The 72,089-nt window shown below is 36.7% G+C and overlaps 1 long non-coding RNA gene across 1 annotated transcript; it reads right to left on the bottom strand.

Moving 5' to 3' along the window:
* Positions 1-27,202: 27,202 nt before the first annotated feature.
* LOC104008083 (uncharacterized) lies at positions 27,203-59,753 on the bottom strand. The gene is made up of 3 exons (XR_682513.2): positions 59,522-59,753; positions 52,167-52,269; positions 27,203-29,434 (listed from the first exon to the last, which is right to left on the bottom strand). It is a non-coding gene; the product is annotated as an uncharacterized LOC104008083 (long non-coding RNA).
* Positions 59,754-72,089: the final 12,336 nt, after the last annotated feature.

Below are 72,089 nucleotides of genomic sequence, written 5' to 3'. Positions count from 1 at the left end.
TCAATGGCTTCTTAAAAAGTGGGTCAAATGAAATAAGTGACTATAATTTTTAAAGTAAATTTCTACCTGCATGATAAAAATAGTAAAGATGTTTATCATACTTCACAGGACAAGGAAAAATGTATTATTATTAATGTTAAATATTTATACCATGTCTAGGATCTCAATAGCTGGCAATTGTCATTGTATACATAAAAACTGATCATAATCTAACAAAGTTGGCATTGAAACAGGAAGTAATTGAATTACAAAGAAGACATACTAACTGAAAAATTTATCTTCAACAGTAAGCAGAAATCTTACAGATGTCCTCAGGAGTTGGCTGCAAACAGAAAGATTTAAAGAATGTATATATTTTTTATTTAGAAAGGGGAAAAAAAGTAGTAACCTTACTATTTTGTCCACAAATAGCATCCTTCTAAAACATATGTAGTGCTCTGCTAATTAATGGATAATACAAAGAAATGCTTGTGAATACAAAATATGAAAAGCAAATGAGTTTATGTGCTGGGAAAAAAATGAAATTAATAAAACAAAGGACATTATTTTGGAGTGAAAATAACATTTTGAAATAAATTGAGTCATATTTCAAAGCAGAATGTTTGGAGACATTCTTTCAGTTTTACAGTGATCAGCAATGAGCAGACAGTAATGAGTATGAAGGCAATTGTACTCACACAGCAACAGCGCCAGTGACTGTTTCAGAAAGATACGGATAGCTCCCATCTGGCGATCATACACATACATATCTGAGAGATACTGTGCTTTTTAACGTAGATGCAGGTAAAACGTTAAATCCTTAAGATGTTTCTGCGGGATGCCAGGGTCATCATCCCCAGTCTATTCTCAAGTAAACTGCAATCACAGTCATAGCTACTAGGTGACTTGTCGAAATTTGCACAGCCGATAAAAATGTCCCAACAAACACAAAGCAGACATTGAATTATAATCCAGCAAACTATAGGACTGGACTGAAATGATCCCCACACCATTAGCAAAATTTATGGGTATATATGCACAATCAGTCTACATTTGCAATCAGAAAAATGACATATGTTTTTCTAAAAGTTCATGTATCTAAAAAGTTTTGCAAAAAGCTTCATGTGAATTTTCCAGTCCACGCATTCCAGCATGAGCTTTTGCCCTTCCTATCTGCAGGAATACTATCAATCTCCAAACCACTGTTCTAGCATCTGAAAACCATGGCACCAATGTGCCTACTGCTGACATGAAAGAAACAAGAACTAAGGATCAGATGGACTTGGGGGGTACTGATGTCTGCTTCTCCTCACTGAAGTCTTCTTACAGATGTTGCTAAAATGCCACCAGAAGCAGCAAATTTACCTCCATCAGTAGATGAAGCTTTCCTCCACTTCCTAACCAATGGATATTTTTAAAAAACAGATCCTCTTTATATTGAGAGAAACCCATTTTTGTTTGAGAATATTCTTGGCAGTGCTGGTTCACATGGCATAAGGACCAGGTTGGAAGTGTTCTCCTAGATATTCCATCAGGGAGGGTCAGAAGAAGGAGGACTTGCAGGAGTCAAAACCAGGTCAAGTATGGAGTTAAAAAGTCCAGGAATATTCTATGCAGGGAAGGGATCCTCCCTCTTTCTCCACCTACTGCCTGGAATTCTATCTTGATGACTAGATGTCAGCAGCCATACTAGACCATGAATATGGGAGCCACACAGAACAGGGATGACAAGCAGAAAGCAGAAAGGCCTTAAGCCTTCATGGAGTGCCTGTAAGACATCTAGATTGCTAGCTGATGGGCTTTCTTCTCTTGTGAGGGAGAAACCAACTGCTTTCTTTCAAAATTATTGCTATCTGGGACTTCTCTGTTACATAAAGTCAAATGCAATTCTGACACTTAACAAGGGGAATGAAAAAAGGGTTGGAAACTCTCTGTCATATTTGAGTATGGCTAAGGACTGAAAGGGCATTACTGAATGCATAATAGCTGCCCCAGAGGGAGGGTGAGGCTCTCCATGTGCATCTGTAAGAGAGGACATAGGGACCATCTCCCTGTGAGATGTCCAAAAGCTTTTGCGCCTCTTCATGTCCTCTTGATGAAACCGAAGTTCCTCTGCAGCGGGCACAAAGGGCTCCGGTTACCTTGACAGTGTTCACTCGGTTCACTGAGTCACTCTGCATAGGAGCCACCAGTCTGCTTCTAGTCCCTTAAAGTGCAGTCTTCAGAAATTAAGGACTCCAGACATGCTTGTACACCCATTGAGTGGATGGCAGTGCCCGGCAGGGGCAGGTAACCAGACTCAGGACCTTACTTGCAACGTTAAACCACATTAAGCCCAATTCCCTCCAGCTCCCGGCCTCCTGACCAAGCTTGGCTTGAGCTGCTCTGCTTGTGATCTAATGCCTGGCTTTCCATTTACACTTCTGCATCACCTCTTGTTGAATAACACTTTTCATTTATTATGGAGAATATTTCCTTTCTTGTTACTTCATCAAAAAAGTAACATTCTCCATTGAACTAAAGAGAAAATGCATGAAGAGTGGACTAGACTAGCAGCCTGTGAAGAAGGCGTGAAGGAGGCCCCCACAGGCTGGTGGCAGAGTCACGCAGCCATCAGAAAATGACACAAACAAAGCAGGCCTGAGGAGCGCTCGTCACCATTTGACTTATACACATTGTTTGATTATTTTGTCTATAGTCACATCCTCTTATGAGCTAGGGCCTTGTTTTCTTCCCTCCCTGCATCTACAGGCCTAGAATGGTGCCTGGCACTCAAGCGACACTCAAAAAACCTTTTTTATTCATAAACCGAATACAATTATTAATGGATAAATGAATAAATACATCTCTTTCTTTCCTAGCAGAAATAGAGGTGCATGATATCTACTCATTCCTCAGATCTATAAAGTCTCAGGTAATTAAAAAAATGAGTTTTTTTGGGGGGGGCATGACATTGTATGAATCAAAACTGGCCTGTAGTAATCCCTTTCCCAAGCGTTTACAAACCAGGGATTAAAATCAACATTCACTCCCTTGATTTCAACATAGGAGACACCCTTCTTATTTCATTCCTTCTTTGAAACTGCTTTTTCCTCAGCTGTAGGATTGTCGTCCCTGTGCTCTGTATAGGAATATGACCCTGCACTAAAGTCTGCATCTCTGTGTCAACACATGCTCTGGCTAGAGTTTGTACGTTACTCCCTAAGTATTATTTCACTTGGATAAATGATAAAAGTCATGTTGTAAATCAGGTGTTGTTTTTATATTCATTTTAGCATACAATTTATAAAACATCTGACCTAAGAGGGCCACAGTTATTTGTCAAGTTTACAATTGTTGGCCAATGAGGAAGGCAGGAGTCAGAGCTGTGAACATCATCGCATGCTTCTCCCATGAGGAGACACTTTTAGGGGTCAGCACTGTGGTCTTGCAGTCAGCTCCTTCACTGGAGGAGTGGGCTTACACTCACATGGTGGCTTCTGGGCTCAGAGTGCAGAGACTACACACACTGAGAGCCTGGGGGTATGCAGGAGGGTGGGTGGCCCCATCCAGGCCCTGTCCTGCCTCTGAGAGAGGTGAAGGGGGCAGCAACTCAAGAGTCCTACAGGGAGGTAAAACTGCTCAGCAGGGCACAGGGCCTGGGAGGAGGCCAGAGAGGATTGTGGGCATGCACAGGATGCCTGTGAGTTTTCAACAGTGGTGACAGCCATGTGCTCCTGATCACAAGAAGAAATTATATCGGGTCCAGCGGCGGCTGTCACAAAGCCATATGGGGTGGCATGGCAGCCTTCTGCAGGTGTGCGGTCATGTTCCCAGGACCCACAGCCCTGATGGCCAGAGCTCACTGCCTTCCTTGAGATTCTCGCCCTGGTTCTCAGGCTACACACAATACACGGTATAGGGCCACATCTATAATTCAACATACACACACATACCAAGTACAGGCACAACCCGTTTTACTGTTTTCGCTTTATCACATCTTGCAGATTATGGGAGTTCTTTACAAACTGAAGTTTTGTGTTGTGGAACAAGTCTCTTGCAACCATTTTTCCAACAGCAGGTGCTCACTTCGTGTATCTGTGTAACATTTTGGTAACTTACAATTTTTTAAACGTTTTTATTATACTTTTAATAATGTAATAATATTATTATATATCTCTGATCTATGATGAGTGATCTTTGATGTCACTATTGTAATTGTTTTGGAGGCACCACAAACGACACCCACAGAAGACAGTGATCTTCATCAAAGTGTTGTGTGTTCTGACTTCTCTACCGATGGGCAGTTCCCTGGTCTTTCTCCTTCTCCTCACGCCTCCCTATTTTCTGAGACACAACAGTATTGCAACTAGGCAAATTAGGAACCCCAAAATGGCTTCTAAGTGTCTGAGTGAAAGGAGAAGTTGCATATCTCTCACTTTAAACCAAAATCTAGAATCGAAATCTTCTGGTAGAGCTAATGCAGCCGGTGACTTTCAGTTGACTCCGATGCCCATTGAGTGTTCCAAAAACCCTAAGGCCCTGAAGAGTTATGCTAAATCTACTCTGCCTGTGTGCTGTAAATAGAGCAACACCCCTGGATGACAGTGCCTCTGTGTACAGCATGGCTTATAGAATGTTTTAAATCCATTGTTGAAGCCTACTACTCAAGAAAAAAAAAAGAAAAAGATTATTTTAAAAGTATTACTGCTCACTGAAAACTCACTTGGTCAGCCAAGAGCTTAACACTGTCTTCATGTCGGCTAATGCAATATCCATTCTTTAGTTCATTGATCAAGTATCTAGGAGTAATTTCAACTTTTAAGTTTAATTATTTAAGAAATATATTTTTATAGGGCAATAGCTGCTATAGACAGTGATTCCTCTGATGGGTCCAAGCGAAGTAAATTGAAAACCTGGAAAGGATTTACCATTCTACATGAGAAATTGAGAAAATTCTGATTCGTGGGGGAAGATCAATATATCAACATTAACGGACATTTGAAAGAAGTTGATTACAACCCTCATGGGTGACTTTGAAGGGTTCAAGACTCCAGTGGAAGAAGTAACTGCAGATGTGGTGGAAATAGCAAGAGGATTGGAATCACAAGTGGAGGCTGAGGATGTAACTGGATTGCTGCTCTCTCAGGAGAAAACTTGAATGGATGAGGAGCGGCTTTTTATGGCTGAATAAAGAAACTCACTTGAGATGAAACCTTCTCCTGGTGAAGATGCCGTGCACATTGTTGAAATGACAGCAAAGGATTTTGAATATTCTATAAACTTAATTGATAATGCAGCCCCAGGACTTGAGAGGCTTCACTCCAATTTTGAAAGAGGCTCTACCGTGGGTAAATGCTATCAAGCAGCATCTTCTGCTACAGAGAAATCTTTCATGACAGGAAGTGTCCATTGAGCCAGCAAACTTCATTGTTGTCTTATTTAAGAAATTGTCACAGCTACTCCAACCTTCAGTAGCCATCAGCATTGAGGCAAGACCCTTCATCAGCAAAAAATTATGACTCACTGAAAGTTCAGATATTTGTTAACATTTTTCAGCAATAAAGTATTTTTAAGTTAAGGCATGCACCTTTTTTTTTTGCCATAATGCGATTGCAAACTTAGGCCACAGTATAGTGTAAAAAAATAAGTTTTGTATGTACTCGTAAAATCAAAAAAATTGTGTTACTAACTTCTTTGCAATATTTATTATGACCTAGAAACGAACCTGCAATATCTCCAAGATGTGCCTTCGAGCAATTGTTTCTTAAGGCTTTTTCTACATAGAAGTGAAATCCGTAAGTAAAGCAATTAAACAGATTATTAAAGCAAAAAATGAGCTCAAAATCATCAGATTTTTGAGTCAAAGGCATATTTTTTAAGCTTGACTATGCAGGTAATTACCCCATTTCTGTATTCTGCTTTGTGAACACAGATATTTACTTAAATAGATGTGCTTTTTGTTCATATACCAGACGAGTAAACATCACACTCTCACACACATTATTGCTTCTACCAGAATAAAATTCCGTGTGTTGCCATCGCCTTAGGAACACCGAGTTTGAAATATCTGCACCATCTGGAACAAATGGCTTAACTTCCAGCTGTATTAACTTAGCTCTTCATCTTGTCTAAGTGGAAAAGCCGAAGGTATAAGCGTTTCCCTTGTATAGAGTGTGGGATAGACTTGGAGGTTTAATCTATACTCTGTCTATACTTGGGAAGCCTAGACTGAGCTAAAGGTATTTCCCCCCATGTCCAAAGTAATCATTTGTCATTTTTTCACAGCAGGATTGCTTGAATGTCTGGTCCAGCTACGGCCATCTCTCTCGGAAGGGATTACATTTCTGCGGGGCTTCAGAATTCCTGCAATGCTTTGATCTTGCTGAATCTATGGCATGATTGTAACTGTGAGTCATGCTACACGGATTACTACAAAAGGGATCATGATGGAATGGTGGACTGTGGGGAAGGGAACATTGATTCTGAGACTTGTAACTCTTTTCAACATTTTGAAACAGAGATTATTTTCCTTATCTTGGACACGAAGGCAGCATAACATCGCAGCGAGGAGCGTGGGCTCTGCATCCATGATCCTAGGTGGGAATCCACCTTCTGCAGCTCACCAGCTCTGTAACTGTGGGCTCACCTTTTCTCTTCTTGGCACCTCCTTTGCCTGCGCTGTGAAATGAGGACAGGATTAACACCGATTTCAAGGAGATACTTTGAGGGTTAAAAAGGCAATTTAATGTAAAACATTTGGAACAGTGACTGGTTAATAACTTAAGCATTCTATTGATAGTAGTTGTTATTAGAAAAGCTACTTTTTTGTTGTCTTTTCACGTTATGCTATTCTAGAATGAGTTAGCCTGCCCAGACTCTCAATACACATCCCTCAACTAAAAAAAGCAAGGGAGTGGGATATCAAAGTTTTCGAACATATGCATCTAGTTGTAATTTTTTTCTTGAGTCTCACAACTTTCTGTGATATAAGTATTTTTACTCTTATTTACACATGAAACAACTAAAAACTATGCAACTTATGTAGAATGCTTTATATGCTATGTATAAACACTGTATCAAAATTATATTAAGGATATAATTCTACAATTCCAGAGGAGATAAGCTTACCAACTCCAATGTATGTTTGTCAAAATTAAGTTATAAGAGTATTATCAATTACCCATTTTATGATCATGTACAAATTATAGTTGGACACACTTCTAACAAAATTAATTAAATGAAATAAAAAGTCAATTAAGCAATCAAAAATAGTTGACTTTCATTCTTGTGACTTTCATTGTTGATGGCATGATTGGGCCTTTTTAAAAACACAATTATTTTCTATCTTTTAAAAAAGGTTACATTTTAAGATCAGCACATGGGTAGAAGATGGTTGAGAGTAAAAATAACCCTTTACAAAACCATAAATAGCCCCTACAACATCATCAATATACCACATTTAGAGTATTGCACTCTGTGGAGAATTCTTTTGGCACATCAAAGTTTGAACTGGAGAGGGAATGAGATAATTTTACATGTGGATAATTGGACATTGAAGCCACTCTGCCTTTAAGATGACAATAAGATTTTGAGTGATGGTTTAGGGGTGGTTGTGAGCTCCAAGTGTCTCTCCCTGCCAGCAGGATATGTGTTATTCTAATATTGTCTGTATCATTTTCATGCAAGGTTACAGACTTTTTAGTTACAGAAAAGATTAAAAGTGATCACATAATAACACTTTGCATAGATAGTATTACATTCTACATGCTGGGTATATATTAAATGCTTATATGACAGGACTCAATTTTTTTTTCTGATATCTCATGCCTTTTTGAATTCATTCATCCATTCCTTAAACATAAGTTTAATAAATTCAAGATAATTCTGCTAACTGTGTCTCATCTTTGCTTTGTATTAATTTAACAGTTTTACTTATGGACTGAAATATGTGTCTACCTGGCTTGCAATGAGTGGACTGAGATTTTATAGCTACTGCATTCTTGGTGCTTGGTTCCTGTTGGTGTGTCATGCTCTGATAACCCTCATGATTTGGGTTTAGAGGTATTTCTCCCATCTGTCATGGCTCCTTTAGCAATTTCGTGTTTTCTCTGCCAGCATCCACCGTGTGTGCCGGCTCAGCTTCTGCGACACAGGCAGCTGATTGAAGCAGCAATGAGCTGAGGGCTCTGCTGTTTTGAGGGTGTGTGGAGAAATTGAAGGACCGCATCCAAACGCAGACACCAAGGTTGTGTGCCAAAGGAAGTCTGGCTGAAGATGTTTTGAAACTCTAAAAGCAGGCTTTTCAAAACTCTGATGCTTATAAATAAATGAACAGAGTTCACATATCATGTGTACATGTTACAGGATATGCTTTACAATAAAAAAAGATAAAAATTTTCTTGTAATATGGAGACCCTAACCATTGTTTTAGAAAAAGTCATTTTAAAAGAATTAAGGTCCTGTTTTGTTCATGGAATCAGCATGTACTTATTGAATATGTCTTGGCTGCTAGGTACTGAGCTATTTACTAAGGGGCCCCAGGTTAACTGGGAATGGTTCATTCCTTCAAATCAGCCTTAATTAGTGGGAGGGCTTTGAGGCCAACCTGACCATGAAAAATCAAAATACTGTGAAAAAACAAACGTAAATAAAAGACCTATGGCCAGTCAAATCAGTGATTTTATTCATGGGTGGAAATGTTCATGGTTTCCTCAACTTCTTCATTTGTCCTCATTCCCTGATATTAGGATACTATGAACACTGCAACCAAGACAGCATGCTTATTTTATTCAAGTCCAAGAAACAGTATACGTTCAAAAACTAATCAGAAGTAAATAGTTTTGAGCCTGATATAAGGAGTATAATTGTGCTTCCTTTGTTAAACAGTGTTTCCCAGTTTTCTGGCATGTGTAAATTGATATTTTTTAGTAATACTCGTGTTTTTACTTGCATGTATGTGAACTCCATGTTGAGTGAAACTCAAGAACTAGTCTGCATGGATTTTGCTCTCCTATCTGCAGCAAATATGTGTACCACAGCTTTGTGAAAAATAAGTTCTGTAAGCCCAACATATTTTTTCCTCTATATACTGTTTTAAGTCTCATAAACAGAACTAAGAGGAGTGATGATGCTTGCATTTGACTTCCAAGGTTGAGGTTATACAATCTAAAACAATGTGTCAGTGAGTGGATGGAGACACTTATTGAAATGAAAATGCTTTAGAAACACTATTTGGTTTGGGGAATGCTAGTGATATAGAGGAACTTTCAATAGAGGCCAGAGGGGAAAAGGGCCATTTAGAACAACAAGGACACAGAAGAAAATGATGCCTCCATTTGAAGCAGCTGGTAGAGGATTCTACTTTGAAAAAGAAATATCCAGATGATAGAAAAAGTTGTCTTTTGATATTTATTGGAAACTACGCAAGGGCACTGTTTCATTTTCAAGAAAATACAATGATCAGTGTAATAATTCATCAGAACTATCATGCTTTTTAATTCAAAGCATTCTAACAATTTTTTCACGAGAAAACGTAAAAAATAGCTAACCCTCTTTCTGTTTTAATTAGATTCTGCATCTGTTTGAAAGAAGATTGATAAATATTCTTTCTTATAGACTTCCTGTCACATGACTGGTCCAATATGCGGGCTGGAGGTCGAGGATATTTATGACCAACTTCTTAGATTCTCTGACAAGAAAAATTCTCATTGGTGATTCATATTTCCTACAGAGCTAATGAAATGAAGTCTATTTAAAGGTATCTGCGCACCGTATCAATTCTTAACAAATACGATGAGAGGCATGGGATTGGAGATGATATGTACTCAAACGTTATGAAACATTATGTCCAAACTTCACATAAGTTTATGTGTTGTGGCATTTTATTGGCTGTAGAAAGCCTGATGATGTCTTCATTTTCTCCGTGAATCAACTATGCTTTAAAAATCTAAATTATTTCATTAGTTTCATGTCAAAATACGATAATGACTTTCTCTACACCACACAGAATTTTAAAACTTATTATAAAGATATCAGACAATGCAGTGACTACATTAAACTTACATAAATTTATACAAAGTTTAGTGTATGATTTAAATAGTTGACAGTCAAGAAAAGGTCAGAGCAATTAGAGGCAGGATTCGCCACTGGAAACAGGAGCAAGAGCTGGAACTCTTTCCACAATCTCATGATTTAGTGGATGAATCCTAACAGAAGTCACATGGCTTTATTTCATGGCCAGAACCACCAGGCTATTACAGGAAAGCCAAAAAGACCAGACAGAGAAGAATGTTTCCTTAGAGTAAAGGCAAAATTTAGACATTTAAAATTTGTTTTCTAACAAATGAGATATTTTTAGCTTACACTGAGAAAATTAAGAAATTCATCGGACATGTCATTCTTACTCTCAAAACAAGGCCTACTTTGACTGTAATATATGTTTTCTAGAAGTAATAACATTAACTTTTAAATTCATTTTAAATGTTGATATGTAAATAAAGTAGAAACATGGATATGCTTTACCCAAACTATTAACATTGTCTTCATACTAGAAGCTCACTTTAAAAGGTAATGAAAACTTAATATAAAAACATAATCATCATAGTTTAAATACCTAAAACTAGTATGTTTGTGTAAAATTTCTGCTTATTAGTTTGTTTCGATAATAATCTTTTTTAACAACTAGGAAATTATACTTTCTACATTAGTTTCTGTAAATGTAGAAGTAAAAGACCTCCTTGTCTTAAAAGAATAGGTAGACTAATATAAAAATATCAAGATTAAAAGCTAAAAAAATTAACATAGCTGTACCTAGTGAGTTGGCTAATGTCAGCACAGTACATGCTGTTTGCAACATCGCTTCTCATGGAATATTTTACTGGTTATGGTTCATGTAAAATTATTGCTTAATTATAATTAAACATGATTCACCACAACGCAATCCATTTGTTCATCTCATTTGTTAATTCATTTTAGAAATAAATATTGAGCTGCAAAAATGTGCGTTGTGCTATTCTAGTATCCCTTATTGAATCCAAATATCTTAATTGGGCTGCTAATGTAAAAATGGTAATTTTTCAAATTTTTCATACTGTTACCATATATGTTTTTAAAAACCTAATTGCTATATAAATTTTGTGGCAATGTGCATTTAAATGTTTTTGTGATTACCCACATTAGGAAGGAGTTCAACCTATCTTAAAGAGGAACATTCAAATTGCTACGTTGGTGTCATGTGCACAGTTCCCATTTAATAAATATTTATCTTTCTTACTGCAAAATTAACATAAAGCCCAGAGGGTAAATGCTTTATAACGATATTTCATTCTGGAAATATATTATTGAAACAACTTAACCAACAACAGAAAAGACAAGAACAGCAAGAGTTCTAAACACTGATATAACTACTTCAGTAGTCGCCTTTTGGATTCCATTCAAAACCCATAACTTCAATTAAGTAGATGTATTAGTCCATTTTTGTGTGGCTATATAGAGATACCTCAGGCTGGGTAATTTATAAAGAAAAGAGGTTTATTTTGGCTCATGATTCTGCAGACTGTACAGGAAGCCTGATGCTGGCATCTGCTTCTGGGGAGGCTCAGGAAGCTTTTAATCATGGTGAAAGGTGTAGGGGGAGATGGCATATCACATGATGAGAGTGGCAGCAGGAGAGGGAGGAAGTGCCAGTCTCCTTTGAATAACTAGATCTCTGGTGAACTCAGAGAGAGAGAGAACTCACTCATTACCTCCAGGACAGCACCGAGACATTCATGAGGGATCTGACCCCATGACCTAAACACCTCCCACCAGGCCCCACACTGGGGATGGCATTTCAACGTGAGATTTGAAGGGGACAAACATAGAAGCCACGTAAGTAAAGAAATGTGTACTGAGAAATGGAGAATGCAAGAGAATAACTGGATTGAAACACAGTTTTTTTTCATTCTTTATAATGACATCCTGTTATTAGAGTTGAAATAAAATGTGAAAGTAACAAATTTCTCATGACATATGCAATGATCAAGCATGTGCTTGGGGTTGATATGCTTATGCATACATATACATATACAGTGAAATTTCTCTATCAGCGTGAATCAAAATCTAGGATAAAAAAGGTAGAACCTATTATATTTATATGTAAATAATGCCCTACAGGTGCCTTACCTAAATTATCTCATGTAAACCTTAAAAGAAAAAACCTATATGGTGATTTTTTAAATTCCTTTTAAGTAGAAAAAAATTGAGAATTGGTTATTTGGCATAAGATAAAATGGCTAAAAAATGATAATGTCACAGTTTAAACCCAAGTGAGATGGACTCTCAAGGAATATCCTGAGCTTTCTTGTCAATGAAACAGCACATGGCTTTGACCAGCGTGAAAACTTGTACTAATCCACTGCTGTTTAATTGGAAAATGATGACCTTTCCAGAGATGCCAATAGATGACAGATTGCTATCAGTTGGTGATTAATAAAATTCACTACAATAATATTATAAGACAATATTATAATAAAATAACAACCGATTTAGGCAAAAATCATCAAGGAATGTCAAAATGAGTGTGTGAAAGTTTAAACAGCAAGACTTGTATAGTCACAAAGTATCTCAGAACAGAATTCTCTTAAACACAGAGTAAAATAGTGACGTGGCAGTGGAGAAACCGAGTCCACTTCATTTAACATAATGATCAAAGTGATCCCTTCAGTAATGAAACTCATTGACAGCGTGTGCTTCCTAACATGGTCACTGAGAAAAACTTTGTGTCATTTCTGTGGTATTATTATCAAAAATATAAAACCCAAATCCAGTCATGAGAAAACAACAGACAAATCCCAAACTGAGGGATAATATACAGAATGTGTCTAATACTCTTCTAAAATATCAATACATTAAGTACTCACTTAATGAAACTGATAGGTTCCTGGAAACTAAGACTTAAAACAAAATGACTTAAAATCATTTTTGCTCATCAATATTAGGAAAACATGATGTTGCAGGAAGGAATTTTATTTGAGGATCTTCTGTACATCATTTTGCTTAAAGTTGCAATTTCCAAGAACCAAGTGAGGACTAACTGTATATTGTAAGTGAGGACTTACTGTATATTGAAATATAAAAAGAATCAGCAACTGTTCTGAATTAAGTGAGGCCAAAGAGATGTGGGAACTGAATAAAACCCATCAGCTTGGATTTACTTTGTCTATAAGTAACATTATAGGGAAAGTTGGTAAAATCTATCAGGTCTGTATATGAAGGAGGAGTATGACCTCAGTGTCGGTTTCCTGAGTTGGATTATTATACATCGATGTTGTAAGAAAATGCCTTCTTTTCAGATAGTATACAGTGAATTATTTAGGGAAGAAGAGGTGTCATATATACAACTTCCTCTTACACATTTCAGAAAAAGAAAATGTGTACATATGTGCAGAGAGAAGGGGGACTAGAGAAAGCAAATGTAGTAATGTGTTAACATTTGGGGATTCTGAGCGGAAAGTGTTAGGGAATTTTTTGTGCTATTCTTAAAACTTTTCTGAAAGTCTGAAATTATACAAAACTAAAAAAAAAGAGAGAAGCATATATTATATAGTCAGCCCTCTGTTTTCACCAGTTAATTTACAAATTCAACCAACCTTGGATCAAAAATAATCAGAAAAAAATTAAAATAATACAAATAGAAGGCAATACAGTGTAACGACTGTTTACATAGCATTTGCTTTCATTAGGTAGTATAAGTAATCTAGAAATGGTCTAAAGTACAAGGCAGGATGTGTATGTACGTTGTATGCAAATACTACACCTTTTGATATAAGGGACTTATCATCCTGGATTTGGTATCTGAGAGGGTTCTGAAACCAATCACCTGTGAATGCCATCAGATGACTCTAGTGTTTACAGTGCCATTTAATACAAAAAAAAGAATGCCTGCAATTTGATAAAACATCATTGTTTTTAAAAATCATGCAGGTGAAGTTCAAATAGAACATTTGACTTAAAAAAAAAGTGATCTTATGAACCTAATATACCAAAATGGTTGCAATCACGGATCATCATTTCTTAAAGCCTTGCTAGTTATTTCTCCTATATTTCTTTCTCTCCATGAAATTTTTGCGGGGGCAGAGGGAATAATTAAAAATAAATACTCATGAATATGCCATTAATAATATTAACAAATTGTATTGACTTTTTACTGCAAAATATACTAAATGTTTTATATGTACTGTCTCATTTAATTTTCAAATCTCCTAAGGATTGGCACTACAATTACCTTTATTTTATGAAAGAGAAACTGAGTCTTAGAGATGAAGAACTTTCAAGGACCAGCCACGTAGAAGACTGTGGCACAGGGAAAGAAAGCAGAAACTTCCATTCTACCACCCATGCTTGCTGCAGTAAGTGCTTTCAGTGAGAGAGATCTACCCTGATGCGATCTCAAATCAGATATACTTCCATTTTCTAAATGTTCAACTGCATCTTCTGATTCAGCTGTTTCATAAAATATTAGTATTACAGTTTTTTAAATTTCCACATGGAAATTTTATTTCAAAATATCACAATTCATTTAAAATTCAGAATTCTTTCTGAAGCTGAAAATGTTTCATTTAATTATAGCTTATTTTGAGTTATGAAGCCTGTATGGCTCCTATACATCCTTGTTCTAATTTTTTGGTGTTTTTTTTTTTTTTTCCTCACTTTGTCACCCAGGCTGGAGTGCGGTGGCGTGATCTCAGCTCACTATAACCTCCACTTCCTGGATTCAAGCAATTCTCCTGCCTCAGCCTCCCAAGTAGCTGGGATTACAAATGCCCACTGCTACGCCCGGCTAATTTTTGCATTTTTTTGTAGAGATGGGGTTTCACCATGTTGGCCAGACTGGTCTCCAACTCCTGACCTCAAGTGATCTGCCCCCCTTCGGCCTCCCGAAGTGCTGGAATTACAGGTGTGAGCCACGGTGCCTGGCCAGCTCTAGTTTTCTGAAAACTATTTTCAGGTTTCCATATCCTGGCCCTCCTCTCCATCAAAAAGCCTGAGGTCAATAAGAAATAATGCCAATACATTGCTGAGAGAAGTAATCACAGAGCTGATTAAAGTATATTCATTTATCCACGTTTTTCCAATTTTTAATCAACTTTTTGGCATATAATTTTAAGAAAAATAAAAGGCACCCATTTAAAAAATGTAGTTAATGAGGCCAGGGGCAGTGTCTCATGCTTGTAATCCCAGCACTTTGGGAGGTGGAGGCGCACAGATCACAAGGTCAGGAGATCGAGACCATCCTGACCAACATGGTGAAACCCCGTCTCTACTAAAAAAAACAAAAATTATCTGGGTGTGGTGGCGCACGCCTGTAGTCTCAGCTACTCGGGAGGCTGAGGCAGGAGAATCACTTGAACCAGGGAAGTGGAGGTTGCAGTGAGCGGAGATCACACCACTGCACTCCAGCCTGGTGACAGAGAGAGACTCTATCTCAAAAAAAAGAAAAAAAAAAGTAGTTAATGAGTATTGTTTCTTCTTAAATAGACTTTATTTGCTAGAGCAGTTTTAGGTTTATAGAATAGTTATACAGGAAGTAAAATTAATTTCCATATAATTCCGCCCACCCACATGCACCACAGTCTAGCTTGTATCAATTGTCTTCTGTAATGGACCATGCCTTTGTATCTAAAAAGTCATCACCAGATCCAAGGTCGCCTATATTTTCACCTCTGCTATCTTATCAAAGTTGTGTGATTATTTTTGTCTGTTTCACATTTAGTCCTGTGGCTCTTTTCAGTTATTTTATTTGAAAAGTTTAAAGTCTGTGTCTGGATTCATTTTATTGTTGTTCCAGCCACATTTATAGAAAAAACTCTTTTCTCCACTGAATTGCCTTCGGTCTTTTATGAAAGACTAGTTGAGTATATTTGTTTGAGTCTATTTCAGGGATCTCTATTATGTTCCATTGATCTATTTGCCCATTATTTTGTGAATATCACACTTTCTGGATCACTGCAGCTTTGTAGTAAGTTCTGGGTCATGTGGTTTCCATCCTCCAGGGTCGCTGCTCAGTACTGTGTGGGTTATGCTGGGTCCTTTGCCTTTCCATATGAACTTTAGAATCAATTTTTCTATGTTAAAAAATAATTTCCTGTGATTTTGATAGAGATTGTGGTGAATCAATACATCAAGTTGGGGAAAATCAACATCTTAATAATATTGAGACTTCCTATCCATATTGTGGAATATCTCTCCATTTATTTAGATCTTGGATTTCTCTTACTAGAGTTGTGTCATTTTCTCATATAAATCTTGTACATACTTGTTAGATTAATTCTTACATATTTAATTTTTGTCTGCTGATATAAATGTTATTGTCATGGAATTCAAATTTCCAATTTTTCAGAGCTAGTATATGGGAAAGCAATTGACTTTTATATATTATCCTGTATCCTGCAACAATCTTGTTATAATTCCTTTCATGCTCCAATAGTATTTTGATGGATTTAGGGTTATTTTCTTATAGACAATCATATCACATAATACCATCTCTGCATAAGAGTAGTTTAATTTCTTCTTTCTTTCTCTGTATAATTTTTATTTCCTTCTATTGCCTTACTACATTAGCCAAGACTACCAGTATGATGTTTAATTAGAGTGTTCAGAGGGGAAATTCCTGCCTTGGTCTCAATCTTAGGCAGATGGTATCGACTTTCTTACCATTAAGCATGATATGTAATGTAAGTTTTTTGGAGATGTTCATTTTATTGGAAAAGTTCCTCTCTATTCTTAGTTTGTTGAGCATTTTAATCATGAATAAGTGTTGGATTTTGTCAAATCTGTTCTTTCATCAATTGATGTGATAATATGATATTGCTTCTGTAGTCTGTGAAATGATGGATTATGCTAATTGATTTTCAAATGTGGAAATAGTCTGGCACACCTGGAATAAATCCCACTTCAGTGTGGAGTATAATTCTTTTTATATGTTATTAAATTGAGTTTTTGAACTTATTTGTGATGGTTTGCGCATCTATATTTATTAAAAATGTTGGTTTATCCTTTTAATTTTTTATGATGTTTTTCTCTGGTTTTTGTGTTCGATAATGTGGTTGTTATAGAACAAGTTAAGAACTATTCTCTCTCTGGAACAGATAGAAGTTCATTAAAAAATAAATAAAACTCTTCTCTGTTTCTATTTTCTGGAAGAGATTGTAGAGAATTAGAAAATTTCTTCCATAAAAAAATATTTGGTAGAATTCACCATATGGCTGGTACTTTCTGTTTTGGAAGGTTATTAATTATTGATATAATTTCATTATTCAATATTTTCCCATTCAGATTGTCTATTTCTCTTTGTGTGTTTCTGTGGCTTGTGTTTCCAGCTGAAATTTGTCCATTTCAGCTAAGTTGTCAAATTTTTCGACATAGTTTTCATAAAATTGTTTATTATCATTTTAATGTCTTTGGGATCAGTGGTGATGGTCCCTTTTACATGTCAGATATTAGCTCTTTTTGCCTTCTCTCTCCCTCTTTTTTTTGTTTTTGTTTTTGTTTTTTTTTTTTTTTTTGGCTAGCCTCACTAAAGGTAAAGAAGCTACAAGGAGTGAATTTTATTATCCTACCAAAGAACCAGCTTCTAGTTTTGTTGATTTTCTCTATTAATTTTCTTTATAAAATTTTATTACTTTTGGCCCTAAATTTTATTGTTTATTTTTCCTCTCTTGCTTTGTATTTAATTGCCTCTCCTATTTCTATTTTTCTAAGAAAAGTTTAGATTATTGTTTTTTGGATCTTTATCTTTTTTTCCTCACATCTGCATTCTACACTATAATTTCTCTCTAAGGACTACTTTTGCTATTTACTGTATTTTCATTTAATTCAGAATATTTTAGCTTTCTCTTGGGAATCTTTCTTTGATCCATGTGTTACTTAGAAGTATGTTTTTTTAATCTCTAGGTATTTTGGAATTTTCTAGCTATCTTTCTGTTATTCATGTCTAGTTCAATTTCATTGTAGTTTGAAAGCATTCTTTGTATGAATTACATTCTTTTAACTTTTTAAGGCCTGTTTTATAGCCCAGAAACTGGACTACGTTGGTGAGTGTTGCATGGGATCTTAAGAAGAATGTGTATTCTGCTGTTGTTGAATGAAGCAGTCTATAGATGTCAATTATATCCGGTTAATATTTGGTGCTGTTGAGTTAAGCTATGTCCTTACTGATTTTCTGGCTCTTAAATCTGTTTCTGACTGTGGAAGTTGCAGTCTTCTACTATGACAGTAGATTCATCTATTTATCTTTGCATTGCTGTCAGTTTTTGCCTCACGCATTTTTAAGTTTTCTTGTTTAAACAAATGCACATTAAGAATTGTTGTGTCTTTTTGGAGAGTTGAACCCTTTATTGTTAAATAGTGTTCCTTTTTATCCCTGGTAATTTTGTTTGCTGTGAAATCTGCTTTGTCTAAACATTGATTCATTTTTTTAAAATTAGTTCACAAACACGTTTATTGAAATAGTTCTAACCTCTGCACAGAGACCCTTGCCAAAGCTCCTGGACAGGACAATTGATTCCACCAGGTAGGGCGGCAGGAACTAAAACAAAAAGGAGCTGGATATAAGGTATTTGGAGTGACAAATAGGTAGACTGGTAAAATCAGAAGTTATGATTACATGTCTTCAATTGCATACCTTAAGCAGAAACCTTTTACGGTACTATTATAGACACTTAAGTGCCTCTCTGTCCCCATACCTGTAAAGGGATAAAATAAAGGAATCACCTCCAAACTTTGGGCATATTCCTGTAAGAAAGAAAAGGAGTATGAGAAAAAGTGTAACTGACGCTATTATATATCCTCCATATCATGATTCATTTTATTTTTCCACAAAAAAAGTCAAGTAAAAATAATGTTTCTCAAATTGTTTTGGTCATTGATATTATGTGTGTATTATGTATGAAAAAAAATTTTTAAAAATTGGAAGCCACTTTAGAACCAATAAAGTAACCTGGGAACCATTGTCAGAACTGGTTTTATTTTTTAATTGAAAAGGATACAAATCTAAATTTGCATACCTTTCAAATTTACATTTGCCATTGGCATATTATTTATAAAAATTTGGAAACTTCTGAATTATTCCTAATGAATAAATAATTGATTTCGTAAAATATATACTTTACGTAAGTAAAATTAGTCTAAATTGGTTGTGTGAATAGTTCCTTTCTAAAGAAAATGCTGATCATTTTTAGTTTACTAATGTTAAGGGTAAATATTTGAAACTGAAGGAAAACATTGTCAAATTATCAGATGTAAATAAATATTTAAAAGAAAAATTTGCTTTGAATTTACATTTCATGATTAAAGTGAAATGTTGAAAAATAATTAAAATGTTCATAAAACAATACATTTTATGGGCAAAATAAATCATACTCTTCCACCACCCTGTCACTATTTACTAAAAAATAGACCAATTTATCTTTAAGATACTTAAGCTCATTTCTTGAAGGATACTAGGAGGAGACTTTTGTTCAACTCTCTGCAGGAAGCTTCTGGTGATGAGGGGGTCCTCTTCTAGTACAGTGCAGGAGAGAGAAGTAGACAGAATGGAATTCCTTGACGTTAATATAATATAAAAGACCCAAAAGGTCATCTAGTAGCCAGATGCTTTATATAAACTTGAAATAGGGGGTTACTATATGCCTGTTTTTCAATCCTGGACCACTTTATTTACCTATGCAAACATGACTTTAATTAGAAAGATTTTGACCCGATTCATGTAAAGCTCACCTCAGAAACACCTGGAATTTAGAAAGACAAGATCCTACAAATTGCCATGTGCAGAATCATTATTTGTATTACCAAGGAATTTGTGCACTTCATTTTTATGAGACGATTTAATTATGTTCAGCTATAGAAAAGCTTAGAAGAAGCTCTTTATTAAAAACAAGATTAATACATGAACTAAAATGTTCATTCTAAAAATTCAAAGCACAAAACTTTTAAATTGATGTAATAAGGCTGACATCCAAAGAAAAAAATAACATTATACATATTAAAAGGATAATAAAAATTGCATGATGAGATGAATCTATTCATAAAATTGTAGTGCTCTCTTACAGTGGCCTCTTTAGGGAGTAAAATATTGTCATTGTAAAAGTCTCTGTACCCTGCACCATAGCTCTGAAATTCCACCAGCAAAAATACATATGTTTGGCTTTGGTAGAATTTGGTAAAAATTTATCTATTATGAAAATGTTCCAAAATATACAAACATGCAAAGGACAGCACAATGTAGCTGAATGCTTAGCTTCAAGAATTACCAATATTCTGTCAATCTGTTCTTCCCAAACCCTGGTCATGATATCATATCTTTGATAAACGCTTCAGGAGTTAGAGAGGATTTTTGTCTTCCTATACAATTTCCAGTCTTTCAGAATTACTTAAAAACATTAAAATATTTTAACAGGAATTGATAACATATTAGCCAGTTAATATCACTACAAAAATCAAAGTGATAAAATAATCACATTCCAACCAATACATGTTGGAGGGTTATTAGGTTGCAGTTGGTATTAGATTGGTAATAGCCCCTGATACAAATCTTACTAACGTCACTGCTTTGTCTGGTCTGAACCAGACTCTGGATGAGACGTAAGGACCAAAGTAGAGAATATTCATGCTTGCTGGCCTAGTTAAGCTTTTGTTCATCCATTTGACGTCTCTAAGATGAATGAGTGTGTATTCCCTGTTCCCTTAGAACTCTGAAAATAAAGAGTTCTTTTTCTGCAGTTGGAATCACTGGATAAACAGACAACAATTTTTCTATTGATTAAGGAAGGTAATCCTAGAAACTAACAAACTGGATTTAAATCTGACTGGCACATGTCAAGTGAAGTAGGGTATCAGAACTAACTTCTCTAGTTTCTCTAAGCCCGTATACATATGCAAAAGGGATTTGAGCATTGGATACATGTTTTTAATGTTCAGGGTGTGGAATTTAGGCTCTGGAATGACCCAGGACATACATGATCTTAGCCTAAAATAAGGTGGAGAAGCCAGTAGGAAGAGTCAGAACACTCAGGACTTCAAGATGGATTAGATGGAGAGGGAGGCAAAGTAAGAATCAACAATAAAGCCCAAGTTTGTGATTTCACAAACTGTGTGGGTGGTGATGCCGCTGAGATACAGAAGTCAGAGGAGTGCAGTCAAAAGATGGGTGAAGGTGGTGTAGGATAAGCAGATATGAGGTACTTATAAGTCTCGTTTTCCCATAGCATCATGGGTGTGGCTCTGAAGACAGTGATTGGAAAAGGCATACCTGGGAAATTTGGGGATAGTTGTGGGTGTTTATGGAGCAGGATGCATGTCATATCATAAGGTGGAAGAAAATGAGGCTGAAAAATATAAATCAGCACACAACAGCTTACAAAGCACTGGGTCAGAATGGTGTCATTGTTGAGACTCTATATGCACCCTACTGTTCTAAGTTCTCCTTTGAACCTTATTTTCCAGATTTTCTTGTCACCATCATTGGCTGCATCCTTCCAATGAGTGATATTCAAATGACATTTAGCAGGCAGAAGGAAAAGCCACATTTTCTGTTGTGTTTTTGAATGCTGACCCGGGGTTGGCCTCCAGGTGCAGTGTTGAGGAAACCATATACTGGTACACGGCAGCTGAAGTTATGCATTTTTGCTTCTTTGCAATTTCTGCATTTCCAGGTTGGTTTTGTTTTGTTTTTGCTTTTAGTTGAATAGTACTGTGATTAAACTTGCGTTGCAATAAATAAGACTTTATTGCTGACCGTAAATGATGAAAGATTTAGACGAAAGACATTAATTGCTCAGATACAGTTTATTTAGATGTTGGTGAATGTTTTAATTGAGTCTTTCATCATATCTTTTTTGATAGCATGGGAAATCTGTGGATTGAGTGAAAATCTTGGCATTTGACTTGATAGCATATCAATACTTATGTGAATGAAAGTCTCTTGTGATACAATACACATCTTTTCTTCGGAACTATCTGGTTGTCAAGAAGTATAACAAAAAGAACTAGATGATGTCCATAAAATCTGTGACAACAATAATGTAGAGCAAGAATGCTTTTAAGTCAATATGACAGCATAAAAAATGAAGCTCAAAAGATGTTAGACTTAAATTTGGGGCAGAAACCAACAAACTAAATATAACACATATATGATTTTCCCCTCCCAAACATCTATTTCTTTCCAAAGAAAAGTTATTTTAACTTTATCTTGTTGCATATTCTTTTCAACTATAATGTGATTTATCAGTAAATGCTCAGTCAGTCTTGAAAATATTTTCTCAATGGTCTGTAAGAGAAATGTTCACTAATTTAACAGTATTCTTATCACAATATTGCTTGTCTGAAGGTGCTGGGACGTGGTTTGAAAGCTTCTCTCTACCTAACACACTTCTTTTGTTTCCTCAGGCGAGAGACAATGCTGATGCTACAGCACTGGAGCTTAGAATTCACACTTCATTGATAATATGTATAACTTTTTGAAATATCTTCTAAGTAAACACTTTTTAAAATATTGGGGTAGAAAACTATATGCAGCTAGGCATGGTGGCTCACACCTGCAACCTAAACACTTTGAGAGGCCAAGGTGGGAGGATTGCTTGAGACTAGGAGTTCAAGACCAGCTTGGGGCAACATGGTGAGACCTCGTCTCTACAGAAAAAAAAAAAAAAAAAAAAAAAAAAAGAATAATTAGCCAGAAATGGTGAACATAACTGTAGATCCAACTATTTGTGTGGCTGAGATGGGAGGACCAACTGAGCCTGGGGAGGTCAAGAATACAGTCAGCTATGATCCTGCTGCTGCACTCCAGCCTGGGTAACAGAAAGAGACCCTTTAAAAAAAAAGGAAGAAAGAAAGAAAGAGAGAGAGAGACAAAGAAAGAGAGAAAGAGAGAAAGAAAGAAAGAAAAAGAAAAAAGAAAGAGACAGAGGGAGGGAGGGAAGGAAGGAGGGAAGGGAAGAGAGAAAGAGAAAACTATATGCAAGATTATGTTTTTGAAAACAAGCTATGTAAAAGCGTGATAAATTATCAATATGAATAAGAGTAAGAAAAAGAAGAAATTGAAAAGACCCTCTGGAAAAAAAAGTTATGCTCTTATTCAAGATAATGATTATGAAGAAATGTTCAAATACTTATGCTATGATAAGGATGGTGTTTTTAAAAGTGGATAATATTTTTTATAGTTTTTTAAGACTATATACTACACTAGTATAGTCTTAAAAAACTATAAAAAATATTATCCACTTTTAAAAACACCATCCTTTTCATAGCATAAGGTGCTGGGAAAACTGGCTAGCCATATGTAGAAAGCTGAAACTGGATCCCTTCCTTACACCTTACACAAAAATTAATTCAAGATGGATTAAAGACTTAAATGTTAGACCTAAAACCATAAAAACCCTAGAAGAAAACCTAGGCAATGCCATTCAGGACATAGGCATGGGCAAGGACTTCATGTCTAAAACACCAAAAGCATGGCAACAAAAGCCAAAATTGACAAATGGGATCTAATTAAACTAAAGAGCTTCTGCACAGCAAAAGAAACTACCATCAGAGTGAACAGGCAACCTATAGAATGGGAGAAAATTTTTGCAACCTACTCATCTGACAAAGGGCTAACATCCAGAATCTACAATGAACTCAAACAAATTTACAAGAAAAAAACAAACAATCCCATCAAAAAGTGGGTGGAGGAGATGAACAGACACTTCTCAAAAGAAGACATTTACACAGCCAAAAAACGCATGAAAAAATGCTCATCATCACTGGCCATCAGAGAAACGCAAATCAAAACGACAATGAGATACCATCTCACACCAGTTAGAATGGCGATCATTAAAAAGTCAGGAAACAACAGGTGCTAGAGAGGATGTGGAGAAATAGGAACACTTTTACACTGTTGGTGGGACTGTAAACTAGTTCAACCATTGTGGAAGTCAGTGTGGCGGTTCCTCAGGGATCTAGAACTAGAAATACCATTTGACCCAGCCATCCCATTACTGGATATATACCCAAAGGATTATAAATCATGCTGCTATAAGGACACATGCACACGTATGTTTATTGTGGCACTATTCACAATAACAAAGACTTGGAACCAACCCAAATGTCCAACATTGATAGACTGGATTAAGAAAATGTGGCACATATACACCATGGAATACTATTCAGCCATAAAAAATCATGAGTTCATGTCCTTTGTAGGGACATGTATGAAGCTGGAAACCATCATTCTCAGCAAACTATCACAAGGACAAAAAACCAAACACCACATGTTCTCACTCATAGGTGGGAATTGAACAATGAGAACACATGGACACAAGAAGGGGAACATCACACACCGGGGACGGTTGTGGGGTGGGGGGAGGGGGGAGGGATAGCATTAGGAGATATACCTAATGCTAAATGACGAGTTAATGGGTGCAGCACACCAACATGGCACATGTATACATGTGTAACTAACCTGCACATTGTGCACATGTACCCTAAAACTTAAAAAAAAAAAAAGACTATACTAGTGCAGTATATATACTATATGTATGTGTGGGAGAGGGTGTATATATATATACATATATACTTAAAATCTGTAAATTTTCCCAATGAATTATAATATCTCTTGAGAGCAAGTTTTAGGTTTTGTTCCTTTTCTAAGCCACACTTCCATGCTGCTTTGCACAAAGAAGGCATTCTACAGATGCTTTACAAATAAATCATGTCATTGAAACTGTAAATTAATATAAATGTTTTGCTTGAAAAGCTACTATCCTCCTAAGTGACCACCCAGCATGTACTATATTTAAATTATCAGCAAGTTTTCATTTTAGGCTAGTCTTTTCAGAAGTAAAATAAATAAATCAATAAAGGAGAAAATGTGACAAACCTATGGTAGCATACTATAAGTAGTGACCCTCTGCACCATGCGGAACTGACCTGAAGAGGAGGGGCATGATTAGTGTGTACACTGCCACAAGCTGAGCTACAAATTCATCTCGAGTGCATGTTGGAAAATGCGTTTCTTAGATGTGATGTAAATTGCATGAGTCTTGTAGTATTCTGACAATGCAAAAACCTGTGACATCTTAAAGAATTAAGCAATATATTCACAGAATGAAAACACATAAATGCAGCTGCCTATGTGAGAAAGATATATTACAGAATATTCCTGTGAATAGATGAGATAGTAGATGGATGTCTTTTATATATATATATATATATATATGTGTATATATATATATATGTGTATATATATATATATGTGCATATATATACCTAAGCCAACATAAATGAAAACCTTTCTGCAGGAACATATGTATCTATTTATGTCTTCATAAGTGTCCAGACAGACTTCACATCCCACTCTCTCAGGACACACAATTGGAATTACACAAACAGCATAAGAACCAAATAAGTAAAACCAGCGTTCTCAGAGCTGACTATCATTAATCACTAATGACGTCGGGTCAGTGAATACCTGGCTTCAACAATAAAACAGATCATGCATTCTACAAGCAGACAATGAATTTTCTAAAGAAAAATAACTTCCCTTAAGGATACAGAGACTCCATAAAGACAAAATGAAGCTGATGATAAGTAACCTGGCCAAAAGATCTGGATGACGACATCAGTGGTCATTTCACTACCCTTGAAACTGATATTTTCTAAAATACATATTTTTTAAATAACAGAGAATCAGTAAAAATTGATAAATGTATAAAATACAGGCTACTTAGCTGATACTTTCTTTGGTACATCTCCTTGGGTCTGAAGACATAGTTTAGCAGTTAACCCTTCAGGAACCATGCTGAGAAAATATCTCTTATGATGAATATCTTGATTTGTTTTACAACTAAAAAGGTAATTTATAGCATGAAGTCTTATTGGGCTGTTAAGACACATGGAATAAATACTAAACTAACATACATGATGAGTTACATTTTGTCAAGGAGCTGGAGTTGCTGAAAATTATGCAGGCTCCAATTGGGATAACTCAGTCAGCATTTTTACCCTCACGGTAGAATGGAACATCAGTGTTCGCCATCAAAAGAGTAAGCCTAAATTATGATGGTGTGGCTCGCTATATATGATCTTGGCTTTCTCATTTTACTTTTAATAGAATTCATTTCTTTCTTATGTTTAAAATAAGGAGACAGAATTTGCATGGTTCAAAAAATATACAACCTGCCATATGTTATCATCTTATGCAATAAAGGAAACCTTGTATGTGCCTTCTATTGTAAATTTTCTATAAAATAGGGCTACTGGCCAACATAAAGTAATATTTGGGTAATTAAAAGTACACATAAAACAAATAATGAGACAAACAGCACATAACAGATGCTAATAAGCCAATTATTCTCTTTTGAATGCAAAGGTAAAAATCACACAGACTACAGCAGATGTGCCTGTTGGGGAAGGTAGAATAAGGATGCTAAGACTTAGAAAGAAACATAAGAAAACATTTTCAAGGGCTGGAACTGGGGCATTGCTCATTTGCACTCAGACTAAAAGACAGTTCTAACGAAGCAACCTGAGTGGGCTGCTTCAAGGAGTCAGCTTTCCTCAGTGTCTTCGCCTCTTCTGACTGGCCCGTTCCAGGGTGGAGTGGCCAGCTCCCTCTTGGTGGCACTCAGACCTGAAGGTGTCAGGTATGCAGGGTTTCAATCCAAACATACACAGCCTCCTAGTTTCTCCACCATGATTTTTAACTCCTGTCTAGCCAGAGCCATTCTACTATTGGGTCTTCTGTGTTTCACACTGACTATCCCATTGGGAGTGGCGGATTGGTTTTACCAGCCTGCTTCCTCAGTGGACTGGGATCTCATAGCTGACCCTCTGTAGATGCTGGTCAGAAGAGTCACCATTGGCTTAAGCCCAAATTCCTGGTCTAATTAAATAGGGACAGATTCACAAGCTTTTTTAGTTCCCGCAGTGGCTTTACTATTGCAGCAATATTTCCACAGTGCTCCAAAATAACTATATGACTGCTTACATTTATTAAGTCACTAAGCCCAAAAAAAATTTAAGTATTTCTATCCTAACCACTTAGGGCATCCTTGAAAAAATAATACACATAACATAGGTTGAAAGAAAACTAATATTCAGTTTTATTGTTAAGTAGTTATAATGATTCAATAATGGGAGATGTTCACCTGTGGGCATTGCATGACTTCTTGATCCTTATTTCTTGATGCACATTGATTTTGTTATACATAGTTTTATCACAGCAACCACCAAAACCCCCTCTTTGCAAAGATGTGAAGTCACCAAAGGGAAAATTCAACAAATTTTGTTGAATTTATTCTGAGGTTTACATACAGAATCCCAAATGCGGACCGGGAGTGTAACTGTATTAGTCAGGGTTCTCTGGAGGCACAGAACTAATAGGATAGATGTATATATGAGGAAGAGTTCATTAAGGAGTTCTGACTCACACGATCACAGGGTGAAGTCTTACAATAGGCTGTCTGCAAGCAAAGAAGCAAGAAAGCCGGTCCAAGTCCCAAAACCTCAAAAGTAGGGAAGCCGACAGTGCAGCCTTCAGTGTGTGGTCAAATGTCCAAGAGTCCCAAAGGTGAAGAACTTGGAGTTTAATACTCAAGGGCAGGAAGCAACCAGCATGGGAGAAAGATGGAGGCCGGAAGAATCAACTGGTCTAGTCCTTCATGTTCTTCTGCCTGCTTTTATTGTAGCAGCCCTAGCAGCTGATTAGATGGTGCCCACCCAGACTGAGGGTGGGTCTGCCTCTCCCAGTTCACCGACTCAAATGTTAATCTCCTTCAGTAACACCCTCACAGACACATCCAGGAACAATACTTTGCATCCTTCAATCAAGTTGACATTCAATATTAACCATCAAAATAACCTTACATTTAGATAGATCCTACCAAAGCAAACTAAAAAAGAAAAAAGAAAAACAAACACACCAACAAAAAACAGTTTCTTGAGTGTGTCCTGTCAAGGGTTTTTGTCAAGGGTACAAAAATCCCTGATGTTTGTACCATCATTGGGAGCAGAGGTTGTGTACTGAGGAGGAGGGGGTGTGTTGGAGAAAGAGTCACAACCTTCTTCTGCTGTGTATTTCCACCAATTGCTGCCCTACGTACCCTTCCAGATGAGACATCTTGTGGGGGGAGGATGCTGTGACCAGCAAGCCAACCCGATAGTGCCCCCATAGACTGGGCCATTTATTTCCCACTCAGGCAATGACATTGTTGAGCCAACAGAGTGGTCCAACTAATGCCAGGATGATCTGAATCACGCTCAAAGCTCTATGGTGATTTCCTTGATATATGGTCTAAATTTAATTCCATGTAATACATCTCATAAAATCTGTGTTTAAAAATACCCTGCCATTTTATCATCCTGCTATCAAGCTTGCTGCAAGTGAGCCTCTACATTTTTTAATAAGGAAGCATAGTGCTGGCAGTAATACCACAGCGAGAGTCCAGAACACTATGCCAGTGTGCTGGAATTTCTCAGAGGTGCAATTTTAGGCAAACAAATGTGTTTGCAGAACCTGAGGGGAAAAAAACAACCACAGGAAAATGAAAGAGTAAAATTCTTAATACAAGAATGATTATAAGTTGGAAGCATTGAAGGATGCATACCTATGATTGTTAGCTGTTATTTTCATTGTAGATCAAAATAAACATTAAAAATAAAAGGATGAGAACTATGTGGGTATTAGAGAAGCATATTGGATTGATCTGCTGTTCCTGAGTTGGGGGCATAAATAGGGCAGGTAGCAGTTATTCACTAAGTCCCCATTGTCGGGGAGCAATTGCTGCAGAGGTTGTGGGTCAGAGCTCTGTCGTCACATGCGATCTGTCTATTGTCCTGTCTCTGTATTGTCTCTCAGCAGTGATTAACTCTCAAGAAGATCTCAGGGGTTGTAGCTCAAATTAAAGTATCATAAAGATGTACGATAAGAAAGCAGGAGAAATGAAGAGCCTAATTTCACTTTTGAGTGCCTATTCAGTTACAAGAACTACTCATGGCACTTATTTTTATGTATTGAAACTGAAAAAGAAAAGATATAGATTATTGATCCTAAACTGAGGTGGAGGTGTAGACTCGGCACATTTAATAGTTTGTCCAGGAACATAGATAGTAAATGGCAAAGCAAGGGTTTCACAAGTGTTGGTTTTATCTGGAGAAGCGTGGGGCCTTTAAGTTACTTTTAGTGCTATCATAAGACTAGAGTATAATTCTCTCATGAGAATATTAGCATCAAGGTATTAACATACTTTATGAGTAATAAATCACCCAACTCAGGCTTTCTTCAACAACAAAAGGGATTTTCACTACAAAGTGATGTCCACGAAGGGTTGGATGAGTCCAGCTGTACACGGAGTTCATCCATGGAGATGCTCTGACCCTCAGGGTCTCCCTGGGCTGATGGCTCTTCCTCGTGGCTCCAACAGCACCCGTGACCTTCGGGGGCTGCAGGCTTGCTCATCTATGGAGAAGAAGGAGATGGAGACAATATTTAATGACTAGAAGTTTTATTTTACTTTTTTTGGTAATAATAACTTTTATTATTATTTTGCTTCAGTATGTCTTGACTCACTACCAGTTCCTTCTTCATCTATGAAAAATAATATTACTCATTCCTCCAAAAAATGCATTAAAGTACTAGGGTATTACACATAAACTGAATACATTCAGGTCAGCTTTAATCAGAATTACAAAATCAGCAACATAAGAAATAAAATGCAAGATGGTGCAAATTTTAACATTTGTCAAAAAACATAGTCCTCATTGTTTATATAATGTGTTGGCTTGAACACTTTTTCTCTGCAGAGATTATGATCCCTGCTTTTGTTTCCATTTGCATTTGCTTGTAGGTACATCCTTCTTCCTTTTTCTTTGCTGATGCAATTTTCCCCATAGTTGGTATATTCCTTGAGTCATGTTAATAAGAGGAAGTTTATACACTCACATATATGTCACCATTTGACTAAGAGCCCCTTATGTTTGTTTGTGACAAATTACCATCAGTTAGTATACGGGCAATTTATGGTGGTGATGAGAACAAACCTGGGAAGGATATGGTTTGAGGTTTATAAAGTAAGCTTAGCTAATGTTGGTTGTGACTAATAAATCAACATCTAATGCTCCACTATCAAATACTAATTAATTATCTTTCCTCCCTCATATTAATTTCGTGTCATTCCAAGTCTTCAGGGGAAAGTGTTTGCAGCTTGAAGCAAGAACACTCTTATGCCTTGCCAGAGCATTTTATTAATTGCACTAAGTGCAGTGGCTTTGGACACCCGAATTTAAAAAAGAAAAATGATTTTGGAAGACAATTCTCCCCTATGGCAAGTATGATATTTTAGGATCTCAATAAATCCTTTTGAACCTAATGGAAGTAATTTTCTCATATCTTTTTTGGTACTCAGGTACTCTGGTAATCCAATTACTAAGACCCTTATATTCCAACACTCATATTAAACGCAACTTCAAAATACAAAATAAAATAAATTCAACAAATTTGTTCAGAGACCTAGTCATTATATGATATTTCACTCCGTTGGCAAAGGCTATATTTGCACCTAATTGATATTCACAGAGGGCTAAAATACCCATTTACCTATTTAAAATTCTGGTAGCCAGCTGAATCTTGTATGTACAATTATAAATATATGTTTTGCATATTTTAGTTTGTTCTGAGTTTAGTGATTTAAAAGATCCTCTATAAATCAGATGACAGAATCCCTTTAATGGGGATGAGGGGGGAGGGTCTCACTCTGTCACCCAGGCTGGAATGCAGTAGTGCAATCAGGGCTCACTGCAGCCTCGACCTCCCAGGATCAGCTGATCCTCCCACCTCAGTCTGCTGAGTACCTGGGACTATAGGCACGCACCATCACACCCAGCTAATTTTCTTTTTGTACTTTTTGTAGAAAAGGGATTTTTCCATGTTGCCCTGGCTAGTCTCGATCTCCTGGGCTCAAGTGGTCCACCCACCTGGCCTCCCAAAGTGCTAGGATTGCAGGTGTGAGCCACTGTACCCAGGCCTGATGGAATCTTTTTTAAACAATATGGTATGGTGAGGAATTAAATAGAAAGTCACATTACTGTACAGCTTTGATGGCTGATAAATGCTAGGTGAAACTGCACTTTGTGGATTCATCATTGTTTGTGCCAGGCAGAAAATGTGGACACAGATACACTCCTCCTGCTTTCTTCTGTGTATGTTATAGAAGATGACAGTAAGTGGTAGAATGGATGGAAGACCCTAGTGTGGTAAGTCTTGCTTAAATGCCCGTGTGTGTCTACAATAATACAGGCCCTCTGACTCCTGGACTCAACACTAGGAGTTGAGGAGGGATTACCTCCATGGAGAGGCACAGCTTGCTCCAATATGTTGAGTCAGAAACAGAGCAGCCCTGGGTTGTTGTCTTACCAAACACTAGCTTTCCGACGTGTCAATTTTTCAAACCTCATTGGGTTTTTTCAAAGAGTTCAGAATTTTAGGGGTGTGTGAAAGTCCTTTGACATCACAATGTGATGAAAGCACTCTTTACTTTAGTCTCTGTCAAGATGTGGAATGAACCAGGGAGTTCCCAGGGTCTGCTCTTCTACTGGGGAGTGGAAGAGAGATATCCTGTCCAAGGCTGATTCAGCCACCAGCTAGATTCAGGAGCCCTGACTCCTGATGGAATGGTGAACCAGGGTGGAAACCAGGACATGAAATAAGGCTGCAGAAACTACGTGCTGAAAGGAATATAGTTGTGTGGGGAATCTACTATGTCAACATCACCAGTGTAGCATTTACTGCATGGTAAGAATTAAAGCACCTTTCAAATCTCTTAAAAGTTTGGGCAGGGAAAAACACACCTACTCAGAAAATTGGGCTCAGTGTGTGTAAATCTTAGAGAATAATCCACAGTTACAAAAGCTACTGGCAAGTGTCACCATGCCTCTTAAAAGACAAGCTGCGAAGGTCACTACAGGCATTCACGTTGCTAGGAACTGTTCACTTTAAAACTAGATGCTCAGATAAATCAATTTTGTTAGAAACCTTCACAAAGGCTGGGAAAAACATAAAGCCCAGATCAATCTTTCCTTTAGGTTGTATTTTAGAATGCTGACATAAAACTATGTGAAAATGTTTCCCCTTTTCCCCTTTTTAGCATGTGTTTTATTAGTGAAGTAGAACTTAAGAGTTCCCCAGACATTATACAGAACTATATATATTGGGTACATGTGTCAGTACCTCTAAATACCCATAGGAATTTTTACTTAGCAACATTTTCATGTTCCTCTCAAATTCCTACAATTATACACATCAAAACAATTCTTGTTTCTTAAGGGAATTCTCTCTAAATCTAAATGTATTAAGAAAATGTTAGTATTTCCAGCAACTGTGGGTTATATTAAAAATAGGGACTCCAGGGGGAAATTTTGAGCTCAAAAGGTCTCTATCTCATGGCTTTATACTACATTTAGGAAGCAGTATATAAAATACATTGTAAAAATTTCTAGCACATTTTTTGGATCTTTTTATAGCACTTAGCACTACATGCCAGTAATAAATATGTTTACGTCCCTATCATTTCCTCTACAAGGGTATAGGGGCTTAAAGTTAGTGTTTTTGATTCATTTTCTTTCTATCCCTTCTGAAGCAGCTTTTCAAACAGTTTGTTCCTTGATGTTAACAAGTTAAGAGGAATAAAGAGCCGCGGTTCATGTAAGCACGGGAAAACTGAGCTAACAAAAATTTAAAGTTTTTTTAAAATTGGTGTCCTCTGACACTTCAAAAGTTGGATAAATTCTGAAGTAAACCCTAAACTTACTTGATTATCTGTTACTGTTTTACCATTGCCACAGTAAAAATAGAGACTACTTCCTTCATCCCACAAAGACTACTCTGTGCTCTCTACAATCATGCTCTTCTCCTTTCCCAAGCCTAGAGTCCTTCCTTGCTCTGTCCTCTGTGCATACAGAATACTATTGCCGTTTTTAGAATGTAATACTAATGGAATTACAGGGCATCCTCTTTTGTGCCTATCTTCCTTCACTGAGGAAAATATTTTTGACATACTTGTCATTGATAAAAATAAGACATTAGCTTTTATTACTGAACACTATTCTATTATGTGAAGAGACCACGATTGGTTTATCTATTCTTCTATAATAGTAACCGGGCATGTAGGTAGATTTCAGTTTCCACTGTTATCTATTAAGTATTAATCTTAATCTTCTAGTAAGAATTAAACTATTACATCCAAAGCTTTTATGTACAAGCCTTTATTGACTGAATTTTCTTTTCTTTTTTTTAGTAAATGCCAAGAGGTAGAATTGTTGAGTAATGTACTAACTATATGTTTATCTGCGTGAGAAACTTCCAGATCATCTTTCATTCCTACAAGCAATGTGTGAGATTTTCAGCTCCACATCTTCATCGACGTTTTTAGTAATTCTATGCTGTTTGAATATTTTATTTCAGAAATTCTATTTTTTAGTTGTAGAATTTCCATGTGATCCTACTTTTCTGTTTCTACTCTTTATACTTCTTGTTTCTCATTCATTGGGAACAATGTTTTGATTTAGTTATTAAAAATAAATATAATGGCTGCTTCAAAATTGTTACCATTAATTGAAATGTCTGGTTCATCTCAGGCTCAGAATCAATTGTTTTTCTTTTCTCCTGAGAATGTGTTCCATTTTCCTGATTCTGTGTATGCCTGGTAACTTCGGATTATATCTGTCGTGTCGTGAATATGAATGAGGAGATTCTGGACTCGTTAGGTTTCTCTGATGGGCATGGTTTCCTGTGTCTCCGCAGATCATTTCCGGGTAACCTCGGACTATATCTGCGATGTCGTGAATATGAATGTGAGGAGATTCCGGCTTCTGTTAGTTTTCTCTGATGGGCATAGCTTCCTATGTCTCAGCAGATCATTTCCGGGTAACCTCGGACTATATCTGCGATGTCGTGAATATGAATGTGAGGAGATTCCGGCTTCTGTTAGATTTCTCTGATGGGCATAGCTTCCTATGTCTCAGCAGATCATTTCCGGGTAACCTCGGACTATATCTGCGATGTCGTGAATATGAATGTGAGGAGATTCCGGCTTCTGTTAGTTTTCTCTGATGGGCATAGCTTCCTATGTCTCAGCAGATCATTTCCGGGTAATCTCAGATTATGTCTGTGGTGTCGTGAATATGAATGTGAGGAGACTCTGGCCTCCTTAGGTTTCTCCGATGGGCATGGTTTCTTTTGTCTCAGCAGATCATTTCCGGGTAATCTCGGATTATATCTGCAGTGTCGTGAATATGAATGTGAGGAGACTCTGGCCTCCTCAGGCTTCTCTGATGGGCATAGCTTCCTATGTCTCAGCAGAACATTTCCGGGTAACCTCGGACTATATCTGCGATGTCGTGAATATGAATGTGAGGAGACTCCGGCTTCTGTTAGTTTTCTCTGATGGGCATGGTTTCCTATGTCTCAGCAGATCATTTCCAAGTAATCTCGGGTTATATCTGCGGTGTTGTAAATATGAATGTGAGGAGATTCAGGCTTCCTTAGGTTTCTCCGATGGGCATGTTTCCTATGTCTCAGCAGGCCATTTTCTTGGCTAGTTTGATCTGCAAACTCTACTCCTTGGGAGGCAGCTCTGGTCTTCGTCCAGATCACTTCATTTAAGCTGAGATATTTTTGAACTATCCTACATGTGCATGATTTAGGAATCAGCAGGAGATGTGGGTAGAGAGATTTAGGTGATCCCTCTTTCTGCTCCTTTTTTTATGGGATATTGTAATCTCCTTTTCATCGTTCTCCCAACCTCGCTTTCCTGTGCCCCTGGTCAGAATACTGGAGGGATCTTCCATCTCTGTCCCCCCGGCACTGGTCATGCTACACGGACTACTTCGCCCCGGGCCACAAGCAACAAATTTTTATACCTCCTGGTCTTCAATGGTCTTGGAAAATGTGCACGCCCTCCATCCAGTCTATCTGCTCTTGGCCAGCCTACTCCGGTGCCTGCAGGCACTCGCTTTTTGTGCTGTGTCCAAGGTTTGCCATTCCTTTCTGCAGGAAGGTCCGGTAGGGACTTAATTTGTCATACATAGAAGCAAACATTTATCCATGTGGTAGCTCATGTTTTCACTCGTAGGGCATCATTTGAGGAACGGAATTTATTAGTTTGAATATAAGGTACCAATTTCTTACTTTCTGATTAGTACTTATTATGCTGTATTTACCTAATGTATATTATCAAGATTTCCTTCTGCATTTTCTTCTAGAAGTGTCAATGTTTTAACTTTCTCATTTAGAACCACAATTAAACAGAATTGATTTTTGCATGTGGTATGAGTTATTGATCAGAACTTCTTGCCAGTGAAAACACTATGAGATCCATTTTGACTTTTGAATTTCAATGTGGTTATGTAATTATATCTCAGCATAGTTAACAACATAGAACAAAATCTTAAATAATGCTAGATACAAAATCAATTTCTAAATTTTATTTATGCTTAGAATTAATTTAGATGTCTTCACAGTAGATACAAGACCCAAAAAATAAGTTGTTACCAATTAATCAATCTTTAAAGTTCTGAACTATGTTGGACAGTTAAAACGACATCAACAAAAATGTTTTGAGCAAATTAACTAATCTCAGGCAACTCAATTAAGTGTCTGAAGGCAAGCATGTAATTAGAATCCTCTCCTCTTTGCCATTTAGACTTTACACGTTAAGTATGCTTGAAGTAGTTTCTGTTTTATGAATTAAAATAGAATGATCTTTACTTTTCTCCCTTTATGAATGAAGTTCTGACCATTTACAAATTTAGCAAGCAATCTATACATGTTCTTTCTCTGTTTCATGAAAGAAATAAAATTATATAGAATCATAAAAATAATCTATAGTCTTTCACGTCTCTTTCATTACCATTTTAGTCATCTTCTGTATAGAAAACAAGAGACAAAAAGAAAAGGGTAAAAATTAACAATTGAGAAAAAGAATTAATTATAAAAAATTAAAAAATAAAATAATGGTAGATGTGATACAAAGAGTAAACAAAAAACACTTGATTTCTCAAGTAAAATGTAAACTAAGTATGTATTATATTTTGAGAAAAAGCTTAGCCGTGTAAAGTAATTTTTTATAATATTTACTATGTACCTGCAAGGCAGACTCTTAAATCACCTGTGTTTAATTTTACACTTCCTGTGTTACTCATCCCTCTATCCCCTAACTGCAGTGCTTTTCCAAATGTGATTAATGATGTTAATTGCCCTGTTAGAAGAAAGAGTCTCATAGATTGACAGTATAACAAAGGTGATATAGCCTGGCCCCCAAACACAGATGGTATTTTGATAGCATTAAATGGATAGTTTATTTGTGTCCATTCTATCTACTGAATATTACATTAATAATCTTATATTTAAAAAATTCAATTCAAAGCAATATTTCACCAATTTTCATATTTAAAATTTGTTGATACATGCACATTGTCACTGATGACAGAACAGCATTGCAAGTGGGATGGAAAAGTAAAACCAATCAATTATGGTTAAATAATGTGGCCAGGCGTGGTGGCTCACTCCTGTAATCTCAGCACTTTGGTAGGCCGAGGTGGGCAGATCAAGAGGTCAGGAGTTTGAGACCAGCCTGACCAATATGACGACACCCAGTCTCTGCTAAAACTACAAAAATTAGCTGGGCGTGGTTGTGCATGCCTGTAATCCCAGCTACTCAGGAGGCTGAAGCAGGAGAATCGCTTGAACCTGGGAGGCAGAGGTTGCAGTGAGCCAAGATCGTGTCACTGCACTCTACCCTGGGCCACAGAGCGAGACTCCATCTCAAATAAATAAATAAATAAATAAATAAATAAGTTGTCATTTGCTGAAAACCTATTTTGCATTGAACCTCATATACATTTTCCTTTTTTCCCTTGTATTTGTACTTTTCTTCCCAATTTAGTTAAGAAAAAGTATGCCATTATGTTTAATTTTGTATGTCAATTTGACTGGACCATGAGGTGTCCAGATACTTGTTCAAACAGTATTTCTGTGAGTGTGTTTTGGGATAAGATTAACATTCAAATTAGTGAAATTTCAGTATAGTGGATTGTTCTCCCTAAAATGAGTGGGCGTCATCCTATTCATTGAAGGCCTGACTAGAACAAAACAGCTGGCTCTCTTGTGAGTAAGGAGAATTACTTCTGTCTGTCTTTGAGCTGGGACATTGGTCTTTTTCCTTCCTTCAAGCTCAAATGGAAACACTGGCTCTTCCTGGGTCTTGAGCTTGTTGGGCTTCGGGTGGGGAACTCCATCATCAGTTTTCCATGTTCTCAGGCCTTTGGACTTGGACTGGAGCTGACACCATCAGCTCCCCTAGGCCTCCAACTTACTGACTGCAGCTCTTGGGACTCCCCAGCCTCCAAAATAATGTGAGTCAATTCCTGGACCTGCTTCTAGAGAACCCTGATTAATTTAGCACAGATAGGAACTCATGAGGTACAGAGGGGCATGAGATGGAAGGGGAAATTTCTTATATATCTGGCAAAACAAAGAAGTCAATGTTTATTTGGTGCTATTTTTAACACCTGGGTGAAAAGGAGAACTAAATTATACGACAATTTTCCTTACTCTAATTCCAAAACGAATAAAATACATAAATAAGTGTACTAGTCTGTTCTCACACTGCTGATAAAGACATACACAAGACTGGGTAACTTATAAAGAAAAAGGTTTAATGGACTCCAGTTCCAAATGGCTGGGGAGGCCTCACAATCATGGTGGAAGGTGAAGAAGGAACAAAGGTATGTCTTACATGACTGCAGGCAAGAGAGTGTGTACAGGGGAACTGCCCTTTATAAAACCATCAAATCTCATGAGACTTATTCACTATCAGGAGAACAGCACGGGAAAACTTTGGCCCCATGATTCAATTATCTTTCACTGTCCCCTCCCACCACATGTGGAGATTATGGGAGCTACAATTCAAGGTGAGATTTGTGTGGGGGACACAGCCAAACCATATCAATATGTTATTTTAAGAGTCTATGGTTGAATAATTGTGAGAAACTATACCTTACTATACATATTGCTACTTGTGATACAGAATTACAATTTTTTTTTGTATTTGGAATGTTGTATATCAAACAAAACCCTAAAAGTCAAATTTTTGAAAAGGGAAAACTCTGAGCAAATTTCACAATGTGGATTTATTTTAATGCATTATGCATAAATAAAGGATCACATTTCTGGTAGCCAATACATGTATATATTTCAAATAATTTTATTGTAAATATTTCTACTCTATGTCATAAGGCAGATGTGTTAGTATGAAACACTCAGCTAAGACTTACTCTAACAGCACTTTATTTTACAGTGTTAGTTTTGATAAATTTGTTACATAGTCGATAAATAAGTATGTCCACTTATGCTGTTAGCAAGAATTCTATCATGTACACATTAAAGACTGGAAATTTATAATGGCCTGCTAATTGAGAGAGATGTTACAAGTAAATGAGAAGCGTTGGCATTAATCTGGAAACTCGTTAATGTTAGCAAAAGGGTTAAAAGATGCAAAAATGTTACAGAAAATTATTAAAATATTTTGTTGAGTATAATAAAAAGTTTTTTTCTATTATTTATTTTTTAAATATTACACAATATTGAAAGATTCAACAAAATATTTATGACCTAGAGCACATTACAGCAACAATGAAACAGCCTCTTTGTCCTTTCACCTGATGGTGAGCCCAAAATTAAATTCTAGGCTACTAAATCCACAAGTCTTCTGGCTGCTTTTAGCCACATTTTTAACATCTTTGTATACTTTTTATATTTTAATTTTAAATTATTTATATAAGTGGATACACAGTACATTATATCTTACTTGCTATTTTCAATAAATTTCATGTTCATAAGGTACATCCATTTTGATATGTGTGATTTTAGTTTATACTTTTCCCTGTCTTAAAGTAAATAGTGTTCATTCTACTGAAAATAAACATGTGGGTGATTTTCAATTTGAAGTAATTATAAGTAAAATTTTGTGAATGCTCTGTTACATGTCTCCTGATTGACATATGCAAAAGACTTCCTAGAAAAGGAATGTCTAGAGCATTCACATAAATGTTTCTTAAACTTGTTCAGTAACACCAATCATTTCTTAAAAGTGAAATGTCCCAATTTCAGGTTTCTGTTCCATCATGTAAAGATTTTAAAATTTGTCACTCCTGTCCTCACAGGAAATCAACAAAAAATAAACTAAAAAGAATGACTCTTGCTAGATCCAACAGATACTGAGGTCACAGGGAAAACCAATGCCCTGAAAACTTCAGAGACAAGGAAATACAGAAAATCACAGCTTACCAGAAACAGAAGCCACTAGAGCCATAAGCAGGTAAAAAAATTTAACCCCTGATCAAAGCTAAATGCTGAAGAAAGAGTATATAGTAGCTGAGAGTTAAAACTCCTGGGGACCCAGGCTTGGGGGAGATTAGGGGCAAACGTTTATGTGTTTAGCAAATTCTAGGGTTACCAGTAAACAAATGTAAATAAGAAATATAATTATTGTGCTAAGAAGAGACCATAAAGTCACATAAATGCTTAATTGAAACCAAAGAAGACACAATAAAAGGTAATATTTTAAAAAGAAACAAAAGCAGGTATAACAAATGAAAAGCAGTAACAATCATGACAGATGCTGAGCCAACTATACCAATAATTACAACTAATATGAATGCTCTAAACACACCAATTAAAAGAGAGTGATAGAGTGGATGAAATGAAACCCATCTATATCTCCTCAACAATAAACCCACTTTCAATATAAAGGCATAGATAGATTGAAGTAAAATGAAGAAAAATGATATGCCACACCAACACTAATCAAAAGAATGTTGGAGGAGCTATAGTAGTTTCAGACAAAGTATATGTCAGCACAGAGGAAATTATCCGGGATAAATAGGAGTATTGCATAACTATAAAGGGATCCAATCTTCAAGAAGACATAACTGTCCATAGTGCACATACATCTATCAACAATGCATCAAAATATATGAAGAAAAAAACTGGTAAACCTACAAGGAGAAATAGACAAATCCACTAATATAGTTGGAGACTTCATCCCACCTCTATCGGTAATTGATAAAGTCAGCAGAAAATCAGTAAAGATATAATAGCGAAAAAGCACCATCAGTCAACTGGATTTCATCTACAACACATCACACAATTTTCTAAGTTCACATGACACTTTTACCAAGATACATTTTTTTAACATATTGCCACAACTAGAAATACGTAGCTATTACGTAAGTATGTGTACATTCTTATAAGAATGAATAATCTTTAATATTTGGTTGTAGTATTTGATTAACATATATTAGGTCAATCATGTTTTAACTATTAATTTACTAAATTTTTATTTGTTTGCTTGATTTATGAATTACCAAACGATCTCCGTGGAATCTCCAATTACGACAATGGGTTTTTCAATTACTCCTTCTATTTCTGTCACTATTTGATTTACATAATTGAAGCTACATTATTTAGCACATGAAGTATAGGATTGTTATAGTTTGCTGGCAAATTAAATTTGGGTTTTGTAAAATTATTACTTAATTAGTAATTAAGTCTTTATGAGTAACTCAATTTAAAGTTTTGGCCTAACATTCATTTTATGTGATGCTAATACAGCTAGCCCAATTTTCTTTTGCTTAGTATTTGCCTCATAGTTGATTGATAGATCATTTTTTCATTCTTTTTCTCTCAATCTTTTCTTTGTCTTAAAGTTTTAGGTTTGTCTATTGTAAGTGACATATGGGTTGATCTGCTTGTTGACCTATCCGTTCTCAAAATCCTTGTCTGTTTATTGCAAAGCTCAGTGCATTGATATGTATTGTGATTATAAATATATTGAGTTTCATTGCTGTCATATTATCTACTTTATATTTGTCCCATTCTTTTCTGTTGTTATTCTTATTTTTGCTTTCTTTTATATTGTCTTTTTTTTCTCATTTTATTTTTTTTTTGGCCTTGGAAATTATACATTCTATTTATATTATTTTAGAGTTGATGCTTATACTTGAAATTTTATGTGTACAAGGTTCAACATAAATGTCATTAAAATCCTTCAAAATGATATAAGTTTTTTAGAGTCTTTATTTACCACAATCCTGATTCATGATATTATGGCCTAATAGTATGTTACTTTTTTATCTTAAAATTTTGATTTTATTATATAAATTATTAGTATTAAATTAATGATATTTAGATCTACACACTTATCTACAAGCTTTATAACTCAGAATTCTATCTTACATGTAAGACTTCTCATCTAGGCTACATTCTTAATGACTAAAGTATATACTATTTGTTTTATGAAAATGACTTTTTTCTCCTCTTAAGAGAGAGTTTTGTTGAAAATACAATTTTAATTCAACCGTTGTGGAAGTCAGTGTGGCGATTCCTCAGGGATCTAGAACTGGAAATACCATTTGACCCAGCCATCCCATTACTGGGTATATACCCAAAGGACTATAAATCATGCTGCTATAAAGACACATGCACACGTATGTTTATTGCGGCATTATTCACAATAGCAAATATTTGGAACCAACCCAAATGTCCAACAATGATAGACTGGATTAAGAAAATGTGGCACATACACACCATGGAATACTATGCAGCCATAAAAAATGGTGAGTTCATGTGCTTTGTAGGGACATGGATGAAATTGGAAACCATCATCCTCAGTAAACTATCGCGAGAACAAAAAACCAAACACCGCATATTCTCACTCATAGGTGGGAATTGAACAATGAGATCACATGGACACAGGAAGGGGAACATCACACTCTGGGGACTGTTGTGGGGTCGGGGGAGGGAGGAGGGATAGCACTGGGAGATATACCTAATGCTAGATGACGAGTTAGTGGGTGCAGCACACCAGCATGGCACATGTATACATATGTAACTAACCTGCACATGGTGCACATGTACCCTAAAACTTAAAGTATAATAATAATAATTAAAAAAAAGAAAATACAATTTTAGGCTGATAGTTTCCATTGTTGCCATCTTTTTTTCAACATATCCTTTGTGGTTTTTGTTGTTGTTGTTGTTGTTTGTTTGTTTTGTTTGTTTTTTGAGATGAAGTCTCACTTTGTCCCCCAGGCTGGAGTGCAGTGGCATGATTTCGGCTCACTGCAACCTCCACCTCCTGGGTTCAAACAACTCTCCTGCCTCAGCCTCCCAAATAGCTGGGATTGCAGGCACGTGCTACCATGCCAGGCTAATTCTTTTTTTTTTTTTTTTTTTTTTTTTTTGTGCTTTTAGTAGAGAGGGGGTTTCAACATGTTGGCCAGGCTGATTTCGAACTCCAGGCCTCAAGTGATTGGCCTGCCTCAGCCTCCCAAAGTGCTAGGATTACAGGTGTGAGCCACCATGCCTGGCCCTGATTCATCTTAATGCCTTAATTTCTCCTTGTTTTAGAGATTTAATGGAAACATTAAATCTGAAAATACGTTTATGTTTTTTGTTTCACTAAGATCTCGAACTTAAATATTCACATTTATTAGACTTCCAGAATAGCTCAGCCATTCTCTTTCCGAACAGTTTTCCTCTTGCAGTCATTATCTTCTCTCCTTCACATCATCCAATTAGAATGCTAGACCTCTCTCTCTATTATCTGTTTCTCTTTTCTTTCATATTTCCCATCTTTTTTTTGTCTTTTCTACTATCTTGAAAAAAGCTTTTCAGATCTGCACCGTATTTCTTTCATTCTTTATTCATCTAGTCTAAGCTGCTGTTGTTACACCTATTGATTTTCTCAGTTGTTTTGCTTTTTGTGTTTGGATTTCAGTTTCATTATTTTAAAAATGTTTAATTATTTTTATATGCTCATGCTCTTTATTCTTATTTGTAATGACATCTTTTGTTTCTTTAAACATATTTACCGTCTTTATAATCTGTGTCTAAAAGTTGCAATATATAGCCTCCAAAGATCTTTTGCTCTGGTCTGTTTTTCCTTTTTGCTCTTGTCTCAGTAGTGTGCTTTACTGTGTATCGTGTGATATTCTTTTTAACTGTAAGCTCACCTTTCTTACAGGATAACAGTGGAAGAACTCTGCAGCATGGGTGGAAGTGTCATTACTCCCACGGGGTTTGCATTGTTTCTACTTGCACTATAAACCTGGGACCACAATAAATTCTCTTCCTAAGGTGTTTAATTTTCTATAGAGGTAGTGTGGATCCAGTACTTAATTTCACATGTGGATTAGCTTTTTTAATGAATTTTAGGAGGAAAGTTTATGCTTCCCTCCAACCTGGGCCAAAGCCCTTTGCGATTCTGTTCTGTGGAGCACATTGAACCCCCCGCATGCGTTATATTCCCGGGCACATCATTATACTCAGGTGTCCTATTAGATGACACAAACTGGTCACAGCCTTTCTTCATCTTCAGTTTTTAAAATAAAAATTAATTTTTTCCCAGTTTTAGAGTATATCTAAGAGTGAAATTCAGATCCAATGTTTACACTTGCTCTTTCAGTTTCTCAGAATGCCACATTTTCATGACACCTGAGGAATGAATGCTGTGTGTGTGTGTGTAAATTTCCTTTCAGAACTGTAAGTTGTTTTTAGTGGAATGGTTTTGTTTGGGATATCTGAAGCCTGTGGTTTATATATACAAGCATGTTTTAACTAATACTCTTTTTTTTTTGTTTTTCCCCCAGAGCTTCATGTCCACATTGGCCCTCCCTTTTAGACATGGATCAATGCGTCAATAATTTCCTTTAATTCTTCATCAAGGTAACCTTTCTCTAGCATTTCCAGATAAGATAAATTAATACATACAATACAAGGGTAAGTCAAGGTGCTAGAGTCCTCATCTAAAAAGAAAGTGCCCAGGATTAAAATCCTAAGACTGAGTCCTGTGCTTTTGACAGTCTTGTCATCTCCAAGAAATTCACTTTTTTTCTTTTATAAAACCACAGTGTGGGGATCATGTGAGATAATATGTGTGAAACAGCTCCTCCGTATGCAATCTACCCCACAAAGACAAGCTATTATGTTTTTCCAACTGAAGATCTTTTAGGGCCTAAAATGATGCAAGCCAAAAGCATAAATGATAGGGGAGCTGGAAGGAATTATGTAGATTGGTGAAAAAAGAGGGTTTTTTAAATGCTTGTTTTTTAGAGCACTGGTCTTTTGGTAACCCCTCTAAGTTGGTGTTTAGACTCTATTGCCCTATTGTCTGCACACACGTGTAGAGGACATGATTCACACCATAAGTGTATCTGTCCTCATAAATACTGTAAAAGGAAATCGCCTTGTCATGTAGCTCCTTTCTCAGCAGCACAGAAATGGAATCACACGGCATAGTTAACTTCATTCCCAGCATTTTTTTGTAATAGCAGGACAGCTGTTCAGCATAACTTTTCCTGTTGCTTTTCAATTTATAGTGCATATGATAAAACAGATTTGGAAGTAAAGGCCAAGAAGCTAGTAGATGAACTTCATGAAATTCAATTTGATCATGCCATGAGCTTTTTTTTCAATGGAGCATATTAAGTCTGATGGGTATTACCTTTGAGCTAGGCATCGGTTTCCAAACCTGGTTTAAAATACAATTTAAAAAATAAGCTGCAAAACAATCATTATCTGGAAAGCTGGTTTAAAAAATCTTTTGATTTTCTCATTGGTAACACGTGTTTGGGAAGAGAGCAGATCCCATTTTCATAGCCCCATTACTTAATGTTGCCTATTTTGATACTGAAGATTAATTCTCAAATCAAATATTCTAACATTGAGAAATAAAATATTCAAATATACCAACGGTGATATTTTACAAAACACATCCAATCTCTTTTACCTTTATGTTGCAAGGTAAAATATAAGAAAGTCTAAAACTCAGAATATTAAAGCTGGAGAGAATTTTAAAAAGTCATTTGTTTAGGTGTATAAATTAACCTAACCATGTGATCAATTGTATTCATTTTATGTTTTAGCTTCACAATTTATCATTTTAAATACATGACTTCCATTTCTGGTATCTGTAAATAATGGCCGGAAGTGAAAAAGGTTGCAGCTGGAAAATATTTTATTAAACCACCAATTCTTTTCCGTGAAGTATTTCCAGAAAGCAGAATTTGCATTATTCTTATTGTTTAAAATGCCAAAGAACAGCTAAGCTTCAGTCTCAGCTGACTTCAAATACCTGTTTTTTAACCACATCATTTTCTTTCTTTCTCTCTCTTTTCTTTCTTTCTTTCTTCTTTCTTTCTCTCTTTTTCTTCCTTTCTTTTTTTCTTTCTCTCTCTTTTTCTCTTTCCTTTTTTTTTAAGCATTTTGAATTCCATAAAGCTTCGTTCCATGAATTTTAACTGGGGTAGATCCCAGAATACTGATTCAAGTGTTCTGAAAAATTACATTAACTTCAGGGTCCTACGATTTACCTGCTTTTCAGAAAGAACTGCTTCATTAATTACTATTTGTCCATATCACTTTGAACATTATAGCAGTAGAGCAAGTAGGGCAATTTGCAGAAAAATATCTCAATCGAAGGCCCATTTCCAGGGGATGTTCATCGTTCAGATTTGAAGTGAGAACACTTTCTTTAAACAGGAGCCAACAGCAACATCTGGCTCAACTAATCCTGAGGCTCAACGAACTCTTCTTCGTATTTTAGAAAGCGCACATTTTCCCTCCTTTTATTTCTCATTTCATAGAAATCTGAAGCCAAGCACACTGAGAGGAACTATTTTGTAATCATTTTGATTTATCTATAAGCAGGAGGCTTGCAAAACCCCTTAAGAACTCATCCTCATAGATTTGTAGCTCAATTAAGCAGATTCAATTAGTCAGGATAGGCGGGCTGAAGAGCACCGAGGGCTCAACTCCCAAAGACACTAAGATCTTACGCAATGTATTATTTTTAAAAAATATCTTGTTTCTTTGTACTGATACATTTTCTTCAAATCATATGGGAAGGAAACTACATCTCTTAGGTATGCTGTAACTACAGTTGAATTTCATAGCCCCAAATTTTCTTCGTATTTTGTCTCCAGGAACTTAAGTATAGGGTCAGGGGAGATAGGAAATACCCTTGTTATTTAATGGTTCAAAGACTGAATAATGTTTTAATTCATGCTGGCCAAATGACGAAGAAGGAAACTCACGTGTCTGAAATCCACTTCAGGCACCACTGCCCCAACTCTTTTCAGGGTATATTAAAATGATGGAAACTAATAAATCTTTGAGCTCACACTTGGTCCCAGGTACTTTTTGTGCTTTACATGTTAATTTTCTCACTGCTACTGTGCAAGGTAAGTCCCAAGAAGAAAAAAAGGCATAGACATATTTATTTTAATGAAAGTAGGAAACAAATGGGGCAGTGGGAGTGGGGAGAGAGAGAGAGATGGGACAAAGAAGAGGAGAGGAGAAGAGAGGAAAACTTGCTCAAGAGCCTACAAGTGCACATTTAACTAATTAAACAACTCACCTAGGGTCACATGACTAGTAGCGTTGCCAGAATAAATATGTGGCTCGTTTGATGCTAAAACCTATGCCTTGAAAACACTCGCTGCATACTCAGGGCCCTGTGGCAGATACTGATGTGATTTCCTTTTTTTCTTTGGACACACAGCAAGATACATTTTCCAGTCTCCCTTACAGTTAGAGGTGCTCATGTAGGCAAGCTCTTGCCAGTGGAATATGCCATCCCTTCGTGGTCTGGCCACTAAAGCCTTTTTCACCACATTCTCTCTCTTTCCCTATTGGGAAGCTGAAGGATGACCTCAGAGCCCACAGAAGAGGTCATAAAGGAAAATAAAGCTACATGGAAGAAGGGTCCTGGGTCCCTGAAACATTATGCAGAAGGCTTTCTGGGAGCAGGTGCATGAAGTGCTATGTGAGTAGGATGTGGGCTTCTATTGGGTGAAGCTTCTGTGCTTTGGGAGTCATTTGCCATAGTAGGTAGATGTTCCTGGCTAATACAAACACAGGGACAGTCAGGCATCACTTAATGATGGGAAAACATTCTGAGAACTGTGTCATTAGGCAATTTCCCTCTTGTGCAAACATCAGAGAGTGAACTTACACAAACGTAGACAGTACAGCCTACTACACACCTAGGTGGCATTTTGTACAGCATGTGACCAAATACCATAGGCAATTATAACATAACAGTACACATTTGCGTCTAAACACAGAAAAGGGTATGGTGAAAATATGGTATCCCAATCTTATAGGACCACCATTATATATACATTCAGTCATTGAACAGGACGTTGTTACATGGTACATGGCGGTACACAGAGCAGTGGGGCACACCTCAACCTCCCCCAGCCATATTTGTCCTGCTTGACCGTAAAGTTTAATCAGATAAAATATGTCCTACCAGTGTCTTAGCCTCTCACAGATACCAATGCCTCCATCTCTAAGGGCTGAATCCTAAATATTTCCTACCCAGAGGAACGGCATGAGGGAAATTCTGAGCCCTCTGCAAACCATGTTATGTGGGTAGTTGCCTATTTACGTACTGGAGGGGTAAGTCCTATTTGCGCTCCGTTCAATTTTCTGTCAACAGGTAAAAAGAAATAATTAGAAAAACAGAGAAAGTGACAAGTGTATTAGATTCTTAAAACTGTTCTATGTGGATGAAAGCAGAATGTCACCATCATGTATTATTAAATTTAAAGCTGTAAAGAGAAAATAAACTCTCTCTTCACCATTCCCAATATAGACATATGTTTCTCATCTCAATGGCAAAGCTAAAGAAAGGGACCTCTCCAAGAGTGTTCTACCGAGGTCTTCACCTCCTCATAGATTTCTGCAATCTCGGGCCTCAAGTTGAGTTCCATGCCAATATATGCGGATGTTAATCCACAGCAAGATAATGCTGTCTTGCTGCTGTTATGGTTATTAGCATAGGCGAATTCTATTAGCTGCATACTTCTTATGGATATGAGTTTATCTCCACAATATCCTGGAGGGAAGATGGGCGATGACTTTTATCAGCACTATTCTGCTGATTAAGTGGCTAGAGAGAGAAGTGCGAAGCCATTTGCCAGTGTAACGCAGTCCATCGAAAACACAGTCACATTTACTACTCAAAGGATTTCCATTGTTGTGCCCTTAGGCAAAGACTCTCACTCAGTGATTCTTATGGGTTTGTGGACAAAATTCCTGTTTTAGAAAAAATTTTCCCCAAGGTAAAAAAAAAATTATTAATGGCCTTAGTCACTTAATTAGATTTAAAATATTTAAAATAATGACATTTTCTTTGTTTGTTACCTGGGAATGTTTCCCAAAAGCACTTACTCTAAAGTAAGAGAATGACGAGGAGGATCTGTTTGGAATAAACTTCACTACTAATCTATAAAGTATATAGAAATGTTTTGCAATATTCATAGCATATCATCGTGAGTTTATTTCTGTTCCTTAATCATTGGAGATACTTTAGCATAGTAAGTCTGAATTGCTCAAGGAGCCCTGAATGTCCCACACAAGAAAATGTGTTTCAAAGTATCGCTATATATACAAAATAAAAGACAGCTTCCTTAGTCTGACCTGCAAGGCCCTCAATGATTCCTTCCCAAACTATCTCCTGAGGTATGCTTCTGCCACACATGAACATATTCTAAAGTACACACAAATCACCCTGCTCCGGAGTCTATTACACCCTGAAATTTCTGTCTTTATACATTCCATGATGCTTATCCCGTTCACTTGGAATAACTTTATCTTCACTTGGAATAACTTTATCTTCATGTTAATTTTACATTTTAAATTCCCTTTTCATCTTTAAAATACCAGACTTAAAATGCTATAATTTCTCTTGAATTCCCAAATTACCTTTGTGGGATCACCAAGTTCCTCTCATGCCTCCCATACTATTTACCAATGGCTTGTGTACCCTAGGAGCAAAAAAACTGTCATGTTCAGTCTTTTTTAAATTATCTGTAAGGACTAGTCATGTGTTTCATATGTAGTAAGTGCTTACTTCTCATATTCAACCATTGTTTGATGAAACTGTTTCAAACTAACTTTTTCTCACATGAAAGAGCTACAGTTAGATTTGGAAAGGGATGTACATTCTCCATAGGACCCAAAGGGGTAATAGCATATATTCCATTGCACTAGTCATTTTGGATTAAGGATAATCTTAGTTTGGATTCAGCTATCATTGCTTATGTGTTCTGTGTTTTTCCTGGGCTTCCCTCCATTGTATGGAGATTAGAATTTTAAATTTTCTAAAGAAGTTTCTAACACATCAGATGATGTTTATCTAAGTTTTTAGATAAACATATGTTCTCTTGCTGACTATTTAAAATTAAACCAACGTACCAATAACACCAGATATTTTCCTGAACAGTCCATCTTATTTATTTATTTATTTATTTATTTATTTACTGAGACGGAGTCTTGCTCTGTCGCCCAGGCTGTAGTGCAGTGGCTTGATCTTGGCTCACAGTAACCTCCACTTCCCAGGTTCAAGCGATTCTCTTGCCTCAGCCTCCCAAGTAGCTGGGATCACAGGCATGCACCACCATGCTTGACTAATTTTTGTATTTTTAGTAGAGACAGGGTTTCACCATGTTGGCCAGGCTGGCCTAGAACTCCTGGCCTCAAGTGATCCGCCCGCCTCGGCCTCCCAAAGTGCTAGGATTACAGGCATGAGACACCACACCTGTCCCTGAACAGTCCTTTTTAAACAATATATCTGAAGGATGTATTTTCATTTCTAGAGGGACATTTATACTTAAAAATAAACAAAGGCAACAAGGATGACTAGGCTGATCTCTCCTAGGAAAAAAAATATAGCCAAAGTCATGAGGAGTGGAAGAAAATGATTACCACAAGTTACTGGGGTTAGAAGCACTATCACTCAAGGGAGCGTATTTTTAAAATTCAGGTGTATTCAGGAGATTGTCTAGTTTATTACGTTATCAAGATATCCCTTCACTAGATCGCCCTCAAATCCTTTATCTGACAAGACAGTCTGTCCTTGAAGGTTTTTATAAAATTGCTTAAATCTTAATCCCACATTTAGTGGAAAATAAAACACTCTCCCACATTTACAAGAATTCTCTGGAAAATTGGGGTGGAGTCTAATGAGATTCCTGTAGTGAAGGCTATGGTACTTGTCCTGTATACTTACATCTCCCTTTATTCAGTGTATTTACAGATGTCAGGTTCAGCGAATCATTTGTATTTAAGGATACAAAAATATATCAGGGAAAAATGAAGTTGTAGAAATACAATTTGCTGCTTTTGTCATTGCATTTAATAGACCCTAAACACAATTAACATAAACCAAAAAATATTAAGAGTGTGGGAAGTGTTTCTGATAGATTTGTGAAATTTAAAAGGCCAGTCTCTAAGACATAGGGGCGCTGGGCCACCTCATAAATCCACACTTCAGAGCATCACCATTGACCCGGTTCTGCTGCCAAAGGAACCTATACTTGTTAATTTTCAATGTCAAATTCCACATTTCTCGATGGAACATGAATGGCTCACATTGGAATAAAGGTTCTATAACTAGAAACGTCTTTCTTGTTTTATAACCAGGCAGGCAGGCAGGCAGGTAGGCAGGAGAACAGAATGGGCTACTCAAATCCCACAGTGCTGAATCTGGAGCTTTGCGTGGAGAAAGAGAACGTAGAGGCGGTTTATTTTCGTCTTCACCTGACAAGGATCCTGAGTCTGTGGAGAGTTGAGGGCTGTGCCCAAGACTTTGCTGGAGGCTTCGCTTTAGCTAGAAGAGAGGACTCCCAATTCCCACTTCTTTACTGTGTTTAATTGACCTGGAGATGAATGATGGAAGTTAGATTACAAAGACTGCAAGATTGAATGGATATTAAATCACCAGGTCTTCAAGGAAACAGGGAAGAATTCTATGTCTTGAACTTATAATCTGAGAAGGTAATTCAAGCATGGAGAACACCAATGAGGCACTTCTGCTGGTTCGTTGCATTTCCCTACGTCACTGCTATGCAGCGGCAAGCCGTGGGAATAAAGATTGTTAGGAGACTATAAATGATCATGTAACATCATCTTCTCAGCTGTAGACTTTATCTCAACATGCAGCATTGAAGATCCTTTTCACTCTGTGTCGGATTGGGTTCCTCGTCCCCATTCAATGTGCCCTCCTGTTTGAGACTCGCAGTCCAGCCTGATGGCTCACAAACTTAGGTCCCCACTCCGGCCGCATCAACATCAATGCAGAACTTGTTAGAAGTGACATGCTTAAGGTACTTCCTGAGAACTGTGGAATCAGAAACACTGGGAATGAGGCCCAACAGTCTTTCTTTTAACAAGCCTTCCAGGTAATTTTAATACATGCTAAAATGTGAGAACCACTAACTCTAGCCTATTGATATTGCCTTTCTAAACACTATCCCCAGCCAGGTGCGGTGGCTTATGACTGTAATCCCAGCACTTTGGGAGCCGGGGTGGGCGAATCACTTGAGCCCAGGAGTTTGAGATCAGCCTGGGCAATGGGTGAAACCCTGTTTCTACTAACAAAATACAAAAAACAGAGAGATAGCCAGGCATGGTGGGTGGGTACCAGCTCCTCGGGAGACTGAGGTAGGAGGATTGCTTGAGCCTGGGAGGTCGAGCCTGCAATGAACAGTGTTTGAGCCATTGCACTACAGCCTGGGCAACAGAGCAAGACCATCTCACAAAAAAGAAATTAAAAAATAAACATTACCCCCGATAATTACTTATTTTATATGTAGCTGATTTTAGTTATTTTCATCTGAGCAAACTTAGAGTACATTGTATATGTACAGTATTATTCTAAGTATTTTAGAAATAGTAACTAACTTAATCCTCTAACAGCCCTTTGACATAATAGCTATATCATTTCAATCTTACAGTGGAGGAAACAGGCACAGAGTAGCTGGTGGAAGATGTGAGTCCCGTGCTGGGAAGCCTGGCTCCTGAGCCACCCTCTCACACAGGATCCTAATAAGACCACTCGTGACCAGCCTTCAGCTCACTCTAGGCTACCCTTCTCAACCCTCACTTTGAATATGCATTTGTTATTTCTACCACTCATTGTCCACCTTCATTCTTGCAGCAAGAACTTTCCAGCAGTCCCTGGGGAACACTTCCTCTAATCCCTTGCTAACTAAAATGAAGTGTGGCATCAGCCCAGCAGCGGCAGTGCCCCCCGGAGGTGTTAGAAAGGCAGAACTTCAGGCTCTACCTTGGAGCTGCTGAATCTGAATCTCATTTAACAAGATCCTCAGGAGAAGCAAATGCACTGTCCTACCACAGTCTTCTTAACATTCTTCCAGGGACAAGTCCATCTGCAAGATGCAGAAATGAGCATTGATCTGGGGGAATTTGATCAGCAATAATCAATCCCTCTAGCCACAGGAACTGGTGCCTGATAATAACATAATGCAAAGCAAGGCAATAAGGTGAGTGAAACTTGAGGGGCATGACTTTTTGTGTGTGTTTTTGGAGGAGAGAGTTTCCCTGTTACTCTAGACTGGATGCCATTGTGATGTGAGACTAAAGACGCCAGACTCCACCATATAGAGCAGGGTATGGAGCCAGTCAGGTGATATGGAGCCCTAGACAAAGACAGGCCCTGCAACATCTTTGTCTGGTGCCAGGTTTTCTTTTAACCTTTTAGTTTTGTGAGTCAATCAATCTCCTTTTTACTGAATGCAGGTTGAGTCCTGTTTTTGTTTCTGGGTCACATATGCAGTAAGACATAGATACCAGTACAACATCTGCTCTACTCATTGGGTACTTTATTAGCTCTCACCCAGGGCTGTTAATAAACACCTGTGTAGGTGTTTTTATCTCTGCAGATAGAGTGTAAGTTCCTTGAGAGGATGATACTACCTTTTACCTTTTTATTTATTTATTTATTTTTGGTGACTGCTATGATGCCTTGTAGAGTACAGAGTAGTGAACACGTTATTTTATAGTGAATAAAAGAGAATGAGTTTAAGAACATTGATTTGCAATGTTTAAAATGGTCAGAGGAGGGAGGACATTTAGTTCATCAAATTTTCATTGGACGCTGTCCAGGGCCGTAGACTAGGCTGTGCATTGGTGATGCAGAGGTGGTTAAAGTATGACTCCAGACGTCAAACATACTACAGATCATGGGGGGAGTCACAGTAACTTTTTAATAATTTTCAACGGATGTAGGATAATTCATAGCACTCTTATGCTGTATACACAGGAGGCGTTATTTCATAGCTGAAGGTAGAAAGCAGATTGATTAAGCAACTTAAGGAGTATGATGAGTAAAAATCAAAAGTGTATTTGAATCCAAGTGAGTTTGATTAGAAAGACAACTTCCCCCACTACACCAGTAAACCATTCTGAGTTTTTAATTTCTTGGTTTGTTTTCACCATTGCGTGCCTAAAAGTTGGCTTCAAAAAGTTCCCCTTTTTAGTAAATTGTAGAATTTTTATCTGTGAGAATGCTTGTCTACGCAAGCATTTCCACATGTGTTTAAATCCTCTTGGCTAAAATTTATCTAATTGGAATAGTTAATAACGTTTGATGCATTACTCAACATACTGATGGCATCATTAGTTGAGAGCTGTGTCCTTAAATGAGGCGAGTTCTTCCCCTACTGAACATGTGTATCAGCTCTGCCCCCACAGGCTCACTTGTCCTGCATGTCATAAAAGGAGGAACTCATAAACTCTGGATGAAGACAGGATCCCCGGTATCTTGTGATTTCCTGGACTCACCTTTTGTCTATTTATCTTTTTCACTATATCCTACTCATATTCACACCAGGGTATTTTAATATTCTTCAGATGCCTGCCCCGGCTCTTCAATACTTACGTCATGTTCTTTTTAATTTGATGACAAGATTAGATGTTGTGTTCTTGTCTTCCCAGCCTCTACCAAGCCTACTGACTTGACTTGGAAAATCTCTGGAGTTTTGACTCACTATCAGCTATAGGTATGAGCTTGGGTGTAATTTTAAAGGTATTTTCTATACCACTTAATAACTCCATCATCTTGGCAAGTAAGCTCTCTAGTTAAGGGAAGATATTTAATCTAAAAATGTCCAAGTTTAATCATATGTCTACAGTTGTTAAAATACAACATGTATGGACTTAGGTTTTCAGTTTTAACATGAAAGAACTTGGAAGCTGTCACTCTGTCCTTACAATAGAAAAAATCTGGAAAAACTGAAAACAACTTTATAAGAGCCATCAGAGAACTGAGGTTGCAAAGCAAACTACAGCACCAACATCTGGAGAGACAGGTTCATCTGGAGAGACACAGCCCAGAGGTGTTCACCTGGAACAGAAGCTGCTGGATCCCTGAAGGGTAGGAACACTGGCATGGTCATCGGAGGACCTGCGGGAGGCTTAGTGTCCAGCGTGGTGCTGCAGTCTTAGGGGAGCTCGCACTTTCCTGGGCTTTACCTCCAGGAACCCACACTTCTTACAGTGAAAATCAGAGAAACATCGCCTCTTGGTCATTTCAGGGGGGAGATAAAAGTAATCATTGTAAAACACATAAGTTTTTCCATAAAAAAGACCTACACACTAGGGAAAAAGATGCTGTCAAAGCCATATCCCCGTGAGGGAAGGGTATTCCTCCAAAACCCACAAGCAATAACAGTCAGGACTTCAAGGAAATAGATGGAGAATATCGAGGCCATAGAAGGACGAAAGGATAGTGGAGAGAAAAAAGCTATACCACTGGAGAGACACTTGTGAAAGCTACATCTCCAAGACACTGTCTCCTGAAACATTGATATGTAAAGGGAAGATGGTATACACTCCCCTCCTCTCCACCTCCCCACCACGCCCGTAATATAATAACAGTGAATTACAGACAGATGCACTGCAAGGCACAGGCTCTATCTGAGAGATGAAGGGTTGAATTTTCCACGTGGCATAACAATCCTCAAGGTGCTCCCACTGAGGGTAAAAATACATGTGACAAAACCTGATGGAACTGAAGAAAGAAATACACAAATCTGCTGCTACTGTTGGAAACTTCAACACCCCACCTTTTTTAACTGATAGATTAAGCAGACAGAAAATCAGTAAAGATATGGTTGAACTGAAGAGCACTATCAATCAACACATACAAATTGACATATATAGAATACATTAGTAACAGTGGAATACACATTCTTTTCAAGTTCACAGGAAACATTCACCAATATAGACCACGTTCTAGTCTAAAACGCACTCCTTAACAAACTTAAAACAATAGAAATGAAACAAAGTATGTGTTTACAAAACAGTGGAATTAAACTAGAAATCAATAGCCAAAATATAGCTGGAAAACCCTCCAAATATATGACAATTAAACAATATATTTTTAAATAATTTACACGTCGAAGAAGAAGTCTCAAGAAAAGTTATAAACTATTTTTAACTAAAGGAAAATGCATCTTATATAATGGATGGAGTGTGGTAGAAGTGGTTCTTAGAGGTATTTTATAGGATTGGATGCATACTTAGAAAAAAAATCTACAATCAATAACATAAGCTTCCACCTAAGAAATGAAGAAAGAACAATGTAAGCCTATAGCCAGCCATAGAAAAGACATAACACACACTAGAGCACAAGTCAATGAAGCTGAAAACAAGGAAACGATGGAAAAAAATTGGCAACACAAAAAGCTGTCTGGTTCTCTGAAAAGATCAGTAAAATTGCAACACCTCAAGCCAAGTTAAATGAGAAAAAGTTTTTTTAAAAAGAGAGAGAGTGAGAAGGCAAAATTTACAAATACCAGAAATCAAGTAAGATTTACTACTGATTCTACGGAGATTAAAATGATATTAAAGGAATACTATGTACAACTCTATGTCATACATTTGATAATTTAGATGAAATGGATCTATTCCTTAAAAGGCACAAACTACCAAAACCCATAAAAGGAAACCTATATAACTTGAATAGTGCTATATCTGTTAAAGAGGTGGAATTAATAATAATGACATTAAAAAAATCAGTCCCAAAAGGTTTCACTGGTGAATTCCACGAAATATTTAATGAAGAAGAAATACCAGTTCCCTTTGACCTTTTCCAGAAAGTAGCAGAGACACTTTCTCATTTTATGAAGCCAGTTTCTATATGCTTTAGTGCTGATAATTTACTACTCAGGATGATTTTTAAAAGTTATTTCGGTAATAAGAAGATACATACTTTTTTATATTTTTTTGAGACAAAAAATAATGATGAAATATTCTTTACACCAAACCCCCATGACACAAAATTTACCTACATAAGAAACCTGTACTTGTACCCCCGAACCTAAAATAAAAGTTAAAAAATTTTTTAAAAGTCAAAAGAATAAAAATAATTTTCTTAAAATAAAATCCTAATGGAACTCTTACTGCAGTACTTGAACTCTATGAATATAGTTAGGAGAGGTACTAATGGGTATTTTTTTTAATAAGAAAAAGAACATTTTTAAAAATCAGTTAATTCCAAAGTATCACAGCCTTCTGTTCTAAAAGCCAAGGGGACAGCAAACTCTGTTTTGGGGGTAAATTTTACTAAAATAGAACAAATTAGAACTAACTTTTGATTTTGAGGAATATCACTAAGAATACCCCCAAGAAAACATTTCATCAGCATGGTGGTGGTCCAGGGCTTGGACTAGATTTTCCATGTAATTTGGGCTTTCTATAATCTCTTACTAACCATTATCATCAACATCAATCTTGTCGGCAGCACAGAGAAGTAAACTAAGTCAAGAAAGATTTTCCTAAAGACTAATGGAAAGAAGACATACATTATTATGAATCTGGATAATTTGTTTTTCAATACGATATGGTTTGGCTGTGTCCCCACCCAAATGTCATCTCAAATTGTGATCCCCATGTGTGGACAGAGGGACTTGGTGAGAGGTGATTGCATTGTGGGGGTGGTTTCCCCCATGCTGTTCTCATGATAGTGAGGGCACTCTCACAAGATCTGGTTGTTTGATAAGTGTCTGGCATCTCCCCTGTTTGCTCTCTTTTTCTGCGGCCTTGTGAAGGAAGGTACTGGCATCTCCTTCACCCTCTGCCATGATTGTAAGTTTCCCGAGGCCTCCCCAACCATGTGGAATTATGAGTCCATTAAATTACTTTTCTTTATAAATTTCCCAGTCTTGGGCAGTTCTTTATAGCAGTGTGAAAATGGACTAATACACAATATAAAATATACCACAGCCTTAATATGGGGAAAAATATGTAACCTCAATTACAGGGTTAAAACATACCCTGTGCTAAACCTATCAGCTTATCAGAGTTGGAGTGAGAAAATATGACCTTTTTTCCCAGCCTATGATCCACCTTCACAAATCCAGATTCCAGTTTGAGCACCCACTCATCATTCAGCGGCTGGCATTTGAGATTCCCATCCCCTCCGGAGAGACTCATCCTGACGCCCACTCCATCCCACCCAATGGGACACCTAGCTCTCAACATAACCTCACAAACCCATCACCATATGAGAGGGCATTATAAGTAACAAGGCAGGGTTTTCTCCAAACACCAAGCGAAATGGCCAATCCATAACCTACTCATTGATGCAGAATTCTTAGAGTTGGAGAAACTAGCTCCAGGGAGGTCATAAGATGTGAACGGAGGAGCACAGAGCTAGGAGATTGGAGGCCTGGGTGGATTCCCAGTCTCGGAGTTCACACACCACGGTCCACCAGGGAAGTCATTTAATCTCTCTTACCTTAGCCCACTCAACCATAAAGTGGAGGGAATATGTAAAAGAAGACTGTAGATACCATAAAATAAAATACTATACATGAATGATCTTTTACAGTGTGGTGTACATGGTAGCTGCCCAATAAATTAAAGAAATGATTAGAATGAATGGGTTTTACTCATGATGTGATCATTTAGTTTTCATACCACTTCTGTTACTATATCTGATGGTGATGCTTGCTTTTACTTTGAGCACAAATCCACATTAACCGGCACAAGAGCATGATAATGGTTACCTTTTTCCCAGCCCTTCACCTCTGCAGGGACTTCTCATGTTAGCTGACAGTGTGGGCGGCAGGTGTTCTTGTCTTCACCTTCTCTGTTGAAAGCTGTGCACCCCCCATGCTCTAACACTTTACTTTACTTGATCGTGTTTCCTGTCATCCCCCCAAATATTTGTCTGTGTGTTTATTGCTTCCCCAACCAGAATGTATGTTTCATAAACAGCAGCTTTGTTCTCTTTTTTTCCTCTGTAAGCTGGAGCAGTGTGCAGCGTGATGCATGTGCTCAGTGCACGGCTGCTTAAATGAGAGGACACACGCATCAACTCCCCTTATACAGAGGAGGAAAAGGAGCTTTGTAAAAGGACATGGCAGTAAACCTCCCGTCTGAGCCTGTAGCTCATGCCTTTGCATGTTTCAGCAAGAATGAAGAAAATCAGTCAAGAGTTTCCACATCACACCTGCCAGGGCTATACCCTGGGTGTTTACAGAGTCGAGGACACTGAGACCAATATAACAGGTAGATTGACTGTGATAGAAAAGACGCCTCAAATACAATTTATTCAAGTCTAAGAAATGAAATCTCATTCAGTTTCAGGCCTCATCAACAGCAGGGAGAACCACGAATCACAAACTTCTTTTGCACTGGGAAAGGTGTTGTCATGGGAACAGGGCTGCTGGCCATTTGGCCATCTCACTCATCTCTAGAGGAAGGCAGGTGAGGAAGGTAAGAGTCACAGTCAGGTAGGAAGGCCTGCGATAAGATCCAAGGAAGATGGGGGATATACTTCTACCATGTGTCATGTTGGTAGCAAATGTAGTAAGAATAAAATGTCACCATCTGATCCACATTACATCTGAATAGAACATCATCTAGCAGAGTTTCCTTGCCTCTATATGATTATAGGCTGTGTTGACATCAAAGAGATATAATAAAGCATATTGGCCTAACAGAACATATTATCATAGAATAAATAAGAGTCCTAAAAAATGAACAGGGGACAGATTCTAAGTGGCTGGGTTTATGCCCATGCTAAGATCACCAAAGCTCCTAACCTCTGGGAGATGGGAAATCATGAGTCTCATAGCCTGGCAGGCTACAGTCTAACAAGACTGGCTTCATGCACATATATTGATCTTTTGATGGTGGTCAAGCATCCCCAGCCATGGACCCTGTTGATATTAAAAATGTGATGACACCCAAAAACAGTGTGAAATCAGTAGGAAAAAGATTTGAATAAAACGACCAACCCACAGGTGTCCAGGGACAAGACCAAGACAATTCCTACCCTGACACAGTGACAAATAGGTGCTAAGTGGACATCATTAGTTTCCTATCTTGTTGGTCTTTCCTGTTGACAAATACCTGTTTAAAGCATGTTTTAATGTTTTCCTCAGTAGGCTCTGCAAAATAAAACCCAAATGGGAAACAGTTATAGCATATGATCCTATGTAAATTAATAGCAGCAAAAAAGAGGAAAAGAAGAAAAGAAAGAAACCCTCCTTAACACCTCCTTTCACTCACGTTTCCTCATATTTTCCCTTAGTCCTTCAACAGAGCAGCAGTAGAAATACAATGATTTATGAATTCCACGGGGTGAATTCTTGAAGTAATAACACTTACCACCATGAAGTTCTCAGATTTCTTTTCCAGACAGGAACCCTGAGAGCAAAGAAAATTACTGGACTCTCACGGTCAGGCATTTCATTGTATAGTCCTGGCAACGTGACCCTAATGAGAAGAAGTCCATACTTCAGTTTTGGTTTAGAATTCAGTGACAGTTTGATTGTGGGCTCAACCTCTTCTGCTTCCATTGGAATGTGAGTTACATGCTGAATTAATGAGCAAAAACATTAGGGCTTTGAGTCTGTTTTGCACTTTCCTAGTTCCCTTCATTTTATTTTCAGTGGTTTATTTTATTTTTGTATCTTGATCCAAAATTCATTTGCATATGATTTTTGTGCACACTAAGATCATCCTGAAGAACATGGACTTGTAAAACACTGGGAATCAATTACCCTCAGGAAATCCGTCGACTTGGTGAGGTGTGTCCTTTACAGTTAGTTACTATGAAATTCCCCTTTTCTAAAAATCCTGTCATTAAACCCCATGATGGCTTTCCGTTGCTCACTGCTGATCTTTTGCCTCTCAGTAAGCATGAAGAACACTTTCTCTTTCTTGCTGTGAGTTAATGCTATTTATATTTTAGAAATGCCAGATTCCTTCACAAGTCACTTGAGACTCGGTGGCAAGAATGAATTACCCTGAACTGTCTGTCTCTCTCCTGACAGGTCTGCCTGAAAGGCAGCTTGCCTGGAGCTGCATTCATTGTTATTTCACAATCTGAGAGCCAGCAAGAGACAGTTTTACAAATTTCTAACATAAGGCATAAAATGAAATTCAACAGAAACTAATCTTTCCTTTTTTTAAATTCCTGGCTTTGACCAAATTAGTAGGGAATGACATATTTTGAATCACTTAGTGTACATACTATTGTATTTCTCTGCAATTTAATCTTCTTATCATTGCTCCAGGGAGACATATATTAAAGTTTATTGGCAAATACATTTCCCTTGATTCCCTTTGTTCCAAAATAAAATGATGAATTAAGACTTAGCACATATATTAGCATTTAGTATTTGCTAGAGTTTCCACTTTGCACATACAAATACTGATCTGTACCCTGTGGCAACCAATTATAATACGTGTACTGATATTGTACAATTTTAAATTGGTAGAACAACTGAGCTGATACTTTAAGCCAGCAAAAAAAATGTTTGTTTTCTAGATTAATGAAATAACAGGATAAAACCTGAAGTGAATATTAATGTGTGTTATCTATGATACTGTCTATCAATTAATATAAAATGCATGTTCTTTTATTTATTCTAGAAATAAATCTACTGTGTTATGATTATTTATCTAATAATTAAGTAACTAATGAACGATTAATCCATGACAATTGGTCCAGCATTTCTTCATGATTTTTTGTTCCCTGGGTAAACCAAAGGTAAACAAATGCATGGCTGAGATGCCCAGGGTTCCTAAAGCTCCCTAGGGAATGTCAAAAATAAACAGATCTTCCCAAACATTAGCACTGATCTCCTTTTACATTGAAAGTTCATGTTTAAAGAGAGGGAATTCCCCACCCCAGTAATAGCAGTTGAATCAATAGAAACTGTGATTCTTGCCCCTATTTGTAGTTTTAAAATGAACTCTTCTCAGAATATCGTCCCCAATTAATAATGATAATGATAAAATCCTATCAGTAATAATGAATATTTATTTAGTTCTTTGACTTGTGTCACATGTCATATTAAGCACTATTTTTCATTATTTAACTCTCAGCAATCACATGGGGTTGGTAACCCCATTTTACAAACAAAAACAAAACAAATAAAAATTCAAGAAGTTTTTAGAGAGGTTACATCACTTGTCACAAGATGTGTAAATGGAGAATCTACGACTCAAACTAAGACATCCTTAACCCAGTGCCTGTGTCTTAAGCACTAAATATTTTCATTAATCATCAGTCTCATAATAAGAAAAATAATGATTTAATAAAGAAATTTCTGTTCAAATTCTCCTTTTAAGTACTTAGAGTAATAGGTTTCTTCATAATTAGTTGCAGTCTCGTATTTCAATCTCATTCTTTTGTCAAACTTACCTTCTGCTAAACCAAGTCCCAACGATTTCATTGTATAATTTTTCTCCAATGCATTTATTTCTCTTGCTCTCTATCAATAAATTATCATTCAGCCTACAAACATTTCTTGCTAAAATCTTTAAAAAAAAAATCTTTCTAAGCAGTCTCTCCAGAGTCTCTCTGCAAGCAGCACCGTTTTCCAACCCATTCTCTACTCTGCAATCATCGTAGTCTTTTCTCAACACAAATCTGATGTTGAATGCTTGCTTCAAAGACTCCATTGGTGTCCCATTGAACTTAAAATAGACATCAATAGGCCGGGTGTGGTGGCTCACACCTGTAATCCCAGCATTTTGAGAGGCTGAAGTGGGTGGATCGCCTGAGGTCAGGAGCTCGAGACCAGCCTGACCAACATGGCGAAACCCCGTCTCTACTAAAAATACACACACACACACACACACACACACACACACAAGCTGGGCATGGTGGCACCTGTAATCTCAGCTACTCGGGAGGCTGAGAGATGAGAACTGCTTGAACCAGAAGGTAGAGGTTGCAGTGAGCTGAGATCTTGCCATTGCACTCCAGCCTGGGAGACAGAGTGAATGACTTCATCTCAAAAACAAACGAACAACAACAACAACAATTTTAAAAAAATACAGAACAACGTATTTAAGATCGCCTGCGAGTCTTGTGCAGTCTTCCCACCTAGAACCATTGTATGTGTAAAGGGATGGAATTCGCAAAAACTTTCATATTGTACATCGCAAAAGTTCTAAACATTCTTTATAGGGTAGTGGATTAAAGCATGATATATTTTTAAAGGGAAAAATAGTGAAACAATTTTGATATATCCATACATTATAGAATATTATGAAACCATTTAAAGTGATCATATATCTAGATTATATGAATGTTGATAAATGATTGATAGATGTGGATATAGACATCAACATTGATCGAGGTAATTCCCATAAAACATAGATAAATGATGAGGTAAAAGAAAAAGGTCAATTTAAAAATACATAGAAGTACATCTAAAGATATAATTAATTATATATTAAACACATAATATATATTATATCAAACTATTAATGATCTCTATTTTAACAAATCCTAATTTTCTTTGAATTAATTAGTGCCTAGTAATAAATGGTTTTGCACTCATATTAACATCTCTAAATTTCCTAAGTCCAGTACAATTCATTTGCCTGCAACATTGCTTGGATAATATTAAGCAACTATATCTTCTAGCATATAAAATATTAATGTATGGTTATTTTACGTTAAAAACACTTAAAAATCAATTTTTTATCTTATAATTTTAGTTATAAATAAAGGTTAAACCAATCTGATTATAAGAAGTATTAAGAAACACCACTTCTGTTAAGAACTATCTTGGATTTATTAATAATATATCTCTGCACTAAAAATCTTGTATATATTTTTACATATGACTTCCACTATTTTCTTCTGCATTTCTTTCTTCCTTTAAAGTATAATTTTGCTTATAGTTCTATCTGATATTAAGTTCTGTAAGTATTTTTAAAAGTATATTCTTAGATACAATAAATAGAAAGATTATCTTCAGGTAACAAAAATACATATATATTTTATCTTAACATAGATTATAATTTAGAATTACAAATATATATTGGAGAAATATTTATCCAGAATAGTTCATTATTAAAAGTTATTGGTTTGAAACAACTACTATACCTTAAACCACTTTTAAAAAATCTCCTCAATTTATGCCAAATTCTTGAAAGGAGAACTCATTATAAAGACTCAGAAAGTTTTGGACATAAGTATTATTTTCAAAACAAATGTTTTGATGGGTTAAATGTTAAATAATCAGAAACACATGGAGTAAGTTTTCCTCTAAATACAAGGGGTGCAAAATTCAAGGAAAATATATTTGATGGAACTTATTTTCTTTGTCTAATCCAGAGTGTTCGAAAAGTATTTGAAATATTTTTCAGGCACAGAGGGTTGAGCTCCACTTATATATTATGCATGCATGTATGTGCGTGTGTGTGTATATATAGAATATATATATAATATAATACATATACATATATAGAAAATAAATGGCTAAAAAAAATAAATGGCTAAGAAAGAACAGCGTTATTGGTATTCAGGCATTGTTACAATCCTGGATCTATTCCTTCCCATTTATTTTAATGCTTTGGTGTCCTGTTATTAATTCAATCATTTGATTAGCCAATAGTACAGACTTAATTTAAATGGATAAAACATGAACTAAAACTTACAATATGTTAATGCTTATTAATTTATTTCCTTAAATAACTAAGGTTGTCATAAATTTAAAATGACAGGGAAATCTTTGAATTGCACATTTCTGGGAAGTCAGGTGACCAGTATTTTCTAGTTAATTGGAAAATTTTGCTTTTTGACACACCTAGTAATTAAGACATTATAATTTAATTTTGGCATGCAGGTTAAAATAATCCAAAACGAAATGTCATTCTGGGGAGCCTTATACTTACAACAATCTTTACAATTAATAAGAAAATATTTGTGCTAACCTATGATGACCTAATAAGTTGTTTGTTTACTCTCCTTTATTTAAAAAAAAAATACTGTCTTACAGCAGAGGAAAGACAATAATGTACATTTGAAACATCTGAGAGAGAATTTAAGCCTGGCATGGTGGCTCATGCCTGTAATCCTAGCACTTTGGGAGGCTGAGGCAGGAAGATTACTTGAGCTTAAGAGTTCAAGACCAGACGGGGCAACATAGTGAGTCCCCATCTCTATTATGTTAATTTTGTTTTAATTTTATAAAAAGAAATAATGGAATTTAAAATTTAGGAAAAGGCATAAACCAAGGCACCATCAAGCAGCATTTCTCAGTTTGCAGAGTATGTTCCGTGAGGTACTGCTTCTGCAAGAGTATCTCGTACACACGCTATGCACACACACATACATGCACACACACCACACTATACCCCAAACACACTCACACAGGAGTGCACTTTCTGAGACAGGTAAACCTGGGGAATATTTCAATTTGTATGCTTAGAAAAGCCTTTAAAGGTGCCGAAACCTCCTGCAGCAGTGAAAATAAAATGACTGAAAGACCAAAGTTGACGTTCAATTCCATTTAATCTGCAATTTCCCAAACTCATTACACTTCAGAGAATTGTTCTCTTGAGTAATACCTAAGAATTATGCCCCAGGATTAGTTTTCTGACCCACTGTGGTACATGGCGCTTTATAATATTATGGATATTAATCACAGCTAACCCTTGAACAATGTGGGGACAGGAGCCCTGAGCAACGTCGCAGTCAGAAATCCACGTGAAAGTTGTGATTCCTCAAAAACACAGTAGCCTGCTCTTGGCCAGAAGCCTTACTGATAACATCAATAGTCAATTCACAGATATTTATGTATATATACTACATTCTTACAATAAAGTAAGCTAGAGAAAAGAAAGGTTATTAAGACAGTAATAAGGAGGAAAAACCATATTTACAATTCATTAAATGGAAGTGGGTCATCACAAAGGGCTTCATCCTCACCATCCTCTCATTGAGCAGGCTGAGGAGGAGGAGGAAGAGGAGGGGTTGGTCATGCTGCCTCAGGTGTGGCAGAGGTGGAAGAAAATCCTTTCAGTGACCTGTACAGTTTAAACCTATATTGTTCAACAATCAACTGTAATTTGCTTAATGCTTCACAGCAGCTGGCATAAAAGGGAGATCTGATTGATTGATTAAATTATATCTCGGGTCAGTAAAGAAAAAAATAGCCTTTCTAAAATCGGAACTATGGTTTCTTGTAAATAATAAGGGGGAGGTTGCAGCTTGTTGGAACATTACCCTCCTGAATTAGAGTTGAATGAGTACCATAAGGTAAAAAATACATAGCTGGAATATTACAGTCAATTACTTTACAGATAATGTAGTCAATCTAACTTTCGGAAACTAATTACTCAAGAGAGCATTTTTCCTGTTTCTTTGCTTTGGTGAAATGTAGTACATGCTTATTCATAATATGTAAAGATCTGTATAAGTAGAAAAACTAAAACCACTTTAAGTTTCATCACATAGATGAGTATGTTGATATGCATCAATGAAAGTCATTCTGTGTGAATACAAATCAGGTACTAAGGAAGAAGAGTGTTATTAGTTGTTTATTCTCATTATTTCTATTTCCTCTCTTTCCAGTCAAGTTGAATCTACTGTAATCTGGCCCCTGTCATTTGAGTCTTTAAAAAAAGGGGGATGGGCCGGACGCGGTGGCTCACGCCTGTAATCCCAGCACTTTGGGAGGCCGAGGCGGGCGGATCACGAGGTCAGGAGATTGAGACCATCCTGGCTAACATGGTGAAACCCTGTCTCTACTAAAAATACAAAAAATTAGCCGGGCGTGGTGGCGGGCTCCCGTAGTCCCAGCTACTCAGGAGGCTGAGGCAGGAGAATGGCGTGAACACGGGAGGCAGAGCTTGCAGTGAGCCCAGATCGCGCCACTGCACTCCAGCCTGGGCGACAGGACGAGACTCCATCTAAACAAAAAAATAAGGGGGAGTGGGGGGAGAGGCCATGCATCATGGCAGGGCCGTGCATCTCAGAATTCCTTATTCAGAAAATCTGGAATAGGACGTTAAGAATACGAATTTCTAACAAATGCTCAGGTGATACTCACGTTGCTGATTCAGGAAGAAGACTGTGGGAACCACTGCTGCGGGGGATTATTATTTCCATGGCGCTAGTATTGTACGTAATACATGAAGGAGGACATGGAAAAGGATCCACTGCGGCAAAGTAACCCCATTTCTACCTGTTTTGCATGTTATATGTTATCAAACACAGAACTCAAATAAGAGAAAAAATAAGTGTGTAGTTTTGCTGTGTAGAATAGGAAAAAAAGCTTTAAAAGTCAAGATTTGGGGATTTTGAAAATAAGCATTGTTGTTCATTTGTTATACACATTAAGTGCTAAGACCATAATCCTTCGACATTTTTCTGGTATCATATGAAATTATGTCAATTGGATATTTAATTTGTGTCAAACTATGAACAGTATCAGTTGTCATTTAAAAACAAACAACTAGGAATTCCAGTCTGGACCAGATAATACAGACTCCCCTGTCTTCCTCTACCCCCTTTTCCTCCCAACTAAGTGCAGTTATAATTCCTGAAAATTATTCAACAGGCAACTACAGGGGACATTTGGGAAGTGGCAAGAGGGAGGCAAATTGATGTAGGACCCCAGGATTGATGGACAAATACAGTAGGAAGATATTTCATCTCCCCTCCTCCCAGTAGAACAAGAGGAACGAGCCTTGATGTTTTTGACCCTAACCTAGCAATGAAAGGTAACCCAGGTGGGCTCATTCCTTGCCAGGAGCTAAAGGGAGCTTGTCCTGCAACAGCGGGGGAGCTGGCATAACAGGCAAAAAGGATTGATTAAGAGCCTTTCTAATAGTAAGTGGATAGGGAAAAAACACGCCTTCCTCAGTAGGTCTGAGAAACCTCCTCCCACAGAGATCTACTGAGTTCTCAGTCATTGTTATTATCACGGATTCATTCCTTTCTATTTATTTCAATGCTTTGGTGTCCTCTTATTAATGCAATCATTTATGAGGTGAATGACTAACTCTTTACATTAAAATCCTTCTAGTCATTTTTCTGTGCATAAGAAACTCACTTCAAATTTAATGACATAAGGAGGTTAAAAGTAAAGAATAGGAGAAGATATCTCATGTAAATGTTAATCATTACAGAATAGAATTTACTATATTAGTATGTGAAAGGTAGACTTCAAACCAAGGAAAATCACTAGATGCAAAGAGAGATGTTACATGACTATAAAATTATCAGTCCACAGTGAAGACATAGGAATTCCAAATGTGTGCACACCAAACAGTAGAACCACAAAATATATGAAGCAAAGCCTGATAGAGCTGAAACAGGAAATAGACAATTCCACAATCATAGTTGGGATGTAAAAACCTCTATGTAAGTAACTGACAGAACTTCTAGAGAAGAAATCAGCATTGATACGGACAAACTCTACACCACCAACAACCAACTGTGTCTAATTGAAGTGTATTGAACATCCACAAAACAACAGCAGAATACACACTTTTTTAAGGGCTTATGGAGCATTAGCCAAAATAGACTATAACCTAGGCCATACAGAAATCTTCACCTATTTAAATAATTGAAGTCATAAAGAATATATACTCTGACCATAACAGAATGAAACCAGAAGTCATTAAATGGAATACAACAGGAAAATCTCTAGAGGCATGAAAATTTTAAAAACACATTTATAAATAATCATAGGTCAAGGAGGAAGTCTCAAAGGAAATAAAAATATAAAGAGCTGAATAAAGCCTTTATAAACACTAAAGAAATAAACAGAAACAGAGCACAAATCACCAATATTAGGAATACAATATGGGCTATGATGGCAGATCTAACAGCCATTAAAAGGATAATAAGTGAATTCTACAAGCAAGTTTCTGCTCAGAAATTCAGCAGCTTAAAAGAAATGTACCAATTCTTTAAAACCAAAGCTACTAAAATAATCACACTGATGTAGACAATCTGAATTGGCCTGGGACTATCAAGGAAATTGAATTTAAAATGTATATGCTCTCAAGAAAGAAATTTCCAAGCACATATTCGTTCAGTGGAGCATTCTATCTAATATTTGAAGAATGATTAATACCAGTTATACATATTTTTCTAGAGAAATTAAAAAGAGATTAATTACTAACCTACTTTATAAAGCTAATAAGTTTTTATGTTAAAACAAGATGTGGTAAAAAAAATAAAATTACAGACCAACAATTTTTATGAACTTTGAGTCAAAAATGTTCACCAATTAGTGGGAAATTAAATCCAACAGTGTATAGAAAATATTATATATTATAATCAAATGTGATTTATTCCAGGTGTACAAAGCTTATTCAAGATTCTACAATGCAATTTATCATATCAAGAGGAAGAAGAAGAAAATCAGATGATCATATCAATTGATTCAGTACAAATTACTATAATTCTACACCTTTTCTTGATCAAACTCTCAGCATATTAGGGAATACAGAGGGATTTCTTCAACTTGATAATGAACATTTACAAAACAAAAAACAACAAGAAAAAGTTTACAGATAACATTATACTAATGATGAAAGGCTGAATGTTTCCCCCTAGAACTGGGTACAAAGCAAGGATGTCTTCTCATGACTCTTACCTGACACAGTAATGGGGATGTACGGCACTGAAATAGGTAAATAATAAAATAAGATAAAAAATACAAATTGAAAAGGAAGATATCAAACACTTCCAATTTTCAGAAGCTGTGAGTTCTATATGGAAAATCCCAAGGTATCTACCAAAAGAAAAATCCTAGACTAATTGAGTTTGGTAAAGTTTCAAGATACAAGGTCAATGCAAGTAAATCAGCAACATTTCTTTATATTAGTAGTAAACATGAGAATATAACGATTAAAAACAGAGTATCATTTACAATCACTCCAAAGGAAATAAAATACTTAACAAAACGTATACTGACTCTACAGACTGAACATTACCAAAAGCTGATGAAAGAAATAAAAGGAGACATAAATAAATGGAAGAAATATCATGTTCATGGGCTTGAAAAGTCAACAGTAAAGATGCCATTTTTTCCTAAATTGATCTACAGCTTCAGTGCAATTCCTTCCGAATCTCACCAGGGTTTTTGGTAGACATAAACAAGTTTATTCTAAAATTTGTATGGAAAGGCACAGGTCCTGGAATAACTAAAGCAACCTTACAAACAATAAAGAATAATGTAAGAAGAATCACTCTATCTTATATTAAAGTTTATTATGAAGCTACAATAATCCAAGCAGTGTGGTTTTGACAAAGCAAAGCAAAGACCTATAGGTCTTTGCTTCCCATAAGTTGGTAAGGAATAGAATAGAGAACCCAAATATCCCCACACAAATGTGATCAAATGATTTTTAGAAAAACTGCAAAAGCTATTCAATGGTAGAATGATAGCATTTTCAATAGATGATGCTGGAACAATTGGACATCCATAAGCCAAAAGTAATGAACCTCAACCTGAACTTCACATCTTAAAAAAAATAACTTAAAATGTATTGCATACATTAGTATAATACCGTAAAACTTTCAGAAAAATACATACAGATAGAGGACAATTTTCAGGAGCAAAAACTAGGCAAAGAGTTCTTATAACTGAAAGCAAAAGCATGAACCATAAGGAAAAAGTTGAAAACTTGGAGTTCAACACGATTAAAAACTTTTTTTTTGTCTGTGAAAGTCCATGTGAAGAGAATGAAAAGACAAGCTACAGCCTAGAGAAAGTATTTTCAAACCACATAGCTAGCAAAGGGCAAAGGCTAGTAAGTAGAATATATAAAGATCTCTCAAAATTCAACAGTAATGAAGAATCCAGTTTGAAAATGGGCAAAGACAGGAAGAGAAATTCCACTAACAAAGACATACATATGGCAAATAAACACATGGAAAGATTTTCAACATCACTAGCCATTAGAAAAATGCCAGTTAAGACCACATGAGATACCATTACACATCTATTAGACTAGCTAAAATTAAAAATAATGACAATACCAAATGCTGATGAGGAAGTGCAGAAACTGAATCACTCATGCATTATGGTCAGCCCTGTGAAGTGGCCCAACCACTCTGAAATTGTTTTGTATTTTTTTAATAAAACTAAACAAGCAATTACCATAGGGCCCAGTAAATTTACTGTTGGGTAGATATCCCAGACAAATGAAAACTTATTTTCACAGATAAAACAGCATACATATGTACCCAGAAACTTTATTTATAATAGCCATAAACTGGAAACCTCTCAGATGTAGTTGAAGACATGAATAAACTCCCACATACACACTATGGGATACTGCTGAGCAGTGCGAAGCAACAACCTGGATATGTCTCTAGGGAATTATGCGGAATAAGTGGAAAAAGCCAATTCCAAAATGTTACACACTATATTATTGTAACACCTTTGAAATGACAAAATTTTAGAAATGAAGAAGAGACTAGTGGTTGCTAAGGGGTTGGAATCCATGGGAAGATACAGGAGGGTGTGGCTAAAAGGCAATATGAGGATGGTTGTGTTGATGGAACCATTCGGTATCTGGACTGTGGTGGTGGATGACAAAATCTACAATGTGATAAAATCATATAGAACTAAACACACACACCACACATGCAAATGAGTTCAAGTTAAGCTTCGATATTCTGAATAAGATGGATGGAGTCTATCAATGTCGATTTCCTAGTTGTAATATTGCACCATTATTTTGTAAAATGTTAACAATGGAGAAGGTATTTCTTACAACTGCAGGTGAATCTATAATGATCTCAGGAAAAAATTTCCATTAAAAAATACCAACAACATGACAGACTAAGCCAAAAGTATTTTTCAGGAGGCATGTCTGCAGTGGGAACTCAATTGTTCTGAACCCAAGAAATGTACAGGAGGTGGAAACAGATGTGTACCCAACATCAGCCTATAAACACAAAACCTAACCTGAAAGGCTAAGAGCTTTATTCAAGCACTATTCAATCAGCCTCCCAACCTCAGTTGCTATGCTGTACACATTGTTCTAATTAGAGGGTCATTTCCTTTGCACAGATGTTTTCAATTTCAACAGACCACAGTGACGTACAGAGCAACAAAACAGTCCTTCTCATCTTCGGTGACTACATCTCTCCCCTAAGCCACAAGAGTTAAATCTTTGGACAGTCTTTATGAATGCATTCTGAATAGAAAACACCCCTAACAAAAGGATAACATATTGCACTAGAAAAAAACGATTTTATCCTACGGACTAAATAGTAAGCCACTCATTTTGAACACACTTCTTATAAAATAAAACCTCAGAACAGTAAGTACAAAATGAGCAAAACAGACTAAACTTTGAACTGGACCAATCAATTTTATAACATATATAAAATGTAAGTGTTATCCTTGCCTTTATTTCTGTCACTATGGTTACTTATGTGTTATATAAATATTGACTTTTTTTCTTATAAAAGTGTGCATTCAATTAAATGTAGAGAGGAAAAAAAGTGCGGAGAAGGAAACAAAACCCAATCACAGTTCTATCACACAAAACTAACCTCTACTTTTATTGTGCTTTAGTTCCTTGAAGCATTGATTTTATTCATATATGTATGCATTTAATTGAGGTACACCTACATGTAGGACATGAATCATAAAGTCACACTTGATGAACTTTTGTGGACATTTACATCCGTGACCCACATCATGACACAAGACACCTCCGGCCTTCCTCATACAACCTCCCAGCTAATGAAGACCCTCAACTCAGGTGACTGCTATTCTGACCTCAAGACAATAGAAGAGCTTCCTGTTTTGGAATTTCAAATAACTGAAATGTGTGCTTTTGTGTCTGGCTGTATTATCCCAAGATTAAGTTAGTGAGGCTCATTCAGTTGCACGTAACGGCAGTCTGTTCTTGTCCCCCACTGTGGTATATTTCACAGCAGTTTATTTATTCT

This window comes from Pan troglodytes, chromosome 8 (genome assembly GCF_028858775.2).
Source record: "Pan troglodytes isolate AG18354 chromosome 8, NHGRI_mPanTro3-v2.0_pri, whole genome shotgun sequence".
NCBI classification, from domain to species: domain Eukaryota; kingdom Metazoa; phylum Chordata; class Mammalia; order Primates; family Hominidae; genus Pan; species Pan troglodytes.
This window is presented reverse-complemented; position numbering and strand designations above follow the sequence as displayed.